The sequence below is a fragment of the Scleropages formosus genome, chromosome 15 (genome assembly GCF_900964775.1).
Source record: "Scleropages formosus chromosome 15, fSclFor1.1, whole genome shotgun sequence".
In the NCBI taxonomy this organism is placed as follows: domain Eukaryota; kingdom Metazoa; phylum Chordata; class Actinopteri; order Osteoglossiformes; family Osteoglossidae; genus Scleropages; species Scleropages formosus.
This window is the reverse complement of record NC_041820.1, coordinates 10,448,268-10,520,356: the sequence shown is the minus strand read 5'-3', so window position 1 is coordinate 10,520,356 and position 72,089 is coordinate 10,448,268. Positions and strand designations below refer to the sequence as shown.

Here is a 72,089-nt window from a genome sequence, read left to right as displayed (position 1 = left end):
CTCAGGTCTCGCAGAAGTGTTTTAAAAACAGGTATGAAAACAGATTTTGAGAGACTAACCATCAAATGTTTAATGCTGTGACGTATTTACATGTCGGATTTGTAGAACTTCAGTTTTCTGAAGGGCCTATAGCCAGCAGAGCTTAGCAGCAAAACTAGCACACTGGCTAGCGGTGGCATCCATCCCATGGATGTGACTGTGGGACTGTGTCGCCTGTGTCCTAACTGTTATGTCGCTCAGAATTAACATCTACATTTGATCAGATTTTATACTCTGCATTTTGACCTCCAGTGCAATAATATCAGAAAATGTATGCTGAGTGTATAAACTTTTTATCCCTTTTGTATTCGCTTCTGTTTCACACAAGCAGTATGACGTAAACAAAAATCCACCTATTCCCTTCCCCACCTTTTTGCTAACAGACCTGAAGGGAAGGGCAGTGGGGATGCTTGTAAAAGTAAACGCGAAACAAGGCAAGAAGACACGGTTTCCACTCTGCTTTGCTCGCCCCGCGAGGGTAGTGTATCCACATCCTCTCCCTGTGCCAGATAATTACACTGGCGTCATTTAGCAGCGGGTGTAGCGGCCGCTGTAGCAACGAATTAGCTCAGCTCCATTTGCAATCCATGCGGCGCCCTCTTATTTAATGCCATTTGTCTCACCACTTCTGAACGCTCCATCCGTTTCCCAGGCCGTGTGGGCATCCAGTTGAACTCTGCACGTTATATCATTATTGATTTCTTGCTAAGAAGCTGAGCTCCTAGTGATGCGAGTGCACATCCAGCATCTCCTCAAGGAGTAGTGCATAATAACATCTTCTGAAATAATTAAAATTGAATATTAAAAGTCTGAACTGCTTGAAATGACAACAAAATAACTTTTTTTGGACTCAGTCTGCCCCTGGGAACTAACGCGAGTCTGCCCTGAATTTTGGTCTTGAATATACCGGGAGGCTGTCTTGTGTACTTTTATTTATTTGCACTTAAAATCATTGCAATTAAGCATAATAAGTAGGCCATCATAATTAATTGGCCAGTAGAGAGTTGTCATGACAGCTCCCCCCATCCCCCCCAGCAGCAACCACAAAACAGCCACTTTATGTTCATAATTTTTCTCCAGCTTATCTACATATTTTTAGACTGGATGCCTTTGCACCGCTTCTGTATATTAACCAGCATCATAAAAGTTAGGAATGTGTTTGAAACATGTGCAGCTGTATAGCAAGGAGCAGGTGGTGTGGTTTACTGGAAGGGGCGCAGGTTTGAATCCCACCTCCTGCTGCAGCACCCCTGAGCAAGGTACACCGACGTGCTCCGGTAAAAACTACCTATCTGCATTAATGGGTGAATCATTGCTAGTAGCTTAACACTGCAAGCTGCTTTGGCGAGAGGTGTCAGCTAAATAAGTAGCTGTAAGAAAAGAGAAACACCTTATTTCATTTCCCACCAATACAGGTTAATAGATAAAGACAAGGGCTGACCACTAAAGTGTGCGGTGATGCATTAAGAGTCAAACAATTCAGACAGTACCATTGGTGAAGCTGAAATCCATGAGCACCAGGCCCATTTCCCATCTCTCATTTTGTCTTTGCGGTGTTTCTTATGATCTTGGCCATCCTTAACGTGAAGCGGACAAGAGGGACAAGGGAGAAGATGCAGTCTTAATGTACACGCCGGAGATGAGACAGTATTGCTCTTGTTCAACAGAATGGAGCATTCAGTACCTCGAAGAAATGGTTAACGGTCTGGTGAGGTACAGAACCTCTCCGGCCCTGATCTCGGCTGTTTTTTTCAACTCTCTTTAAATCAATAAAACTCTCAACATTGTAAGAAAGGCTTAATTTAGTTTAATTAGGGTAGTGAGTCTTTTCATTGTTATGTGTGTAAGCTGTACTGAAGCCTGTGTATAATGCTGCCCAGGGTCACGGCTGAGAAACAGAGGTGTAAAACAAAAGTAGTGAGTCTCCTCCAGAAGGGTGTCACATGCATTAAATTCAGGTGCTATGGCCACAAAAAGGTCTAACTGCCTATTTGTCATCACTTCTTGCATGAAGATTGCCATATTCAGACCACTATAAAACCCATTTAAAAAGCACAACAGTTTCAGTTTTTTTAAAAGAAATTTTGAATTAAGAATAGTTTAATAATACGGGTTCTAGCCCAGTTTTTGGAAATTTTCAAACTGTTTAAAATATTGATATTTTTTATTTAGTTTGTAATGAGACCTTCCATAGCATGGGCACAATATATATATACGTATATACAGTATAAAGTATATGTATATTCTCACTACTATGCATTATCACTACTGCCGCCATGCTGTTCCCAAGCATGGTCTCCAATAATTATATGTAGTAATATGCAGTTAATGAAAGTCACAACTTTTTCTGTATTATTAACTCATTGAATTAGAGCAAGGGGTTGTGTTGTAGGTGTTATTTCCACTGCTAAGGCAAAAAGGATAGAAGGAATGGCTGAAACACCATCAGAAAGGAAAACATATTGGGATGAGTCCTCCATGTAAATGACTTTGGAGCCACAGAGGGGGCAAAGAGATTTATTGGCTTAATTTGGTAACCTCTAGATCACGGAGCCCCAGAGCCGTGCAGAAGCATGGGGCGAGTGGAGCTTGGTGAGCTGGGCGGTTAGCCGGGTGGCAAGCTGGGGGGTGGGAGGGGGTCAAGGTCAACCCGTTTTAGCTGGGTCAAGTTCAGACTGTCTGCTCCCTGTCCCCCGCGCCTTCAATTACACAGTCACCTGATGCCGAATTAGCATGACAACCTAATTTACCTTTTCACCCCATTTGATTATGATCCCCCACCCTTTTCTCCCTAGGCTGCTAAAAAAACACGTGGTATCTCAGCCAGAATTTGGTCTACTGGCAAGAGACAAAAATGCAAGGGGGGGAGTGAGCATATTAATTAGAGGAATTTGAAAATTACTTCCATCCACTCGAGTCCACAGAGTATCCTATTCTACTCTATCACTACTGGGAGGTCAGAAGGGCCAGCATACTTCTCTCTTACATTAACGAGTAGAACCTTCACACCTTTGGGATTGTCTAATGAGCGATGGCTTACAAGTCCATATTAATGATGGCAAATGCAAGGAGTAAAAATAATACATAGAGGGGGAAAGTAATCTTAAGAATAAACTGTTTTCAGCATTTGACATAATACTGCCTTCAGGTGGCCAGTAACGTGTGGTTGGTGTTATTGTATTTTTTACAGCTCGCTGTCTCTCCTGAGGGATGCATTGATTTTTAACAAGAAAAAAGATTTTTCTTACAAGACCAAGAAGGAATGGCCATTTATTCTGTGCTGAGATCCTACGCTCAAAAAACTGCTACAAAAACCAGTACAGTATAGGCATATTAAAACTTACTGGAAAACGTCAGAAGTCCTCACATGACCTGCACATAGTGTGTGTCTCCCTGGAGATGCCAACTATAAGGGAACAAAATCTATAATCCTTCACCTTAGACAAGAACATATCCAGTCCATATAATTCACATGCAAAACAGAATATCATCACAGAATGAAATGACTTTTGTGGCAAAGGGATGAACACCACATCACAATGAATTGCTTAAAACCACTCACACTTGAGGAGGGGGGGGAGGAAAAAAACAGCTAAATCTAAATTAAGATGTTAGATGTGAAGTTTCCAATAGGACCTTGACATAGCTGTTGACCTACTCATGACACGATCACAGTGCCGGGGATTTGGAATTCTATTAGTATTACCAATGGAAAAAAGTCAAGGAGTCATCAGGAAAGCAAATCTATAGCTTCTACTCCATCAGCCAATTACTGTTGTTAAAGTAAAATTAGATGGGTATTGACAATGAAAGGGGGGACAGGGATTAGGGCAGATGACAGAGTGTGAAGCTGGCAAGGCCTCCACTGAAAGAGAGACAGCAGGAAGACTTATTTATATATTAATCTTGTGGGTGTGGACAAGACTGGGTGCAGCAGAGGAAGTTTTTTTGGTGATCTTCAAATGACATGTTGAAAGTTGCAATTTTGGATTTTTGGATTTTCTGTATAGCGAGGGACTAATATCAGTATCGAAGAACTCCACTGAGCATTTGCAGTATGTTTAATTTTCTCCCTTCCAGATGACCCCATGCTGAGAAAGTGCATGAAATGCTAACTTTTACAGATGACATTAACTTAAGTACCGAGAAGAAGGATCTTTGTAAACCCCGATTTTAAAACAGGGTCTAAATTGGGGAAGATGAGAATGCTTTACTTAACTTTATATATCAATCCATTATCATGAACCACTTGTCCAGAGCAGGATCACGGTGGTCCAGAGCCTATCCTGGATGCAGAGTGCATGAGGTGTGCTACACCCTGGATATAGATGCCAGTCCATCACAGGGCACATACACCGTAACTCATACACACGAAAAGCAATTTATAGTCACTAATTCATCTGAAACACATCTTTGGGCAGTGGAAGGAAACATGCACAAATAAGGGGAGCACATCCAAACTCCACACAAACTGAGCATGATCAGAACCCACTAAGTCATGAGCTGTGAGGCACTAGTGCACCATGCACCACCAAGACAAATATAGTACAACTTACTTAATATTATATACATAAACATGGTTTCCCTCCAGTACAGTGACAATATTTAAAATGAGTTTTTGTGCCTGAACAATGCCCTCCCCTCCCTTTTTTCCTCTTGGGTAATCACAACAGTCAGATGTGTGCACGTTTCTGTTAAGCTGAAACCATAAATAAATAAGTACTATTAAGATAAATGGTTTGAAAGCAGGGTGAAGTAACAGAGTAAATTCATAGCAAACTAATACATGCGTACCTGGCTGGCAGATCTTTACATTTTATTGGAAAAATTGCCGGAGTTAATATTGACATAGCAGTGTGTAAATCAATAGATTGAGAAAGAGCAATACATTTTAATTTAAAAATGCTCAAACTCCAGCAGTAAATCCATGCTGCTCAGACGCAGCATCAGGAAGGATGGCCAAGATATAAATTTGCAGCAGATCAGATTGTGACAACACCCTTCTTCTGCAAGTGCTGCACTGTCGAATGTGGCAGCTAAGCTGCAAATGGTGTTTGGAAACACCAGGCACTAGGTAAAAAAGCCAAAAGAGAACAATATGAGTGTTTTATTAGATTTTTAATGGAGATCCTTCTTTGTTTCTTTAGTCTATGGAGTGTAAAAGAAAACATCCATCAATTTATTTCCAGAAATGACATATACTGGACAAGGCCACTATGTAAAGGAAAACATTTTCCAAAACACAGTACCTTACATACTTTACAAATTTTTAGTCCATTGGCCACCTGTACTTTAATTCCCAAGGTTTCTACTTGAAACTTAATCACACCATACTCTATGTGCAATGGCTTTTATCAGGTTCACTATGGCTGTATAAGATGAGTTTCAGGCATTATACGATGAAATTCAGTGATGATACACAAGCTGCCCATTGGCACGATCTCATGTCTCTGGTTCAAACACTAAGAGCGAGAAATTTAAAAAGACACTAAAGAGGTTATGTTGTATGACATACGTGTTTTTGTCTTGAGTCTCGACCTAGTCATCACCAATGAATATGTTTAATAGATTGATAGAACCCTCCACCCATGTTTAAGCGTTTTTATTTATTCATAACACAAGGGAGAGAAATATGGTGCTTTAGCAGTTTTTGCTTTCATTGAGGAAGGCCTGATAACATCCCTGATTTACCAGTAATTTATTAAACTGAAGCCAATATATATAACACTGACCACATATACATGTTTTTCTGCCATATTTGATGCTGCAGTGAATGGCAATTTTGACCACCTGGGGTAGGGTATACTACACCATACTGGTGTTGTAAGATAGTCCTTCAAGCATCTCCCTCCGCTTGTGCACTGGCTGTCATGGAGAGTAAATGACATTGAAGCTGAGCAATGCAGGAGGCACATACATCTACCACAGTGCATGAGAACACACGCTAAAGCCGATCTTGGCTATAATCTATTTTTTATTCTCGCTATCAATAACACTTTAAGTACATCACGGGAGACAGCTTCTACTACTGTATGAGTAATTTTACTCCACATCTAGTTGGAAGAAGCATATGATTCTGTGGATGCAAAGCCCATCAATAAATCACAGGTACAGCAGATTTCAGTGAGATTACAGGATGTGTTAACATTTTAGATTCCAGGGTTACTGTAATGCATACTATCGTATGATTGCATGTATAGAATATATACTACGATATACTGTGCACTGAATACTTTTTAAATACTTTATCTCAAATTATTCCATTTGTCTGTTTTGGGTGCATAATGCATCTGTCATTTATGTTTGACTATGTTTGTTCTTCATTAAGAAAACAAACAGGTGTAACCGACACATTAAATGAGAGAATTTGAAATCATTTGTTTTTTTTTTTATTAGATTTTCTGTTGATCACTTAGTGCTGTCATCTAAGAAATGTTAAGCCCACCTAACATATAACACGTATACACAATAGTCTCCTTTTAAAAAGTCACTTGAAACCTTTGAAATCACTTACATTTTTTAAAATACAAACAAAATTTTGAAATGCTGGAAAAGTAAAGGCTTTGTATCATCACAGGTTAATACACTGGTATGATTACAGGATATGAAATATGCAGATCATACACAGGCCTTTCAGGCAGAGAATGGCCTGTTTTGTAGGATCTGATGTCTTTGCAGAACAGGAAGCAAGTTATCTGATCAACAGACTACTGCACTGAAGCAAGGATTCCATGCATGAGGTCATCACCCTACTGTAAATAATAATTCTTGTCAATAGTGAATAATCACTATATTTGATAACAACTCATGCAATCGGCCAAGGCAAGGCTAAATGTGGCCTAGAAGAGCAGAGTCTAGCAGATCTCCATACACCCCAAGAGCTCATAAGGGGAATTTAAAAGGTTCAGTTTAAACAGCAGGTCACAATAGACAGTTCTCAGCAGGGTTGAAAGAAATCAGGGATTTGGTCTTCTTGGAGTGTGGTTCAATAGCCCTGGTGATTGATAGTCAGTGATTTGGTATGACTAGATATCATGTTGCTTCCACGTAGGTATAGGTTTATATAGGTTTCCATAAATAAAGGGGTATTGTTAAAAACTGTGTTTATTTCCGATGAATTGCACTCACTTTTGTTCTTTTTCAGTAAAATAACTGTAAATTCACCTCAGCAGTACTAAACAAGGGTCAGTCTAACGGTCGGTAAATTAATCGGAAGGGCAGTCATCAGAAATTAATTGGCCACACTGATTCTTATAAACATTTACTAGGAAATTGAGTGGTTAAATTATGTGTTGCTACCTGGTTGTCACCTGGGGACTGTCATAGTTGTCTTTGGGTTAGTGTGCCACGAGGCAGGGATTAATTATACGCAGTGGACTGTATATTACTGCTGTCAGTCGGGGGAAAATTATCATATCAAAAGCTTGTCGGACCACAGAGAAAATGAGTGGCACCTCGCATTGACAGTGTACAATGAAACAATCGTTTCAAAGGAAACATACATTTTGTGATGAAAATTCAACATACATTAATAATAGGGCACGCTATACAAACAAATATAAGGGTGAATTAAGGACACTGGACTTTTTAATCGTGAGAAAACAGGCCTTTTTATGCAATAAAATGTATTTTACCTAAATAAATCATTTTTTTAAAGAATTTGAGGGAAACTAAAGATTTCACAAAAATGTACAAAACTGATGTAAAAGACAACTTTTGCCTTTGCAGCTGGATAGTTCCACTAAATAAGGGTCTGGCTAAATAGCGATAAAAATACTTCGAAAGAAAAGATGTCAAAGTCAAACACTGTAGTAATTCAACGACAAAGACATGCTGTCTGTTCAGGAAGTCGCAATAAGTTTAATACTCTGGTAATTCGGAACAAATCAATTCAATATTTGTACTTTCATCATATATCGCATAGTTTTTCATTGCACCTGTACTGAGTATGTTTGGTGCTGGCTACACCATTTTGACTGAGAGAATTATTGCGCTGAATATAATGTTAAAAACTGATATTTGCAGTCTAATCAGGAAGCCTTAATTCTACAAGTTTTCTGAACCTATGACAGATTACAAAAGTATCATTTAATTTCATATCAACATTATTTCATAATTAACAAATTTGTAATTATTTTTTCCAGTCTTTGGACATTTCAGTTTTTAGCTACTTCATCAAGTTTGCTTAACTTAGTGGTAAAACCTGAAGCTGAATTTTGCATCAAATCTTTTCTCTGAGTGAATGTACTTCACAATATAGTCTATCAAAATTAACACAATTTTTTCAGGGAAACTGAAATAATTGGTAAACAATTCCCAGACTTACAAGTGGAAAACATCTGTTTGATTTGTCCTTTGCAATCAACATAATTAATGAATGTTAATCAATTCAAATAAATTATTTTTTAACACATAAATAAATCAAGTACAGATCCCTTTTATGGCTAACCCAGTATGCTTCAAATGAGCAATTGATCAAAAGTAAATTAGACAATGAACAGCAATGAGCCTTATTGTATTTCGGTATTTGAAGCATAGCCAGCGTATTAGTCGAAAAAGGGATCTTCAGCACAATGAGTGTCACTGCAGAATGGTGACCTTTAGCATTTCCTAAACAGGAGAACTGTGGGTTCTGCTCTTACACTGGAGTCTGGGGAGTCAGCTAGATTTTAAAATCATACATTTTATCATTTATAAACAAAAGCAAGGATTATTCAGGAAATCAGTCCGTAACAATGCCACATACTTCTTGCAGAGGTTTAAAATCAGTGGTTTCCACTGCTCTTCCTCCAGGCTTGTATTGTGTGCAGGCTTGTGCTCAGACCGGGCTGTTAATTGCTTTATCGAAGCAATTATTTAAACAGTAGGTCACCTCACCAAGTGCTGCAGGTGTAAAACCAGGCACTAATTAAAATGTTCTCTAAAACCCATAGTACACTGACCATCGAGGGGCAGGCATTCCTATTTGGAAAGACTTGTGAATACCTGAAAGCCTTTCGTAACGGCAACTGCCCCAAATATTCTATTGGCAGTTCTCTCTGGGACTCAATATCGTTATACTCAGTTATTAAAGATATCCATGGGAATACTTGAATGTGCCTGTGCCTGTCTAATGTCATACCCTAAAAACCTAATATCGCAAGCTAAGTACTTCAAGTGCTTTAAGTACTCATTTCATATTCATTAAGTATTATCCAGCAAAATGTGAAAAAAAGCATCTCATCTGAATTTGAATTGATAATATAAGCTGCACCACACTTTGCTACTATTATTACCTATTTCATAGTTGAAGCAAATATAGGGTTTGGTACTATGGATATGTTCATTTACACAGCTGGACACAGCATAAAGAATTTCAAATCACTTCCAATGCACTATGTTTACTGCACTATTTTCTTTTTTAATAACACAAACACAGAATGAAACCGTAAATGTAAAAACTTCTGACAAAGTTAAAAACTGTTATGCTACATGTCATAACATTTGCATAATTCGGGAGAATAAGTTTAATTGTAGTTACTGCTGTTAAAACGACTGGTTTGTCATTCAGTGAAAACCACAATTAACTGATATTATTGTAAAATTACACACACACACACACACACACACACACACACACACATTTTCAGAACCGCTTGTCCCATATGGGGTCACGGGGAACCGGAGCCTACCCGGTAACACAGGGCGTATGGCCAGAAGGGGAGGGGACACACCCAGGACGGGACGCCAGTCCATCGCAAGGCACCCCAAGCGGGACTCGAACCTCAGACCCACCAGAGAGCAGGACCCGGTCCAACCCACTGCTCCACCGCGCCCCCCTATTGTAAAATTATTCATCAAAAATTTTAAAAAAGTATACTTTTTCACCATGTCATTTCTTTGATGGTATTTGATAATATAATACAACTGTACCAATACAGTATATTGGAATATGTATAACAGGCGTGACTTTTTTTAACATCTCGTGATGTTTTGCATATGTCATATGTTGACCACCTCTGGCAGCAGATGCATACACTATAACTGTTATATCTGCACATGTGGGCACATACACAAACAGTCCTCCTGATATGCCTAAAGTGATTTATAGAAAGACAAAAAAGGCCTTAGGGAATACCACCAATACCAGACATGGTATATTGCTGTCAAGTTCACTACCAGATGGGTTAATCAAAAACTCAAGGGGAAAGGCACTATCTGCACAGCACAGTGCAATTTTTATTGATTCCATTTACACTACTACTGTGGGATTCCACTTCTTTAACTATGAAATTGGCCCAAAATAGATTTTTCCATTTTACGCAACAGTGACAGGGAAAACATTAGACCATAACAAAAGTGATATAAATGTATCAAAAAACAGATGAACAAACATTGTGGAAGATTTATTACTGGGATTTTAATAAATCTGAAGAAGATGAATTGATTTTGGTTAGAGGTATAAGCAACAATTTATTGGGCGGGAAGATGCATTATTTTCCAATTGATATCAAACTGATTTGTGTCCTATTGCATTTTATGGAAAAAGAGAGAGGAACTTTCAATGATTTAGATTAAATGTATTAATCAAAATCACCTACTGTGAACTATATATCTACAACTCAAGAGGATTTTTGACAGTTAATTCTGTAGCAGTATTTTGGCTCTGCAGCTCCCCATCCAAATTCAATTGCTGCCACAGTTGGAAGAACTCACAGTTTTAATTTTATGAGGCTTAAAGTAGCTTTTAACCAACCATGCGGCAAATAACACAGGATTAGAAATATTTAGTGTTTTCCGACCCCTTAATAAGGATAATCCTTTAGAAACTAGTGTGACCTTTTGCTACATAATACAATAGCTGTTACGGAATCTTGAAATAACTGCATGGTTGTTCTGGAAAATATATAATGAATGTTCTACTGTAACTGATGGTTTTCAACATGGAATACAATGTCAGTACACAGTATGAACATATTACTAAATAAAGTTGTTTTCAAGCATCTTAGAAATGATAAAAATAGATGTAAAATATTCTTGTTAAATACTAGCACAGAAATATGATGTTATGGCACATCAGAGAAAAGTCCTTCTCAGCTGCTGCATTATATTTGTACTAGTAAGATAGTTATTGGTCTGGACCTCAGTTTTTTTTATAGAGTTCGCCTTATGAATGAATGAATGAATGAATGAATGAGAACTTTATTAATCCCGAAGGGAACTGCAGGAGATGGCAAAAGTACACATACAACAAAAAAACGTAGAAAGAAACTGGACAAAGACTGGAAAGACTGAACTCACACCAAAATTAAATACACATTTTTAGGCAACAGATGGCAGGGATTAGTTTCTGTGCACAAGTGAAGCCAAATCTGAAAAGTCTAAAGTTTAGCTAACACTTACAAAGAGAATTGCCTTAGAATTGTGATAAAAGAGTTGGTGTGAGTATTTTGAAGAAAATCTATTTACCTCCCATAAACACCTGTGACCAAGCATTGTGCTCCACTTGTTCTGTTTATTCGATAGTTAGATTGGAGAACTTTTCAGTGACAAATAGACTTTTTAAGCCTGTGACTAAGCTAAGTCACATGTCATCAGGTCCATGAAAACTAATCTCTCGGTTGTAATAGCTCCTATAAAACAGAAATAGAGTGATTGCAATAAGGCTAGAAAATGGGCAACAAATCCTGGCTATGCTCAGGCAAGCAGTGAAGCAAAATAAATAAAAAAAGAAGGTTGAAATGGGATCAAGGCCTAGCTAATGTGGGACTGAACCATAACCGTGAAAGGGTAGAAGCCAAAGGTCAAGGTCTTTACGAGAGGCCTGCACCCCCTTTAAGAATGGGATGGCAGCCTCACCCGGCAAGTGCAAAGATGCATTTCGACTTCTCATAGTTATGTTGCTTTCAAGTGAAATAAACTCCAAAATTTGCTACAGAATGTTTACCCCTTAATTTACCTCCCTGGAAAATGTATGTAGTTAATGTAATTAATGCTATATTGATATGTATGCAAACTTTAATATTATTTTAAAAAAAAATAAACATTTTATTAAAATTATTGTTTAAAAATGTGCTACAATTAGAAGTAAAACAGACTAAAATAGCATTCTTATATCATAGTGCAAGAGGAACGAGTATCATCAGGTCACCATTGCCAAGGACAACCTCATTTCAGCTCACCTCAGAGGACCTATAGAGAGCTGTTCCATCTCAAAAAAGCAGGCTTTCTTTCCTCTATCAGCATTACAGAACCAGTCTCCTTAATCACCATTTCCTGTTTATGTTTAAAATTAATTAAAATACTTCCTATGTCATTTAAAGATAAAAGATAAAATGTAACGCTCTTTGGTGGACATACGTATGAAAGATAGAAAAAATAATGCAGTGATATATTTAAAAATAGAAACACACACTGGACATTGTAATTTCAAAGCGGTGATATGTAAAATACCACTACCAATACTGTTAGCAAGAGTAAAATAACTTTAATTTTAGACCTGCTGATGTGTTTGCTTCTGGTTTTACCAAAGTGATATTATAATGCTGACATCGTACGTAATATTACGCACCGATGAATTTCTAACCACAGTTCAGGCAAAGCTGTGTCCATTCTCCTATTCATGCATGCATTTAGAATATTTGGGAGCAGCTGACGTTACGAAAGGCTTTCAGGTATTCACAAGTCTTTGCAAATAGGAATGCCTGCCCCCCTATTCATGCATGCATTTAGAAGGTGACAGCACCAGTGTGTGTCAGCTGACACCTAGTAATTGGCAAAAAGTATGCTTCATGTCAATATACAATTATCCCTGTATCAAAACAGCAAGCCACTGCAAATGTCAAATGCATTCAACATTATTAAAATTGCTCCGTGACTCAGGGGTATAGTTACAGAACACAAATACAGCATATATAATACTCGTTTGCGATTTGATTGATCAACCAAAACAAATGCATGAAATTCTTTTTTATTGTTTATGCTTTTAATTCATTTTTAAGTGCTTGATTGCTATTAGAAGTAAAATGGATTTTCCGCAAAATATTTCAGCATCAGTTTCACTAAGAATGGGCTAAGGTGTGTGTGTATAAACACTGATACACGGAGACAGACATGAAGCTTTGAGAAAACAATGGACTTTGGAGTTGCAAATTTGTAATGAATCGAACCCGAGTTTAGGTGGAAGTTAATCCAAGGAGAAAGCAGAGTGGAATAAGACAGTGGAAGACAATGATTCTTCTTTAAAATTGGTCTGCAAATATCCTTTTTCCATTAGCTACAGAGAATATTATTTTTGGCACATAAAAAGTGCGTGGATCTAATGGTAGTCTGACGGCAGGCCAGATGTGACGGCAGCGAGGAGCCGACACAAATGATGCATTTTATTATTTTCCTCCATCAAATGGTCGGGGCCCTCTCTCATGCTACCCGATTCGGCTTGATCCCTGGAACACCGCTGCTCGATAAAATAGCAAAAACCTCAATCAAAAGCGGCCTAAGCCTTTCTTCAGGACATGAAACGTAAGAGCCCCCAAGCTGTTATTACTTTCTAGAGAAAAAGAGAAAAGGAAAGGGGGAGGATTTGCAAGCGTACAGAGGCAGGCATTTCTATGGATTCCTGGAATAGAAATATATCCTGTGAAAAATGCAAATGAACTCCAAAACAGAAAAAAAAAAAAAAAAGATGAGGGTAGAAAAACCAACACTAACATGTTTGAAAGTAAATCACATCTTGATTGTATATTTTGACTGTGGCTCTGAGAAGAAATGCCCTTTGTACTCTGGCCTTGCAAACTCACACAAACCTATTGCTGCTGATGAATTACACCCTTAAGTCCTTAAGTTTATCTTTTTGATTAATTTAAAAATATTTTGAGTCTTTTATTTCCTGCTCCAATGTCCAGTATGTTGTGCTACCTAAGCAAGGAAAATGAATATGAAAAATAATCATGCTGCACAGGAGCATCTTTCATATCCTTTGTATAATTGCAGGAAATATTTCAAAGTATGGCCACAGTCTAAAAACACAACAGGGAACCAGACAGCAAAAGCAAATTTCCCTTTATCACTGTTGATAAATGGTAAAAAACTGAGTGAAAAATAATGAAACAATAAGCAGCCACGTATAGGTGATGAATCCCCTATTCTAAGAGTGAGGCCGGCAGCATCGAATGTCCTTCTGCATGGGCCACGGGAGCAGCGGGTTCATCAGGCCCTGCTTCAAATGACTTCTTCTAATGGATTGTCGCTGTCTCCTCAGAATGTACCACAAGTAATGATAAAACATCCTTAAATTATACTATTTTACACTATGCTCAATTCTCTGCTTCTTCCTTGAATATAGTTTTGCCTAATAGAGTTATGATTTTCTCCGGTATTGGTACTATCACAATCTTTATCCATCGGGAAAACTGGCAAATGAACTAATAAGGGGTGGGGGGTTAAAAGTAGTTTAAAAGCATTGGAAATAAGGTGAAAATGATCATTATGGATTTCATTAGTGTGGTCAAAAGTATAATGGTAATCCATTAATATGGATTAAGGTTTAAGCAGGAGATGCGTAATAGTGGCACACTAAAAACTAAACCCCACTACCCCTTTTTGGGAGGAAAAATGGATATAACACCACATTTCACATGTACAGGATGGTTTTACACCGGACAAAACATATCCACCTCTATGGAATATGAACACGTAGGTCATCTACTCTATGTATGAGCTAAATGTAGGTACTGGTGTAAACATAGTACTTCATCTTAATTTCCAGGTTGATAAATCAGTGAGTAGAAATAGATACATTTGGACAAGGTGTGACAGTTACTGCATGTAACATATTTGAGAAGTAACAATATAATAATAATAATAATAATAATAATAATAATAATAATAATACACACACTGTCTGAAATCGCCTGAGTGGGGTCGTGGTGAACCGGAACCTAGCCCAGCAACACAGGGCGCAAAGCTGGAGGGGGAGGGGACACACCCAGGATGGGATGCCAGTCCATCACAAGGCACTCCAAGCAGGACTCGAACCCCAGAATCGCCAGAGAGCAGGCACAGGCCAAACCCACTGCGCCACAGCACCCCCCATATAATAATAATAATAATAATAACAACAAATACAAATACAAGAAGTGAAAACTTTGCCTGCAGTGTTTCTCCACCAGCAAGTCCAGCTCTGCATGTTCTCAATCAGGGCAGAAGTGGGTCACCTGTCGGCATGTAAACAGGCTGCAGCCCTACAGCCTCTCCAAGCATCACGGGCCGCAGGAATGATGACTTACCCCCATCTGCCTTGTCAAAACACTGCTTCCCAAGCAATTACCATGGTCGCCAGCCCGCTTCCAGGCCCGGACGGATGGAGGCCACTACCAAAGGGTCACCCTCTCCCCCATATTTCTGCCAGCTAGCCCAGCCTCTGTGGGACAGCAAATTGGCTCAGACCTGTCAGCAGTTATCAGTATTGCTAAGAACCTGTGGCCATCGAACATGTATTGCCTAATGCTCAGGAAGATTATTTGATGTGTAAAAAAAATGAAAATAAAAATTAGCTGATAACTTTCTGATGAGGGGCGATAACGTCTTAAGGGTTTTTCGGTAGTGAGTTGGCAAGTAGCGACAAATCAATCTTCTTGGGGGCAATCTGCATTCTCCCATCTGACAGCCCTTAAAACTGCTAAACGTGACCAATGGAAACATCTCAAGGAAGTTGCTGGTGCTATAGTCTTATTAAGAACTCTGAAAACTTTGTGGAAAACTACAGGGAAAGACATTTCATTCCATTTTATTTGGAAATTGTTGACTTTGACTATTTTGGAAATAGTCCAAAATGTTATACGATTGTGGAAGTATTGTATTCCTAAACTACAGGAAATGTAAATTAAAACAAGAAATTACAGACATATTTATATCTGTACAATATGCCAATATTTGTCTGTCTTAGCTCTGAGGTATAGAAGCAACCTCTCAATATAAGATCACTGGATAACTGACAATTCTTTAAATTTAAAAGAAATCCAAACCAGCGGAAAACAACATTATTTTATATAAATAGGAAATTAAAAGGGCATATTATTATTATTATTATTATTATTATTATTATTATTATTATTGATGATACTACTACTACTACTACTACTACTACTAATAATAATAATAATAATAATAATAAATATCAGGTGGCACGGTGACACAGTAAGTAGTGCTGCTATTTCACAGTGCCTGGGTGGTGTGAGAGAGTGTGAGTTTGATCCCCACTCCGTCTGTGTGGAGTTTGCATGTTCTCCCTCTGTCTGTGTGGGTTTCCTCCAGGTGCTCTGGTTTCCTCCCACATGCTGTTCAGGTTCGCCCCTAGTGTGTGAGTGACAGAGGGAGTGTGTTTTACTGCTGTATGGATGAGTGACCTAGTGTAAGTAATGTATCTAGCAGTGTAAGTCACCTTGGTGAATAAGGTGTGTGGACTGATAACACTACATAGAGTTAATTGGAAGTCACTTTGGAGAAGAGCCTCTCTAGATAAGTCAATATAATAATAATATAGGGGACTTACCTGCTGGCCAGTGTGATATAAAATATTGCAACATATTGCTATAACTTCAGTAAAGCATGCATTTAAATAGAAGACTGCAGGGATACTTTGTTGCATGCGTTTATTACTCTCATTATTTAATTATTGTGTTATACCTTAATTAGTTATATTGTTTCCAGCTACTACTCTTGTTTTTCCAATATCAAACTTCAGGAAACTTGATCCATCGTTGTTCGCCACGATTATCTAATACTACACTGGGTAATGTTTTTAATGTCTGTGCTATTAATCCTTACTTATAGCACTTGTGTAAAGCTGTGCATGTATAATCTAGCAGCAAACTTCCGCCTGGCGGCCTGCCGTCACCATGGCAACGCGCGCACGCGGAGCGACATGGCCAGGCTCGAGTGGCTGCAACGTCAAATTGAAGGAATAAAAGAAGAGCATGTCATAGAAAACAGGTACGTTATAGCACTTGTGCTCTAGCCGAAATGCATTGGAGAGAATCGAGGTCCTTTTTAACGTGTACAACTGCTGTGCGCTTAATGAAAACTAAAGTTAAAATCGGGGGGTCGAAGCTGTGTGTCCGGAGCAGGACAGACGCACGCGGTGTTTTAATTAATATTCTGCTTCAGAATAACTATACAGACCAACAGAGTGACCAGCGACAGACACCGGCGTCATCATGTGGTAACAAAGCACAGTTCGTAAAGTTCCCTCGCTATGTGTGCGCAGCGGTAGGCTTGTTGTTGTAGAGCGCTCTGTTGTTCTGTGTGTGTGTGTGCGCGCGTGCGCGCGCGTAACGTGTTTCGTGTGCCCGTGCAGAGAGCACAGCGCCGCTGTCCGTCTGCAGAGCTGGTTCAGGGGGTGCCAGGTGCGAGCTCGTCTCAGGTAAGGCAGCACGTGCACTCTCCTTCCCCACCGTTTATTTATCTTTAGAGAACTTTGCTCGTGTGGCTGAAATCTTTGTCCAAGAGCTCGCAGTGTGGGGTCGCCAGCTATGGTAATAATGTACCCTTTTTTGTACATCACGCTGGCCTTCCTCAGCTGCATCCTTGTAGAGTCAGTACCTTGATCCAGGGTCCTACAGCACCTGTGGGACTTGAACCCAGGTCCTTCTGATTGGCAGGCATCTCGCTGACCTCCCTAATGTATCTATCTAATCACTGGAAACCATTGATATCTTTTTCTATAAACCTTTATTTCGCCGTGAGCAATTAATAACTTTAGATGCTATGAAATTGCACTGATAAACTTTTTCACTTTGTGCCCAAGAGATCATTTAGCCAACTTTTTTTTTGATTGTAGGCTCATTGAGGAATCTAAAATACAGTTTGACAACTGTGCCCCTAAGTAATTTAATTTATTGAGGACTGACTGAAAATGCTAGAAGCAATTTTAGTTTGCTTCTGTTTTCTCTGCTTTGTTTCCATGAAGTCAGCAACTCCAATCCTCTAATTTACAATAGTGCACTCATCCAAGGCAGAGTGTAAAGCATGTAATATATGGTACTGTGGTACTATACCATACTATAGACAGTACACAGACAGTAGAGGCATTTTTTTCAGGTGGCATGTTTGCCACAGTAAATTATCACATGTTGTAAATAATTAGCTAAAATTAGCTTCTAAGTGGCGAGTTTAAATTAGTACATAATTGCTATGTGCAGAAATTGTATCATTGAGGGTTAACAGTAGAGAATCTACAAGGGAGTTAAAACAAATTCTACTTGGAAAACTGCATGAAAACAAGATTTTAAAACTAACTCTTATGGACGTTATTGGATAATACAAATAAATGTTTATTCTAATGCACTCCGTGAATTAGCCGGCACAAAATCCAAATTGCTCGTGCAGAGAAAAAAATGTTTATTAATCTAAATGGATGAATAAGATACATTCTGATGTGCTTATTCTGTATGTTTTCAGACTTCTGCACAGAAAGGCAACAATTATACAGAAAGTATGGCGTGGTTTTAGAGCGAGAAACCAGTTCAGGCAAATGGTGAAGGTGAGCTTGCTTTTTAGACCCAATAAAATATTTTTACTAGTCTTGACATCCCAAAGGCAAGTATTGTCAAACCTCACAGGATGTAAAAGGCAATTGAAAACCACTTGTGTACTCTCACTTTTCGGTAAGAATTTATGAACATTAGAAACAGCAATCCATTCTCAGATCAAAGTTCTTGGAAATCTTAAAGATTTTAATTATTTATGCAACAGTGCTAAACACAGCATTACATTAAACCAAATCTTTTGATAAATGTATAGTACACTTTCAGTGCTCTACAAGCAACTTACTTTGAATGGAATTTGGCAAGTCAGATAACATTTAATATTTTTCATGAAGCAGATATTAAATAATAAAACAAAACTGTTGCACATCTGGAAAACAACAAATGTGTATTTCCATCTCTGGATTGGAGACAACGCACTTTTCTAATGCGATTTGAACTTTTAACCTCGTGTTTGATTTAGGCTGAATGCAAAGTCTGTTTGATATTTTTTTTCTCCCTCCTACTCCTTCTTTTTGTTATTATTAAAGCAGACATGTTGAAATATGAATTCCTTTTATGTTGCTCACAAGTTTTCTCCTGAAATGTGCTCCAGTGAATAAATCATACAATAGTGGGTGTCATCACCCAGTGTGAATATTCTTTCCTTTGTTAGTCCGTCCTCAGCGGAGCACCATTGATTATCAAACTCAGCGGAGAGCATTTTACCATCATATATCTCCATTAGTTTTCAGCTTGACTGCCATGGATTTTTTCTCTGCTGTTGTCTGCATTATGTATTAAGGAGAAGCCATGTCCCTTCAATACAAATCTGACTCCCGTCGTCGTTCCTTTTCTCTCCTTTACAGCGCTTCTGTGACAGTTATGTATTATGTATAAAGAGGTTTTATCTTCTTGCTTCAGTGCCGGAGAGATCAGAAGGCCAGGATATGGGAGCCTGTGTTGTAACGCCATCTTTTTCGTAATTTGCAGAAAGCGTATTTTGTTATGAAGATGAACTTCTACAATGAGATGGCCATCAGGGTAAATATAGCTCCACTTGTGACACATGTAAAAAGTCACACATACTTGTTACACATATAAAATGTAATTCCCATGTAATGAGCACACAGATATTTAATGTACCTAATACCAGCTGTAGTCAAATATAAAAATAACCATTACAGGCTTAAGTGGACAATGATTTTCATGTGGATGGTAGTATTTTTACCAGCATGTAGACGATGTGTACATTTTAACTGAACACATAACACGTTTATGTAGCTCATGCTAATGCAATCATGAAGAAATGCTTTTCTGTTAATTCAAAGAATATCTAGATCAGTTTTGCAAAACAGATTAAAGTCATTGCAAGAATCATGGCCATGATGTAAGTGAGAAGCCTAAATTTTTGTGGTTTGATAAGTATTCTGCCAATTTCCCTAGCTATAAATCAAAAAGACTTTGAGTGATATTTTGGCACTTTTGTGAGGGGTAACTTACATTAAAACCATATATTTTACATTTCCTTTACAGACGTCTTTCCTCCCAAGTGAAATTGTAAAAGCTGATATTGTAAGCTTATCCTTTTACAAGAGTCCACCACTTGGCCAGCATTGATCTGTTCGAAATTTCACTTGAAAATAAGAAAACTTCAGCATCAGTTCAGCAGTAGAAATGCTGTCATTAATGTTTTTTTTTTTAAATTTGTTTTATTTTTTACAATAAATACAACAGAAAGGATCTGTGTTACACTTTTCTTTTTATATGAGGTCATAGCTTGTTACTATTTTAACAGGCAGAGCTAATTTTATATTGATACGGGCTCCTTAGAATTAAAAAGGATATAATTTTTTTTTTTTTTTTTTTTTTTTTTTTTTTTTTTTTTTTTTTTTTTTTTTTTTTTACAATGAGAAAAAATACAATCACTTCTGATTATACATTTACATAATATTTTACCCCTTTCAGGAATGCCTTAATTATGATGCTCTTTACTGAAGGCCAGTTCATTAAAGGAGATAGATACCAGTGTTTACAAGTGTCCTTAGATTTTCTGCCACCTAAATGAATAATATGCATCATTGATTTCACTGGTATAAAAGGTCACCAAGAACCTGGCTTCTGAGCCAGCAATTACTTTATTTAGAATTATCTACTGAGTGCTGATCAATTGCAAATTCTTTTCTTTTTTTATACCAGCAATTTCTTTATTCCCCTAGTTAGTGTGAAGGACATATGTTCCCCTTGTTTGGACCTGACATCAGTCAATTAGGTCTAACTCTTTCCTCAGAGTCTTTCTGCCCCTATCCCACAGCAGTTTCACCTCCTCCACATGTGTCAACAAACTCTTCTCTATTGATTACATTCTTTGGAGTTAACTCAATATGAATTGACCTGTGGAGCCGAGGTTGTTTAATCGTAGTCCGTCGATATAATCAGCCTACCGTCACAGCTCAACTCCATATTTCATTACTTGCATAACAACTTGTTCAGTGTTTAGAGTTATGCAACAGAACAGTTGCCAATATAGTCAAAAGACCAAAGACCCAAGTATGTTTTTGTAAAGTAATACTCCGTCATTACTAGTAACTGCAATTTTTTTTTTTGTTTTAATTAAAAAGTATCTCCCGATGTATATATTTATTTTTTTCCTTTCCCCTGTTTTTGACATGATGCCATCAATCAGATACAAAGAAGGTGGAGAGGCTATTATGTACGGAAGTACATACATAATTACTACGCACTGAAGAGGTATCTGGAAGGATTAACAATAAAGAATGAACAAGTGAGGTAAGATGGGCACAAAGCAATATTTTCGGTTATTATTCTTTATTTAGCTGATGCCTTTGTCCAAGGTGGCTAACAAAGAAAAATGGAAATATGCGATATGAAAATATAAATTAAAAAGGATGACAGATATTGAAATGATTAACTGCCCCAACAACCCAGTTTAAGTGAAGCTGCAGAGTCATTTTTGGGTAATTTCTCCAGAGTTTAGTAGGAGCTAACTACATTTACATTCATAACAGCTATCCTAGAAATGAAAATTGTGTGGGTTTGGCTCACAGTTGAACAAGATTGCTCGGTCATGTTGCCGCTGTCACTCTCAAGCACCGGTTCACTTCAGTAATTGTTAGACCATCTGAAAACCACACGTCCACCGTGTAAGATGAGCAATTTAAAGAGTACAAAATGTTTATTTTTTTTTTTTTTTTTTTGCATTTTCCATTATAAATGTGAGAGTGGTATGCAGGCCAATATAACATATATTAGTAATTTAAAATACACAGTTCTGTCAACTTTTCTACAACTTCTTTATGTATACTGTATGTATACACACATACAGTATACATATATCTGTATGTATACATGTAATATTTATACTTTTTCAGCATTTATCTCTCCTTAAACTTACTTGCAAAGAGGTTTAAGTGAAACCCCAGCTGAAACGCAGCTTGCATGACCTCTAGTGGAAGTGAAGTGATTTCTGACATACCCTTCACGTGAAGACTGAGCTAAACTCAAGGTGGGGTTTAAAACCCATGCTCCTACTCAGCATTTTACAGCCAAAAGTCTTGTTCCTCAAAGTGGATCTTTTAACACCCACTACGTGGTTAAATCATTTGTTACGTACTAACGCGTGAAACCCCACTGTTAGCCTTGAAGACTGCCTTAAGACTACCTTGAAGACTACCTTGAAGGTGTAACTAAGGTCTAAGATGATGTAGCAGTCCCTCACCGCAGTGATACAACCTGTGCCATTGAGGAGTCGCTCATGCAGTGTGTGCAGGCAAGGAATACGTTCCCAGAGCTTTTAGAAAGATAAATTGATTTGATTAATTTAAAGGCTGAGTGTGCAATTGGTGGACAAGTAACACGGATAACCTCTCGCCTCCTATGTAGAAACTGCCTCAGGTTACAACCAAGTGAACGATGTTATGAAATTAAAAAATTTGCCACGGACGTCAGTTGGCTCTTGCATTAATAAAACATGCAGTGCTTGGGGGGGTAGAGGGAGACAGAAAAAGGTGCCATCTTTTATTTTTTGAGAAAAAAAACTTCAACTGAAGTCACATTTTTAATGTCACTAATATATTTTGTTATTCTTTGGACTTAGGCTAAAAATTAAGTGTACATTTTTTAAGTGTTCCCTGAATCAGTTCCCCACCACCACCAACACACACACACAGACGCCATACATATATAATGTTCTGCTTTGAATGGGTCTGAGAGTCTATTTTGAGAGTTTGTTGCTCTGATAAGGTTGGAATTTGTAACTTAGAAAGAGATGTACTTAATGTGTTCTGTATACAAAAAAGGTTTGTTTAAATTAATTAAAATTTGTAGAGTTGCGGTTTAAAAAAAGAGGAAAAAAAAAACAGGAAATCCAGTTGTTTTTTCTTGTCTTTGAATTTATTTCTTGTGTACCAAGCCTGAGCAATATCCCTTTCAAACTTTTCCAAAGCTTTTGTAAAGCTGTTAACTAAGAGTTAGCAGAGACTGGTCTTGAATGACTTGGATCTGGATGTTTAGTGAAGTACACGTCTGTGAAACCTCGTGATGAAATGCGCAAATAATTTTTTCATTGTTATGGAAAAGTTTTGCAATTTTATGCATTTATATAATGGAATTCTTTACCAAAACATATCAGATCGAGTGCCTTGCTTACCTGTGCATTGCACAAACACCCTTTCTGAGACCTGAACCCATCTTCATCAGCTTGCACATCTGTGGTAAAAACTACCATACTACGCTGAATTGGCATGCACTCAGGCAGTGCAGTGGCATAACACAGAAAATACCGTTTGCAATTAAACTGTAGGGAGAGCAGGTAGGAGCTGCGGACAGGTTATCGTTTCCTCATTGTTGTCCATCGCAATAGTAGCAACAGCGAGGAACTTGCTCTCTGCGACTCCAGCGGACCCAGCCTTGAAAAAAGACAAAGAACTGAAATTTGCTTTTGTGAGATGTTAACGAAATGGACACATGTAAATGTGAACTTGCATAATCCAAAGTTAGCTTGAAGTCTCCAGTCAACCATGAGCTGTGCACCATGACATTCAGCAAAGCCTCCTCTTCCTAAGCTGACGGGATGTTGCCTCCGTGCCAGTTCTTCAACCGTTGTTTTTGTGCTAGAGGGATCACTGTCAGTTAGTGAAAGATTGCATTTATGAAAAATAGCCTTTTTTTCTCTCTCGGACAAGGGATCACATCCCTGACTGATCAGTGACCCTGCAAAGGCCCCTGCGGCAGGCTTTTAATCCGTGTTCCTCTCTTGGCGAATAAATTATTTAAAAATGTTACTAATGGCTCCCACTTAGCTCGAGTGAGTCAGCCACGAATGCCAATGAAACACGGCGGCCCTCGAACCCTTCGGAGCAGGCCCCCGCACTCGTCAGAGCGGGCCCCTGTCCCGCATGCAGCGGGGTACCTCTCACTACAAAGCGATGCGTGTCATTTCATTTACCCGCTGTCCGTGCGCTTGCTCTCTGTTGGGTATGGGGATTGGGTGGGAGGGTGGGGGAGTGGGGTACACCATGTTACGAGTGTCCATCTTCATTCTGCGCCATCCCCTCCCGCATATCTTAATGAAGTCGGGACCCCAGCTTGACGTAGTAATTCTGTGGCAAGAGTTTGTGCAGCGCGACAATTTATCACTTGTCAAGAGGACACTTTAAGTTCCTTTACTTAATAAGGGCATCCTCTGGGCTGAGTAATTAGAAGTGAGCGGTTTGCATATTTACTAAATGCAGAGTGCCACTGCCACCATGGCCCGTTGCCTGCATGAATTATTTCTCTATCTGCAATAAACAGCTGGGTAATTATTACTGCCATAATCAGATAAATTCTCTCCGTAATGCTCTAACATGGCAAATCTTTTAACTCATCGAAAGCCGTGGAAAATTTATGGACTCCGAGCGGTTGGGCAACTTTTCTCCCTTTTTGCGTCCTTTTCCAAGGGCACCTCGTGAAATGGAATCCACGGGTTCTGGATTCCTTTGGTTCAAGTGTGCTTCTTTATGAGATAGTGGAATAGGAATTACATTTTTAATCTTTCTTTTCCTGCTTTAAAGCGGACCTGCTAATATATACAGACTAATGCTTTATACATATATGAAAAATGTATTTGAATAATTAGCATTTTTGTTGGCTGTTTGTTTTGGTCTTGCACCTTCTATTTTGCCCAGAACCGAAGGGTTCAGTAAAAAAAAAAAAAAAGAGAAGGAAAACGCTTCTATTCTTCTGTAAAACCACTTTATGCTTTAGAGTCTGAACTTTGAAAATTAATGTGCAGTATAATCCTTTTTTCCATGGTATTAATAGCAAAAGTGTGTTTGTAGTTTATAATCTTACTATATAATAGGGTAAGAGTGTAATATCTACAAAAAATTACTAATCCAAGTTATATTTTAATGTATCAACTCGACAATGATAAGTCCTTTTCATACTGTATATTGCACCCTAATGTACTTACACAGTATACTGCATTTATAAAACTTGGGACTGCTGTATGTCTAAAATGTTTTAAAACCTGAAGGAGACCTGCGAGCTTTGCAATGCTAAAACAGTTTGACTAACTAGCTTAGACAACTAATTTTTTGATGCTGTTGGAGTAATATATTTTGTAAACATGTATGTTCATTCTGATGTTTATTCTCATATCACACATGTCAAGTTAATATCAAAGCCCTTACTAAATGTAAGCACTAAATATGCTGTTTAAGGACACAGGGAGGTCATCTGTATAAAAGGGACCCGCGTGTCCGTCCAAGACCGATCCAGGCTAATGAGGTTTCTGTGTTAAGACACAAAGGCATGGACACAGACGGAGATGCCTTCAATGGAAACAAATTTGTTTGGCTTTCCTCTATTACAGTGCAATTAATAATAAGCACAAGATATGGGTTGGGAAAGGTCACGCTTCCAGCACGCCATGCAGCACGTTAAGTAGGCCGGCCTCTACAAGAGCTGGAATAAAGTAAAACGAACCATTTCCCCAACTTTATATTTCGCATTAGCAAGCAATTTCCACCAACCAGCTGGCAAAATAGGGGCCACGCTGCTCTGCATAATTCATTTATTTTGTAATTTAATCCTGTGTGGAGGGAGAAAACGTGCCGTTGCAAACAGCAAAATATGGTGATTTTTAAATGTCAACATGCCACATTCCATAACCCTACATAACAGGCAATATTAATATCCTCTTTTGCGCACCAGTAATTGAAAACAGCTTGCAAAAGCGGTTGATGAGCATGTTTTGTTTTTTGCTGTTCGGGTTTTATTGGTATTGCAATGTTTTTCTCTTTCGAAACATAATGCTTTCAACTTCCTTACAGTAATTTAAAAATGTAGTAAATAATTAAAAATAGTAATGGTAATAATAGTTAACCTAAGACTCTGCAACATAAAGGCTTTTAATATGGCCCAAGTAAAGTGCTAATAGTTTTCCTGTAATTTTTCTGTTTTTATTTTGTAGCATTATCAGCTCAGAATAAATTAATGGTTTAGTGCTGTTGTTTATTTTCTGTTAAAAAAAACTAGTTCAAGTTGGAAAACATATTTTTTCTGGTCTTGTTCTGATTTTGTTAATTTAAAAGTATTTTTGTTGTGCATCAGTAACAAATTACATACTGTATTGTTACATAACAGTAAACTACATACAAATAAACTGTATTACTGCACATACAAAAATAAACTGTGAATTCCTAGTTTCCCCAGTACATCCTATGTCTGTATGGCTCTGTAAGTGTATGCGTTTGATTAAATCGGTTGTTTCACGTTAAACTGGGTGGCCCTTTGCTTTGGGACTATATGTTCAGCTGTATGTGTGCACTCCTTACATTTCTCAGGAAGGACCTGGAGGAGTTTGCAGAGTTGCAGAGGAGGGAGATGGAGCGCTTGGCACGGGAGCGAGAAGGGCAGCGGAAATGTCTCCAAGCCCAGAGGCTACACTTCCTCCTGAGCACTGAGCAGGTTAGCCGCCCAGACTGCCTGTCCGAATCCATGGAGCGGGCACAAAGCAAACATCCAGGCATCTGTTTGTTATCTTTGATCATCTCACCAGCAAGGTTACTTGGACCTCTGTCAGCACCCTTCATAGCACTGATTGTCTGTGCATGGACTGGGAGACAGTATGGCATTTGAGAAAAGAGAATAAGTGGTTGGAATAGCTACAAGTATTTTATTGCTGTCTTGTGTGAGGGGGCAGTATGGTGGCCTGCAGGAAACAGATTCCATTCTGTCATATTCTAAAAACTTGCTGAATTAATAAACAATGGTACTATTTTACTTAACCAGAAACCAGGAGGACATGACCAACAATGCAGCTCTCATTGAAACTCCAAGTTTCAAGTCAAATAAGTTTCTCAGTCAAATAAAGTATAGCACAGAAATTATACAGCGCATGCCGTGCAAATGTTACCTTGCAGATATCTACTCGGCATTACCATAATCTAATAGTAAATAGCACTCCACTGCTCTAATCCTGGTAGGTTAAAGGTCAAAATAAATACTCCTTTCCGTCTAGGATGCTAGATGCATAAAACAAGTAAGGTAATCTGTCTATTAATTTATTGTATCCAGAAACTGCATGCCGAGGTCAGATAGGCTGAGAGATTCTAATAAATGCCATTTCTTTATGATGATTCATTCTTGTAATCACAAAGGTGATGCAGTTAGAAAAAATAAATAAGTAACAAATTGATTGTATGCATACGATAATCTATAAAATTTTAATCAAGGAATGCAACACTGACCTCATTTACGGTGATGCACATTGTTTTAGTCACTGCACTGAAAGAACATAAAGTCCTCGGGAGGATACAAATTTATCCTTGTTTTGAATATGTAAATACACAAAGTGAGTTACAGATTGTACTGTATAAATCGCTAGGCAGATTCACCAGTACGACGATATGAGTCTCATACTACCTTAGCTGAAGTCTTAATACAGTATTATACTGTGGTGTTCTCAAGTAAAGTTTGAATAGCAAATTTTCAAAGATATGGATATTTTCCAGTGTATTTATTTATAATTTTATTTCCTTCAGTTATCTACTTTATAAATTTCTGTCGGTTGCGGAGTGAACGCAATCTGCATTTTCATGCCAATCCACTAGTTGGCAGTAAAGAGCACCACTTCCACCAGGCTTGTGGCTTGTGCATAATGTTCATCCATGTGAGGGAACATATAGAACATCCATCGTCAACAACTGCTTGTCCCGAGCGGGGTCGCAGTGAGCCAGAGCCCATCCTGACAACACAGGGCGCAAGGCCAAAGGGAGAGGGGACACACCCAGGACAGGACTCCAGTCTAGCGCAAGGCACGTCAAGCAGGGCTCGAACCCCAGACCTGCCACATGGCAGATACCGACCGAACCAGCTGTGCCTCCACGCACTCCCTCCTACATGTAGAACAATGGTCAACAAACAGGATTGAAAAGCAGTTTGGAGAAGTACTGTATTTTTTTCAGTAGTGTAAAACTGATCATTTTTCAGTTGTTCAAGTTTTTATAAGGTTGCTAAAAGTCAATATATTAAAAGCTAAACTTAGAATTTCTACAAAACCTAACCAGTGAATGAATAAAGTACATCTGTATTATTAAGTTTTATTTGACTTGGTGGTAAAAGTGACACTGGCTTTACAAACAGACTATTTTTGATGTGGGACTTCTGATTCCAGTTGTGTTCGTAAGGCAAGGAGCCAGAGTACAGTTAAAAATTTTTCTAAACACGCTACGGCAAGAGTAAAACTTACTGATTGCAAACTTACAGTAACTTAAGTTAATATACAGGATTCTTCTGCGAATTGCGCTGTTGGCTGAACAAGACCGTGAGAAAAGTGAGTTTATCCAGCAGAGAACATAACAAGTTGTGAAAGGGGGTGCCCTGTAAGGAAAGCGCAGCCTCGCAAGCGTTTCGGCACTTAAAGGGCCGCCGGAAGCCGTTAGAAGAGAAGCGAGTGACAGTTAGATGTGAGCTTGGAGCCTGGCCGTGTGTTTCAGCTCTGGGTGGGTTAACAAGACCACTGAAAGTTCATTCAGAAAGCGGAACCGCAGCAGCTGACAAATGATCATGTTTCCTTTTTAGTTCCTGGCCAAGAGTAATTGAATGTGGAATATCTTACTAAACGCCGGACTGTGACAGCATGTTAACACTGCCTGTCTCCTAACAGCAGCAATGATTTGCTGAGTGAGATTTTTTTTTTTTATAAATCCCCTGGCAATAGCGTGTCCTGATAATTATGATGAAGTGTGCTGGTCAGTGTTGATTCAGCAGCCCTCGTCTTCAGCAGATATTTCACTCAGTGGGTCTCCTTCATGCCTTTACGGTCATTACGCCTTTTCCCTGCGTTTCCCGAATGCCATTACCCATGTGCTTGTCCTTTCTGTCCCGCTCAATCCCTGCTCTCCTGCCTGCTGAGCTGTTGCGCAAGTCAGATGAGTGTGAACCCTGGACAAGGAGTCAGAACCCACCTGTTCAGAGTTTAACCATCAACATTAAGGAACTGAGAAAAAGACACAATGAGGTGGTCAAATTAAATAAATCTGTGTTCAAAAGGAAATGTGCTTAGTATACTGTAAAGTACATACATGCTATATGAGGTGAACTAGACCAAAAAAGTTGTTTGAAGAGTCAGTGGTCAGAAAGAGGCTTTTTTACTGAGCAGCTAATGATCATGTCTAATCAGACACTTCCACTGTGGACAGTAATGGTGAGAAATGGATGTTCAGTGAAACAGTGACCAAGTGTAAAATTCATAATGAGTAGCATGTTAGTTTTCAGTGATCTATAGAGAGGAACATGGCGTTTCATGCTACTATGAAACAGAGCTGCCGCACAGTTTCGTTCAGTTCATACACGTAGCAACGTATGCACTCTCGCTTAATGGCGACAATAAGTTTAAAGAAGTCGGTTGTAGCCCAGTCTTTTGAGGGCATGCCATGCGTGTGCAGCGAGACAAACCTGACCCTCTCGCTGCTGCACTCCTTTAGACCATCTCCATAGTGGGGGTGCCTCCCTTCCATACGGTCTGACCTTGTCGCTGGGAAATGAATGGGTCTCGAGCAGTTCATCGTTAACGGGAGAAATTCTGCTGGACATAAGTGCCTGCCCTGACATAGATTTAGTTCTTCTGCTCAGGGGTCAACATCATTGCTCTTTTTGTTTTTATACCCCCAGCAGGTTTGGGAACCCATAGCATACCCTCCCGCCCTCATACTCCCATTTTTTGCGACAGTATAAGCAACTACACTTATATTGTTCGCTGACATTTCTTCCATATAAAGAACTTGAGCTTTGGCGCAGCTTCTGTTGTCTGCTTAAAATATTGTCTGTTCAGGATCACTTAGATTTGAATAAGCATTTCATCTGGTTATATGTGATAAGTCGTTACATTTCTAAAATGTGACTTTTTTGCTGTTCTGACCACCTGTCATGCCTTTTAACTGTAAAACATCATCTAATTCTACTATAAAATAAAAAGTAACTTTAAGTCTCTTTTTTGTTTTACTTTTAATAAGGATGTTTTTTTTTACAAAGAAACTTTAATACTGTCCACAGCCTCCTGCAAATGTTCTAATTTAGCATATTTATTTTTCTGATGCTCATTAACTTCTATGCTCTCCTTAGTGGATTTAATTATGGAAGAGGTTATGATTTTATGTATCAAGAAGAAGAATATTGAAGGCCTGAAGCAGGGATGGTGGGGAGGAGCTGAGTGATGGATGGGCATTATGCACAGGACAGTTGAAAATATAAATGTTATGCTAAGGATGGCTGGTGAACGGTGCGCACAGACTCCCGCGAGCTCGCCCTTGTTCCATTAATATTCCAGGCTTTGCACGGTCGCCCATGAGGAGGGAACAGCATTCGCGGTCAAACAACATATGTGAGAGATCACTGCATGGTTGGCCCTTAATTTGTAAAGTCCAACAGTTTTCTTTCATGTTTTCGGTATTATTGGAGAACTGAGAGAGGGCAAGGAAGTTGGATGCCATCTCTGCAGTGGTTTGCCCTCTTGGAAAAAGGAAATGAAGAAGCTATTACCACTAGCCAACCAACCATTTTTTTCTCTGCTAGCTGTGCTGTTAGTTCACATTTTTCATGAAGTCGACAGCCTTCTAGCAGAATAGTATTTCCCACAACTTTGTGAGTTACTTGGATGCAATAATTGCAGTATCAAGATATTAATGTTGCAGCCAAGGTTCAACTAACAGACCAGCTTAGGCGTAACTTCTGTAATATACCACTTTTTTCTTTTTTTTTTTGCTTCAAAAATACATTTCACTCCAATGTATTTATTTATAAATGTATAAAATAATCATTATATACACTAAGCAATGCAGGGACACAGTGGTTCAGCAGATAAAGCTGGCGCAATGCGTATTCCCAGCTGCTAAGCAGGTCTGTGGTTCAAGTCCAGCTCTGGGTCTGTGGAGTTGGCATGTTTCTCCCTGTGTTTGTGCCCCCCAGCCATGGATAGAAGAAGGCACTGGCAAACTACTTCTATTTTTCCCTTGCTTTGGAAGTGGATGCTGTGAGTTGGCCTAGACTTGATGGTCCTTCCATCCATGCAGAACAATAGATTAAGTACAGAAAGACCTGAGGTGCATTGTTGCCATATTCATTTATGTTCTCTGCAGGGAAATTGATGAATTATTCACACTATTTCTTTGTTTTTATGTGTATTTCGTCTCTGTTTGAACTTTGCAGTGTCCAGGTGTGTTCAACTCTCCATACAGAGATTTTCCTCACGAAATGGAGCTGAGACTGAGGAGCATTAAACCACTGCTTGCCAAAAATGCTCCCCTTAGGAGGGACTCGGGTGGGTCACCTGCATGTTCACTGCCGCCAGTTCCCAGCAAGAAACCTCAGGTGAGAACAGAGGAGGATATTGGCAAATGATGTAGTAGAATTTGGCTTATTGGAAGGTCCCTAAAAGCTGAGTAGATTCTGGTGTTGGTCAAGGTTTCAACCTTATTTCATCACCAATCTGTTGATTATTTATGTTACTGTAGAGCCTGGTGTATATACTTTTACCAGGCTAGACTTACAGAAGACCTGTATAGTGCTTTAGTGCCTTATGGGGTTTGTGTACTGTCATAAGTGGTGAGTGGGTTTTTTTTCATTGTGCAAGTAAAAAGATATAAAAACATGTTTCAAGATGCTGCAAAGTAGTGTTTTTCATTTTGAGATCCAGTTGCTTTGTTTAAATGTTGACTGTTGACTGAAGATGCTTAGTATTAAGTCTCAATAAAAAAGTACAGGATATGCATTGACAGCAGGTTTTATAGTATTGTGGGTTAGGGTAGTAGAATGGGAATGGATGTAGACCGTAACTCCCAGGTGGGAAACTGCTGTTGTACCCTTGTACTCTTGAATAAGGTATTTATTCCAAATTGCTTCAGTAACGTCTAGCTGTAGTAATGGGTAAAATCTGAGTGATGACTCATTGAATAAAAAAGGTGATTTTAAAATGTTTTGTGTATGAAAACTCCAGACATTAAGGCATACTCTCAAGTGCCCCAATGTTGCAGTTGCTGTAAGTATTGGACAACAGGCACAATGCAGGTAGAAGACTCCTACTGTATGAAAAAAAAAAAGTCCACTTTATGTATGAGAACATTTCTCTGGTAATGCCAGAGTATTGTCTAAAATAAAAAATAACCTGTTGATGTTCTGAAAGCTTTTAATACCAGATAATGATGGAGGACTGGAAGAACAAAACTAGCTAAAAAAAAGTCATATCTTTTCTTCATACACTTTTGTTTACCATCTGATGTACATCACTTTGGAGAAAAGAATCTTCAAAAGTCATGAGCATAACTGTAAAGGTATTTAGACCTTTAAAAGAGATGACAGACTTCATGGTGTACAAAGACTGCTCCTTTTACAAGAATTAGGACAAATGTGATTGTGCGTTAAAATCTGCACATCAAGCCAGCTCATGGGAAATGCCTTTTCAGAACAGAAATTTTATTTCAAAACATGAGCTTTAGTAATGTTGAGCAGTGCAAATGATGAGCAGCCCCCCCACACTTAATTTTATAGTTGAAATTGAAAAGGGTAAACAGATTTTTCTTTAATATAATAGTTTCCATTTATCAGGGTTATGCTGTAGTCTTGAGGATGGATTATAGGTGAAACATAGTTTTGTATATGTCAATATATGTCTGGATACGAAAAAAGACAAGGCAGAGAAATTGATTGACCTCAGCATTTACTGTACAGATCTTTTGGTTTTCCTGAGAAACTTATTTGTTCTAAAAATATGTATTACATAATGTAACATTATTTTATCATAAAAAACAAAATCAAATTTTTGCAGATGTACGATTCATATAACTGTGACCCGTAATATTTTTGCCCCAAAAAGAAAGCCATGTGAATAAAGTGGCTTCCATATTGGATATTGTTTGATTGTTTTGATGCTCAGGTGACTCGGATAAGTACTCATTGGCATGTCTATCAACTAATAAACTTCAATAAAATTACTGTCATTAGGCAACTCTCAGCATGTGATTTCTATTGCTTTTAAAAAATTCTTTAAGCACCTCCAAAACGAGCAGGTCATCTTGTCCAACTGTGAAAAGTGTTTGATGATATGTATTTGCCATTTGTGTTATTTACGGTCCGTGACTTTTATGGTAACTGGTTCCTATTATTGGTTTCTATTAATGTAAAACATAAGTGAGCAGAAATGAGGCGTGAATCATTCATTTTTATTAGGGGTAGTGCCTTCACCTGGGGCTGGCCCAAGCTCCAGCTGGGCTTGGTTAGAGGGAACTCATTAAAACGGAAGATCTGACTGACCGTATGCTGTGGATAAGGATGCATTATTTATTTACGTGGTCAGCCTCTCTAAAGCCAGGGGTTCACATTGTATCCAGCTTCCTCAATTTGATCACAGGCCCAGGAACACCTATCTTTGGGCCTCTCCCTCCATTCTGAAGAAAAGCTAGAAACCTTAGCACACAGCTTCTCAAAAATCATTGATGTATGAACATTTGAAAAGCCAATGTCTAAAATCAACACATAGAAACATTTTAAGAATCTGTATATACATTACCTCTGTATCTGGCCTATTTTTCAGGGTCTGCAGCATCATCCTCGTGCTTTGTTAAGGATGCTCAAGTAGTGTTATGTTTTCATACTGTCTTCAGGCAATTTCCATGGAACCATGACCAGTTTTTAAAGGGAACAACGTGACCATTTTTACTAGGATATCCAGTCAAAACACACCCTAAAGATCCTGTAAAACTGGCAAAATGTAATGCCACATCAAATACAAGCTAATATCATATACACCTTCCTCATTAGTTCAGACTCCTTAGATCACAGATTGATGGTGCAGTCAAGAATTCACGTGATTAACAAGTAAAAAAAAGATGAAAATACAGTGAGGAAAAGGCTTTTTAACTTATGTAAATAATCTTGTGTCTTGCATTAATTTAAATTCAGTTTATATTCACACTTTTTATTTTGTTTTCAGTTCATATCTTTCATTTATACAGCTAACTGCTGCTATTGCTATTAGGGTTTAATTGACATATTTGTAACGAAAGGAACATTAGCAGTTCAACAAATTTCACCATCATTAGGTCCCAATTTAAAAAGCACTAATGATATCATTTGCATGTCATTCATGATTCTTTCTTTGATTTTTAGCTAAAATTTTACTTATTAGTTGTGGAAGGGGGATAGTGTTTTGTGTGAGCGTGCCATTTCAATGAAACGTCTCCTTTGAATGGTAGAAGGTAGCAAAACCCCTCAAAACTTTAACATTCAAACACTGAAACTTACTTAAAAGCCAACAAGACCCTATTTTCCTAAATCAAAATTTGATACCTGACTTACACAACAAATGTGAAGCATCAACTTTTAAATCATATTTCAAATCAAATAATAACTCAGGGCAGTGATTTATTTTTAGAAACACTTGATTTTGTAATTAAAGTTTCTCAATTTTATCTAAGCAAGTCTGATTATTTTTTGGTTATACAGTATGACGTTTCTGCATAAGAGCCTCTCATCAGCACAGACAGATAAATAATTACACCTAGTTTCCAAGATACCAGTGCAAATTTATAAACGTTTTTGTGATACACAGGTGAGAAACTCAAGCTCATCAATCAAGTCAGTGTTTTCAACCTACTCTGCTATTTGGAAAAGTTTATCAGGAGAAATAGCTTTTATTAATAATTCAAATTAAAGTAGAATTTGGCCACCCAGTAGGCTTGGGGCATCACTGATAATGAGCCAGACCAATCCAAAATAACACAGTCCCCATCCCATTCTCAACAGGGACCCTTCAGAGACCCTGCCGAGGTGCTACAGCAGCGCTACCGGCCTCTTGAGCCGACGTTACGCGTGGCGACATCCATCACTGCCCTGGAGGAGGCCAGAGAGGAGCTGCGTCGCGAGGAGTGGAGGAGCCGTGTCATCGACGACATGTGAGTGCTTCTGCTGTGTCATTCGTCTCCAGACCTCAAGTCTACCTGCTCTAGGTTACATCTGGATTAAGGAAAGAGGATCACTTTCACCGTAAGTTAAAAAATGTATACATACAGTACACTGGTCACATCACTGTTTCTTTAAAACACACACACACACAGTCTAAAACTACTCAGCCCAAGAAGGGTTGCGGTGGACCGGAGCCTAACCCGGCAACACAGGACACAAGGCTGGAGGGGGAGGGGACACACTCAGGACAGGATGCCATTCCGTCACAAGGCACCCCAAGCAGGGTTTGAACCCCAGACCCACCAGACAGCAGTCACAGGCCAAACCTGCTGCACCACCATGCCACCGTGCCCCCCTCTTTCTGTAAATCAAGAATTCAAATTAAATGAAAATATTTATGAGCTTTCTGTACCCGACCATATGATTTTGTTACTTAAGAACTAATTTTCGTACCATTGTTTGTCAAATTTGAGCAGTCCCTGATTTTTTTTCTCATTTTTATAGTTCATTTTGCACATTTTAAGAAATTTATTAATTGGGGAAATATCTTTGCATGAAGCCTGTAATTAAGTTTCTTGCAGATTGTAGGATATGGTGTACAGTACGAAATTCTGAAAAATTGCATGAAAAATTATTCAGCCTTGGAATGACAACTAACCTTATATGGATATCGACTTTAAATGGCATGTCACAAGGATATACGAGAATATTTTAGTTCCAACAAAGCACTGACTGTGAACTAGAATATAATTATAATGGGGGATTATCGTAATAGTATTTGAACAATATTTCTTTAACAGTTCAATCTCTGTTTTAACTCTCTCCATTTATTTTAATTACTAGCACAGTGTGCAACATTTATTAATCAGAGCAGTCTTTTTTCCAACTTAAAACACTGAATTAGCTAACCCCATTAACACAGAATACTCCAAAACAAGTGCTAATAGGAGAGGTAGTTACTGTGCAAATCATATTATACATGTGGGTGCTCCGGGGCACAGCAAAGCGTGATTAGTCCCTTTTGATCCCGCATCCAGCTCCTTCTTCTAGCTAATTTCCACTGGAAATTTTCAAAGAGCCACGTAAATTCGCCACTCTGTTTCCACTCTATTTTTTTACATTGGCTTAATACTTCCCTAATGAAGTCTCAGCACTCCATAACACTTCTGATGCAGATAATATTTTGTTGGATAATTATGATTTAAAATGGAAATGACTGGCTGAAAAAGACTGCTGGCCCAAACTTCAGAATGTATGAGCAGCTTTGAAACCATTCGCTCATTAAACTGTTTAACTATCTAGTTTTATAGACCAATATATACTAGGATTTGCTTAGTCTTTCAGCAGAAATGTAAAAGACCCATGGTACAGGGCAGCCTTGGGATAATTTATTTTCTTTGTTTTGCTTTAGTTGCAGTGATTACACACGGCATGGTTTTTAGCATAGTTCTGAGAATCTTGTTTTACTAATAACTAAATAGTGGCATTTTTTTTTGGCATCTTCGAAGTGACTGGTCATACTCCATATTGGTCATCAAATGCTAACATTGATGGCACCAGTCACTTTGCTAGCATTGGCATTGCATAAAATAGAACACACGTAAATGTTTATGCATTCAATGAACTTTTTATAGATCAGCAGTAAATGTGTAAAGTGTCAGAGAAGTTCCTATTAAGTACCAAGAACTACAAAAATGTATTTAAGAATAGGCCATGCAAGTTATTCTGACTGCTCTACAGTGAGTTTTAGTAGAACAAAAACAAATGGCATTTTAGAGAAGGGTTAGGAAATGTTATGGTAGGTACTATTATGCATTAAACATTGGTATTTTCATTAATTATACACTATGTACATGAATTCTGAAATGAGTCATTAGCTAGTAGATAAAATCTTATTGCAGCAAACTATGTTCTAGCTCTATTGCATGTCAGCATATACAACAAAAACCAGAAAAAGCTGAAAGCACAATGAATTAAATATATGCATACATACATACAAATGCATTTTTCACTTCCCTGCATTTTTCTGGGTCTGTCCCACAGATATGCTGGCAATGTGTCAAAACTCTAGACTTCACAACACAAACGGTGTATTTTAGAAAAGGCTTCTGAAGCACAGCTCTCCTTCCTCGGTGGCTGCCTTTTGCGCCGTCGCTGGGCACGGGCCACACTAGCCCCCCAAGATCCCCAGTGAGAAGTCAAACTTTCCTTAATAGCTCTGAATGAATAAAAACTACCCTATTAAAATGCAATTCCGAGGCAATGAAAGCAGTAAGTGAAACAGCCGGCTAACACCACAACCATTGTGTATTCTGGGACATTGGGGCCACATTAATTTTTTTTTCCTGTGATGACCATCCCATGTGCACATTAGCATGGAATGCACTGTAATCTGTCTTGTAGGAGAGGCACATGTCTCTGGTGAATAGGAATGTCTGTCTAAAACTGTAGAGCACTTAAAGAGATAGTACCTTTTTGAACAGTTGTATTTTTGAAGGGGTTTGCTGGGTGTTCATGTAAAGTCTGTTGAAATACTAAGGATTAAAAGCATATCTTAGCATTTACAAAACATTTGCTTTTTATAATTATGTTTTTCTTTTGATTTACTCTGTTCAGTATCAAGGACTGATTTTTCACTCGCATTCGCAGTTCTAAGCTATCTGTATTTTACCCTTGTTGTTCATATGAATGTGCAGTGAAAAATTCAAATGAAGAATAAAGAAAATTTGCTTATTAAAGTTATATAAAGTAGACAAGCACCGGACTCAGGTTTTCACAGGCTTGGACTATACGTTAGGCGGGGAACGGTGGGAATAATAGCAGAGAAACGACATACCTGCACTTTGGAAACGGGCTCAGCAACTGAAGACACTCCATATAAGTGCCAAGCCTGTTTGTTGTTTGTTTGTTTTCAGATGAGCCAAGCCAAAGCCCAGCGGACATTTAGCTAGCCCACACAGACACCTCTTGTGTCGCGCAGGATAAATCTTCCTCCTGGCAATGTGTCTTGGGTGCAATTTACAAAATCAACCTCGCTGTAATTAACATCTGGCATTTTTCCTAAGTAACAGCTATTTACACTGATCATATGCTCAGCAAATATACTATACATGGGTACAACACAGGGAATGACATCCTGCCTAAAAGTCCATGGAAGCTTAGCTTTATAGAGAAGCAGGTAATGCAGCAATTACGGGCATGGACTTGTAAGATGGATGTTACTGTTATGAGTCTAAAGAAGGCCTCTGCTGTACTAACTTTGAATGAGGTGCTAATTCTGATCTGCTCCAACATAATATCTGTTGGTGTAGAGTAAATGTATGTGAAGTGTAAGAAGTCTTCTAATCAACTTGTTAGCTAAGCAACAAAATAATAGCAATCGGAACCTATGCAGAGGGCAAGCTTGCCTTGACAGATGTCTTTAGATTTAGGCATGTTTAACTGTGCTGTGTTAAAAGGAAGTAAAACATTACCTTTACCTGGACAAATTAGCTAGAACCAAAGGGCACTAATGTAGTTTAATACAGGGACAAAGATTAAGGGATGTTCTGTTTCTGTGGTGTGGCTTAATGGAACAAGCTGACATTGTTAATGTTTTTTTTTTTTTTCCTAAAATGTTGTGGAAGTGAATTCTGAAGCTTCGCTGATAAATGCAGAATTTTAATGATGTCATTCTTTACTCTTTTGGTTTTCTGTGTAATAGATACTATAGATGCAATGTAAATGTGGAGTGCTCAAAGCGCAGAATGTTGCAGCTGCATCCTGATTTTTCTTTTTTCACTTTTCGTAAACTTATTAGTTTTTTTCAACATTTCTAAATAGCTTGTTTTATAGGGTAAAAAACTGGTTACTGAGTATGATTCCTTTTGTAATTGTTGTTCATAAGGAATAGGGGCGTGGTGGTGCAGCGGGTTCGAGTCCCACATGAGGTGCCTTGCAACGGACTGGCATCCTGTCCTGGGTGTGTCCCCTCCCCCTCCAATCTTATGCCCTGTGTTTGCTGGGTTAGGCTCTGGCTTTCTGCAAGCCAGATCAGGACAAGCAGCTTCAGCCATTGTGTGTGTTTTTAAGGAGTGGCATGAGATCATAGTATAGCTTACCTCTCCATATAGATACCAAATATTATTCATAGTTGATTGTACATTATTAAAAGACTCCTAAAAATAAAGAAATTAATAGCAAGTTAATGTTGCATTAATTCCCAGCTTATTCATTTCATGTAAACTATTAATATTGTAGGCGAGGTAAGATACCAAACATGTGCTTATTTAAAATAGCATTATTAATCAAAATACAAATAATGTGGTAAATATTTTTGCTTTAAGTGCAGCACGTCTTTTTAATGGCAATGATAAATATTAATAGCAATATAGTATGATAAATATTAATAGTAATTTAGTATAATTCTTTTTTAGATTTCAGCCTTTCTCCAATGCACACAAGAATAGGAAGTATGAGCGAACACTTCACGGTACTTCTTCATATGAACAGGTGGATTATGGCACTAAGTACTTCAGAGAAGAAAACAAGGAAAAACGACAAGGAGAAAAGGTGCGTTACCCCCGTGCCTGCAATTTCCTTTTTTGTCTGAAACTTTAAAAACAGCTCTATAAATTTCTCAAATCTGTTGAATGGGAATTACAGACAGGAATTTATTGATCAAAATATTAATTTTGCAATGGTTATTCTTTGAATTTAGAACTTTATGGCAGAAATAAGAACAAGAATGTTGCAAGAATAACCTCAAAATGCACAGTCTGAACCAAAGTTAAAAAGAAATTTTGCGCTGCTGAAAAGAGTCATATGGAAACTCTGGTACTGGAGGAAACATTGGAAACACCTCATAAACAATTCTCGCGAAGTATGCAACGTTTTACAGGGTATTTCACAGACTGGAAATTTAAAGTTCATATTACATTTGCTCATTTAGCTGAAACTTTTCTCCAACGTGTCTTACAGTAGTAGGCTACTTACAATGATTTACCCATTTATACAGCTGGATGACTTTTATTTTATTAGATCAGTCGAAGCCCTTTGACCAAAGGTACTACAGGTGGTCCCCGATTTTCAATGGTTCGACTTAGGATTTTTTCGACTTTACGACGGTGAGCTGGCGATAGACATTCAGTAAAAACCGTACTTCGAATTTTGAATTTAGATTTTATCCTGGGCAAGCGACATGCAGTGCAATACTCTCTGACGATGCTGAGCAGTGCCAGCAATCCACATCTCCCAGTCTGTCACGCAGAGGTGTGTATTAGGTGTATTACATGCATTTTTGACTTACGATATTTTCCATTTACAATGAGTTTCACGGAACGTAACCCCATCGTAAGTCGGGGACAACCTGTACAGTGGGAGGAGTGCAAGATGACAGGTCTCACCACTGTGAGATCTGCTGCTGCGTCTCTTTCTGAATCTCTTTTTCATTCAGTCTTTGAGTCTTCAGTTGAATCTCTTTTTAAACTAAGACTAAATAATGTTCCTTCATCTTGAGCTTTTTTGCCAATCACCAAGTGAGTCCAGTTACTGTTCTTGAACTGAGGGACCTCTTTGCTTTGACAAGGTCAACAAGGCTTTGTTGCTTCTAGGTGTCTTCTACCATGCAGTGTACCAGTTGATTGCTTCCTCTTAACAGTCTTGCGCCCGTGTGTAGTCAGTGCAGTGTTCCGCACACAGGAAGCTGGCCCCTCCTTTCTGTTTACCTTGATAATGGGGTGGGATGATGAGAGCATGGATTTAATGTTCCTCAACCACAAATGCAGAAACTTGGGTGGGATTGCACTAGCGGTGCCGCCTTCCCAAAGTCAATGATTGAAGCCTTTGTTGCCTGTGCACTGACAGTAATGAGCATGCAGCTTAATGACCGTGGTTATGATTAGCATAATTGATGTGGGGGAAAGGGTCTCACCAAGGATCATTACTGACCTAAATTTACATGGGGCTTGGCTTTTCGACTTTTGCTGGTTATTGTGATGCCAGCAAGATAGATAAACATCAGAAACAAAATCAGCAAGAAAGGCACATTAATAAGCACTTAATAAGTTCAGGCCTAATATGAATATACTAGTTTCATAAAATCAAGAAAATGGTATATATATATTCAATTATGTTTTATAAAGGTACATTCCATAATAAATTGTTAGTAGTTCAGTTTGGGTACAACAGATGTACTCAGTTCCTCAGGCTGCAATATGTGCAGAATTTTTGTTCCAGGCATCATCAAGCAATCTATTACATTAATAAAGCAGATAATTTCTTATGAAAAATAAAATGGCAACCTGTTTAGATCTTTCTTTCCAAAACAAAAGCAATATTATTACTTGTAAAGGATGGCTTTGCTTGATCTGTGCAATTTGAAACTTATTTTTGTAGTGAAATTGGCAAGATTGGTATTCATTAAGGAGACCGCCTTCAAAATGAGCCTGCATGCATTGTGGTCCACAGGAACAGGAGCTGAGTAACCCTAATGCTCACTGTACGCAACAGAATGACCATCTGCTCTTCTGTAAACAATTTAATTTTGTATTTTCAATTTTTAGAGGTCATACAATACAGTTTGCTGAAGTTATTTTTTTTTTCTTACTTCATAGTTTTTCCATTCTTGCTCTACCCTGCTCCTTTCGGCAATCATAGCATCATTAACCTGCTGCAAAGCAAACTCCCTGGGAGTAATTAAGGCAGCCGAATGCACAGCGTGGAGAAGCCACTCCTCTTTGAGTGGATTACCCTCCCCGCTTTGCAACGCTCCACTGATAACATTTACAAAGTGCAGCTCCTTCTCTATGCCTGCAACCCCCTCCTCAAGTCAAGCAGTGGGTGGGTGGTAAGGCATTGATGCAAAATGACAAAATAAGTTTTGAATAAACTCAGAGCCTTTTCACAGCTCTTACAAAGCTCCCTTAACAGATGTTGACTGGTGTTTTAATTTGTCCTTTATGCTACAGGATTCTGTGTAATGTTTTCCATAGTTTCGTACATTATGCTACCCTAGAAACCAGTGGTTCCAAATTAAAGCTTTCAACTTTGAAATGTTGCCTAAGGGTTTCCTTGGTGAAATAGTACTCCTCTGAAGTAAGAATAAGGTGCTGCTCTCAGAGCAGGAAGTAGTCGGGAAGCATGAGAGCATGAAGGTTGCTGGGTCAGCACCCAGAAGGGGTCTTACAGTTTGGTTCTTAAATACCATTAATTGCATCCTACGCCCATAAATTTACAACTTTATGAATTTGTGAAGTGATAACTTGGGAGAAAAATTTCCATTGAAAAATATGATAGTATTTTCCTTCGCGTGTTGCCTGGGACACTTTTAATGCAACAGATATAGTCAAGAGTACTACAAAACTTCAAAACCTTTACAGAACACTTAATTTTTGATAGGTGTAGGCAGCCAAGACAGTCCACCTGCAATGAAATGACGTCTCTCTCCGGGGGTTCCTGGAGAAAAGAACTGTAATGTTATGTATAAGTGAGCTGGGATTACCAGGCAGGATTAGTTTCACAGGACACCTCTAAGAGCATCCCGGGATCAGCATCCAGCAGAGCTGCTCTGGTTGCTCAGCTCAAGGTGGGTAAAGCCCAGTAGTTTTCTCTCTGATAGCTCGTCTGATACAACTTAGAACTGAATGGACTCAAGACCTTCAGAAGCACTTCTCCGCCCTGGGTCCGTATGTTTTCCGCTGAACATGGCCACCTGCGGAGGAAGAAGGCCGTGCAGCCAGGCTAAGCACTGTCAGTGGTCCGCAGGATTCAGTGTGTGCATGTCCGCCTGCCACAGCAGGACTTCCCATGGCGCGACTGGCTCGCGCATGGGGGCTGTCACATGATTGTTCGTCAAGCTGCTCATTCTGCCACAGAATAATTTGTACTTCCCCAGTAAAACTAACACTTTTTAAGTAATGTTTAAGAGCTAAACAAAAAGGACATATTTCACCTTATTCCTGATTTTGAGTACAGTGTATGTTGTATTTCGTACTACACTTCCAGTGTCTTCTTGCAGTTCTAACTGTTACATACTGGACATTAATTTGTTTTGCTACTGCTGGTATATTGTGTTGATTTCTATTGGCTTGAGAAAGATGTTAGGAATAGGTGTGTGAATAGAAAATGTGTATAAAAGGATATAAAGACATAAGGATTGTTTGGCTGAATATATTCGCTAAATATATATTGCCACACCCACGTCATCGGCATGAGAGGGCACACCTGGGGCTCGATGGAGACGGAGGCATAAAAGGCAGAGGCAGAACGAAGTCGGATGCGGAACCTTGTTCGCCAAACCACTCACTCACCTAGAGTCAGCCTTCACTTCGCCTTGCCTCGCCTTCGCCTTTATCTTCGTCCTTGTCCTTGCCCCGTATCCCTTCCCCTTCCTGAACCCAGATCAGTCTTCTTCTGCTTTGACCTTCTGCCTGTTTCCTCAACCACGTTTCTGGATCGTCCTTGTGTACAACATTTGCCGATCAAAGACCTTCGCCTGTCCCTGACCACGCTTCCTGTTCCTTCTTGAAATAAACTCCTGTTCGCTCTGCAATTGAGTCCGACAGATCCTTCCGGAACGAACCATGACATATATTATATATTTACGTTGAATGCAAAATTATTGTAACGTCTGCCAAATCCCAATTTTGGGATGGGACAGCTGGTAGCGTAGTAGTTAGAGCTACCCAGAGGTCACAGGTTTGAATCTCACCTCAAGCTGTAGTACCCTTGAGCAAGGTACTTACCCTGAATTGCTGAAGTAAAAATTACCCAGCTGTACAAATGGGTAAATAATTGTAGGTAGATTAACATTGTAAGTTGCTTTGGAGAAAAGCATCAGCTAAATGAATATAATGTAAAACTTCTGTTGCAAAATGCTGATGGCAAGGTCAGAAGCTGTTGTGAAAAGAATGAATCTATTCATCCATCAGGCCTCGTGTCAGTAGTACACACAAGTGACTATAATGGTGTGGGGAATGTTTTCTTAGAACAAAATATTTTTGGTATAAATTGAACAGTGTTTGAATGCCACAAAATACTGTTGATGACCAGGTACATCCCTTCATGGCCAGACAAGCCTTTCTCAAAGCACACATCATCTCATGATGATTCAATAAATGTTACAGTGCCTTTGCTTTACTCCAGTGGCCAGCACAAGTCCCAATTTCTCAAGCCAATACAGAAACATTGGAATCAGATAGAACACAATGCTGACAGAATGAACGTGCTGTCAGAAAAGTCTGCAGAAATGGTATAAAGCTGTCTGTCCAGTATGGAATAAGAATATAGAATGTGTCAAGCACCTTGGTGCAGAATTTGTTTTGTTCTGAAAGCAAAGGTATACCTAATAAATTGGCCGGTGAGTGTAATTAACTTCATATATGCAATTAAGTTCAGTATCTCATCCTGGATTACTTAGTTTCTCAGTTTGCTTGTAGCAGTGTTATGTATAGGTGGATAGTATTGGATCACACGTCCCCATCCCATTTCTGTATCATGAGCGATTAATTGAACCTGCATAGACTTATATACATGCAAGATGAGAATAGTCATATTTCATAGATTATGGTCCCTGTTTTCATATAATCACAAGATGAAGAGTAATTGTGCACCACACATTTGTCTCCCACCAGTTTTATGTTTTATGAAAAAATTATTTTTTGACTCTTTAATTCCTCTCAGGAAATGCAGTGTCCCCTGATGACGGTCCCAAGCTTTGAAACATAAATTGATTCTAAAGAGGAAATTAGATGGTACTTATTACACTGTCTAACTAGTAATCTTGTGTCATTTGTCTGTCGGGTGATGAATGTGCTTGCTTCGCACCCACCTTCGGCATTTCACAATGAAAGTTTTACATACGTGGTGTCGCAGGCAAACCAAAGCCTCTTTAATGAATCTCTGTTGCCCTCTCGGTTTTCACATTGACTCTCAGGAAGATAATGATTGATATGGTGATTTTCAGTGGAATTTATGATTAAATTGGGGCTATTTTCTCCCCTATCGTTTTATTTTCCACATATTATGGTGTCAACCTAACTGCTGTGCCTGTAGATTTTTCTATTAGCTCAAACTCTTAAGATAAAAATGTCTGTTGCAAGCCATGCATTAGAAGTAGCTCGCAGATAGTAGAGAAACATTTAATGAAACTTTTTCGTGATATTGTTATTTAATGATATTTAACTCTATTTTTTAGCTTGATATAGTTAATAATGACTGTGTGTGCCTAATCTGCAGTGGACTGGCATCCCATCCAAGGTGTACCCCCCCATTGCCTTGGGACTACTGATTCCACAGTAGGCTCCAGACCACTGCAATCCTGATTATGTGGCAATGGATGGATGGATAGATGGATGGATGGATTAGTGCCATTCAAATTTTTGAACTATTCAATGTTTGAGTTCTTCAAATAGTCTAAAATTGGGAATAAATAGTGCAGTTTTTGTAGAGTATCTGTCTTTCCACATTCATTACACATTTTGTAACTATTTTCAGTATTTGTATCCATGTCTTACAGTTTAGTTCAGAATGAGGATCAAGTTCGTCTTAACTGTTTATGATATTTAACTGGAGCTAATATTTCTTTCTCAGATAACAAGCAGTTAAATAAAATGTGGTCCACATTCTGTCTATTGTATTTTATTTTATCTACAGGCCTGCCATGTCACAGCCTTGATGCTGAAAGGTAATGCACTCCGACAGAGTGACAATCAGGCTACAGTAGCCCCATCTCCCGTAATTAGTGTGTCCGTTAATGGCAGCTTGACGAGGAGGAGCCCTTATCGAGCTTGCGGTGCCGCCGAGCGGATAGCCCCGCGTTTTGATGTTTGCATTATCACCACCAGAGCTAACAAATTGAACCACCGGGCTAATTACGGCAGCTAATGAAGTGCATGTGGTGGCCGCGGCTTGCCGAGAAAGCGTCTCCTTCGGCTCGCATTAGGGTTTCATCAATCACGCTTTTAAACTGATATATCTCAGTGGCAGAGCCCACCATCGCCTGGGCCCTTGCACTTTTTTTAATGTTGCTTCGGTAATTGCTTTTTCAACCCCCCCCATCTCCGTCCCCCTCCCCGCCACCACTTTCTCCAAACATAGGTATAGCTTTTTTCGCTCTTTAATTATTGTGGTACAAAGCTAGGCAGCAAATGGAAATGTTTGCATTAAACAATGTTTCATTTCTACAACTTTATTAATTATCGTCCAGGTAATGCATCTTACGGCTGTGCTGTGCTGTCTGGGTGTGGGTGGTATGTATTTTAAGGTGATGTGGTATTCAGGAACCGTAAATAAATAAGTGAAATACCCTAGGACACTCAATATGATACAGCGTTAATGCTAGGGGTTGCTAGCCCCCCTCCCCAAGCCCTCTACACTTGACTACATTAGTGACCAAAGGCTGAAGGTAATTCACTGTAACCATTTTATAGGGGTATAAAATTCTCCAGGTCCTTCTCTTACTCTCTAATAAACAATTCTCATGACAAGCATCTTACTTTTTTATGTTATATGTGGATCAATTAACTCTGGACTTCTTTCCATTATGTCTGAATTTCCTTATGTCCCACATACTGATAGTCTCAAATAAATATCAATACAAATAAATCATTTAATAACACTACTTAGTTGAAGACGCAATATTTAACACAGGATATTGTCCTTCACAACTTGTACTTGAGAAAAACTAAACATATTTATTTGTATTTGTTAATGAACTTCATGTGAAACATAACATGGGTGATGTAAAACACACTATATACTTATAAAAGCAGCTGTTTCTGGTTCAGTGTGTGTATTCACACACAACCACACACACAATTGGAAACAGCTGCAAATGCACATTATGCATTATGCTAAAATACTTCCTTTGATAAATGAAAATGCTAAACTGTTGCTACAGTGAAGAGTGGAATTAAATCGATGGCTCTGATATCTATCTGGTTCTAATCTTTGCTTTGGAGTTATGCATAGTTAATCTGCATGCTATTACTATTGCTATCACGCAGATAAATCAGTTTTGTTTGTCTTTTTTATATCACCATGGCATCTAATTATGGTAGTGTTGAGCAGAGTGCAACACTTTGCAAATAGGTGTGTTATTGACACTGATGTAAACTAAGGTATCTTTTATCGGATAATTCAGCTTCTGGGCTTTTGTGTCTTGTTGTTCCTGTTGATCTGAAAACCTGAGATTACTTTGCAATTTAAAACAAGTGAGAAGTCTGATCTAGCAGTGATTCATTGTTATTGTCTTTCTAAATAATTCCACAAAATTGTACATTGATCTTAAACTTTGTTAATGACTACGAGTTCACCTTAATTATGTTGCAGGTATACCAGATTGTTTAATTTGTAAAATATGCTTTATCACAGGGCACTTTATGTGATATAATTCTTTTCTCCAAAGCAGCTTACAATGATAAGCTTCTTACAATTATTTTTGCAGTTTATACAGCTGGGTAATTTTACTGTAGCGGTTAAGAGTAAGTGCCTTGTTCCAGGGTGCTACAGCTGGAAGTGGGATTCAGACATTTACATTTACATTTATTCATTTAGCAGGTGCTTTTCTCCAAAGCAACGTACATCTCATGGAAAATACAATTTGTATTTGAGTGGTGGTGTAGTGGTTAGAGCTGCTACCTTTGGGTCCACTACACCACCAGCTGTCCCTGTTGTACCCATACAGTTGTTCATGTTTAACATAACCAGGCAGCATACAATACAATTAGTAAGTTAGTATTTTTCCCAGTCTGCTCTTCCTTTCCAGTCATAATATTGCATCTTTTCAAATGAACTTTTTTTTTTTTTAATTGAATTTACAATAAAATAGTTTTGCCTTGTACTTTGGAAGATTTCATATTTTAAAACATGCTTTAGCTTGCTTCTTGCTGTGAGGAACATTTTTGATGTTTGTTTGGTTCCTAGTCTCATGCATTCCCTTTAGCTCATAAAAAAGCAACTTCCTCATGTGAAAAAACAAATGGATGATAAAAAGGGATCTCATATTTCAGAAATGCATATTTCATCAGCTATCCGAATAACACCAAATCATTATGCATTGCCATCTCAAGGTTTGTCTGATTACCATATACCATAGAGCATACTAACTATCTTATCATGATGTGTTTCTGCCTCACAGTAGCCTCAACTATACAGTTCCATTTGCCTTTGAGTTTCCAGTGTGAAAGTTTGAAACTACAACTTTGTAGTTTCTTGAAAACTCAGTATGCATGTTAGAATGTCACTAAATGTGTTTTAATAGTTGGGGCTTCAATAGATCCAGAATTTGAAACAAAAAAAAAGAAAGAAATACTGGATTCAGTAATATCACAGAATTATTTCACATAGCAAAATTGTCAGTAGATTTATACATGGATCATGGATTTATTTCTCTTCCTTTGCCCATATCATATCTGTGTTATTGTGTATAGTAATTAAGGCTTTTTTAAAACCTAGATATTTGAATCGCATGCTGTTTTGAATTGTCTGCGGGGTTTAAAAGATGTATCTAAGTACAGGAAAAGTCATTTAAATTAAGCTTAATTTATTTACCATTATCTAGGAGCAGGAAAAAATACTTGTTTGGTTGCATATCTGAGGTTGCAATAAATGCTATTTCCTTTTCTCCGTTATGTGGTATACAATATGTCGTTTTCTGCACTGACCTTTATTAATTTAGCTCTCGACAACAGAGCCCTGCGGCTTCAGGTACATACATATATTAAAAAGCTGCTTACTGCTCGAATTAGCCACCTATAAAAAGGTCTCCCCTCTCTCCCCAGGAATGGTCTCTCGAGCCGTATGAGCGATGCACCGGGAATTAGAAAACACATCGCCAGGCCTTCTCAAAGACTAAAATAATGTAAACGCATTTGGGCACAGGCCGGGGTTGGTGTCAGGGTGTCCGAGTGCGAAAGGTGCATTGGAGGCATTAGGACTCGACAGGAGCCCCTCTTGAAATAAGTGAAATTAATGGAACACTCTTCATGTACGACAAGGCCGCGGCACCCCTTTCATGCTGCTTACAGTGAGGAGAAAGTCGATACTTTTTTATTACTTGACGCTGACCTACATTCAGCACTACAAGTGCTGGTTGCACTAATTGGTTTCAGTTTTGAAAAAAATTGCCAAGAACGCAGCAGCAAATAAATCAATTTTATATATATATATATATATATATATATCTTATTTTACCTTGACTTTTTTCACTGAATAACTTTGCAGAGAGGAAATAAGTGGTAGCTGATTTCATCACAATCTGAAACATCTTTAAAATATATATTTCTATTGAAATTTTTTGCGTTATTTGTATAAAAAATAATATTGCTAATAATGGAAATCACTGAAAGTCACTTTCTAAAACGTTCCGTTTTCGTTAACTGCATTTACTATTTGTTAAATATTCTAACAAACATTGTTTTGTAAGGTATATTTGGATGTATACTTACTTCACGTATTCCATAGTATTCCCTATAACGGATGACCAATCAATGCAGATCCTGTATTGGACGGGATATTTAAGTCATAGCTTGAATTATAAAAACCTATAAAAAATGAAAGTCAGCAATGATGCATTTGGCCGACAAACATAATGTATCTTTTAAAATGTCAATTAGGTTGCATATGGATTTCTTCTGGATAATGATTTATTGGGAGCGGAAGCCATAATGATAAGATGGAATCATAATATGGTCGCATAACGTTGATTCAAAGACCGTGCTTATTGATTTTCTTACTTTAGAAGTTGCCATAATGGTATGATTGTGCACTAATGATTTAGAAGAGTGACTAATGATTTAACCTTTCCATCTTAGGAAGGTCATGGTTGTTCTTAATATATCTGCTGTTTTGTTCTTACACCGGCTTAACTACACATTTTATTTTCAGAGTTGTGACATAAAAATGTGCTCTCTAAAGTGTATTCGCATTTCTTTTTTCTTAACCTCTTTGTGGCATAACAAAAAATGGTATGATTTCTGCTATAGTGTAAATGCTAAAACGTGACCAAAAGATCTTGATGGAAATGATAATACTGTATTAATATTACATGAATGTTATTTAATTAGAGATGACATACACAAATATCCAAAGTACAAGATGTGTTATCAGGGTTGTATCACAACATGTGCCACAACTGACTGTGGTACTTTACACAGTATATTTTTCCTCATACTCTCTGTTCATGGTCTTGCTGGAACATGACCCCATCTTAAATATTTTTTGCTTTGAATGAGGTATCCACTTGACAAAGCTTCCTTGACTGTCTATTAAGACGGCATGAGGCAAATGCCCTCTAAGCCCCATGACTGAACCTTCACAGCTTTCCTGTTAATGCTCACCGAGGCCTTAGAGACCAGTCTTCAGAGCCCATGGTGGATGCCATCACAGCTCCCACAGCATCTGACATCTACATGGCACTGTTCGTAAGAGTCAACTCTCTGTGTTGAGAAGTTTGTCGTTCTTTGAATTTGATTTCTTGCAAATTGCAGAATTGTGAAAAATCCAGATAAATTTGTCTTTGTCACTGGTTGAATTCACACCATTGTTTCCCACAATAGCTCTAATGACAGGTCATTTTGACCAGGGTTTGACCGACCCCGTAGTTGCTTGTAATGCAAGACGAATATCACCACAACCTTAGTTTCTCAACTCTAATTAGTGCAGCCAGGTCTGCAAGGGAAGAATGGCAGGAGCTGTCAGAGAGCCACCACTGCCAGCACCTGCACCATCCAGCCTTTTTACCTTGCTTTCACAAGCTCCTGCTTTACCGCAGGCATCTGTTAGGTGAAATCACTGCACGCCGCATGAGCGATGACGAGTGGCACAACAAGCATCATGCGCCAAGCGTCACACAGTGAGCCTTGCGAGAGTCACTGTGTATGCAGGAGTGTTTCTCCTTTGAAAGTCTCGCAGAATGCGGTGCACAGCCACCGAGTTGTTATCGGATACGTCTCCGCTCTTACTTCACAAACGGCAGCATCCTTTTCATGAGTAAGTTATTGGTCGGGCATTTGATCATATTGCACGTACTGTACATACAGTACACCTTTTTTCTGTGCTGTATGAATAACAAGAATCATGCTTTCCATTTGGGTGATTTTTGTCGGTCAGTGTTTTCGCATTCATTTTTTTGTGCTGCTCGGTAGGTGACTATTTCTGGATTTTACACAGAGGATTGTGTTATTGTGGGGCAGTGTTTACAAGGACGGCAGAGCTCTGTCCTGAGGCGTTGGCAGAAAGATGATTGTCATCGCAGCGGACACTGACTGACAGAGAGATCGCAAGCAGGCCTTAGAGGATGAGATTGTCAATGCCCCAGTCGATGACATTACTTTGTCCTTCCTGAACCACATTTTTTTTTTAGTTGTGGGCCAAAATATATTAATAAATAACCCCCCCAACCTACCCTTAACATGCTTACTTAATTTCTCGCGTCCACTTTGCTCTTTCTGTCGTCATAGGCATGTTGCATGGGCATATTATACGATAACCTATTCTGAGGGGGGTTTCAGCACCGGAGCCTACACCTAGGGAGAACCAAAGAGGCCTTCAGCTTCAACAGCAACTAGGCCAGTTATAAAACCTGAAACCAGACCAACTAAAAATATCTGTACTTTTTTTTTTGCAGCAGCAGTGCTGAAAAAGAGGTCACGATTACTGTTGTGGCTCAGGCATTCATCATTAGCAGGATGACTGGTCCCTGAAAAAATACATTACAGCCGTGATTAAGAGGCATAGCTGGATTCCGTAGCTACATATCCATGGGTGCCTCCAAAGGTTGGGGAGGTGGACGTACAGCGAAGTTGGCACAAAGGCACCAGTGGACAAAGCGGAACGGTACAATGCAACAGTGGCTGGGATCCAGGAGTTTGTTCTGCTGGGTGGTCTCCTTTCAGAGTGCGACAAGTGATCTTAAAGTGTGGCAGCCCCGTTATTGTCTTATTGCATATCGTGCGTTTTTTGTTGCTTGAAAGCCTGAAGTTGGTATGTTTGGTAACTGCTTATGTAGCTTTCAGAACGTGTCCAATTTTATTTACAGTGGGACCTTGCAGCCCTTATAATCTTTCATTTCCTAGACTGCATCTCCTATTAGTGGTCAAATATCAGTAAATTACAAGATATATGTATCTTACAGGGGTTTTTATCAGCTTATCCAAAATATTGTGTTGTGCAGTTAACTGGATTGTGTTTTAAGTTAGTTTTTTAAAAGAATATTAATTTTATTGAAAATATATATAGGTACATACACAGATACATGTGTAAATAAACAGATTATACGAAGTGGCTGCAGAGTTCATTTCTAGTAGTTTCAGTCTGAGTTTGAAAAAATGCAGAACTTCAAGGTCTTCACATGTAGCATATGCAAAAAGACAGTGAAAAATATTTATCATGAATTGAGTGTGTGATTTAAAATGTAATTGACAACGGCTATTTAAATTATTTCCTATTTCTCTACAACGGGAACTTCAAGTCAATGAAATTCTACTCCAAATTTGTGACATTTATTAAAAGTTTAACTACATTTTGAATTACATTACATTTATACATTTATGCTATGGGTTGTTGGATTTATTTTAGTAATATTGCCGAAAAGGAAAATCTGTGAAGCAGCGTCTTTGACATTTCAGTGGAAATACTTATCCTGAAACACATCCACAAATCTTTAGTTAAAAGGTTCAGAGGGGGGGAAAAAAAAATTTTAAAAAATGATCTAAAAACCAAAAAACAGTACTGTTCCATTTAATTACCCTGCTGTCAATTCTATTTCATTACCCTGCTTACATATTATTTGCCATTTTTCATTTAGATTAATTGAATACTGATGTTTAAATTATGTATTTTCTTTCTTTTCAGCCATTCAAAACTGTCTTCACAACAGATCATGTGTTTGACAAATTTGGGCAGTTCTATTCCAGTGCTGGTAAAATAGTGTGAGAAATGTTTCTGGTAAGTGTATGTAGTATATTAAACATTTACAAATGTGACTGATATGAAATTATTTTTAATAGAAAAAACATGTATTTTATTATATTTTTATATGGGACACATTAAGATAAATAATTGTAACACTGTAATCCATCAGTAATACAGCACCTTAGTTTTTCCAAATGTTGAATGTTATCTGTTTACATGTTTTAAGTGGCTGAAATAGAAACTATTTGCATCTTCAGTGACAGAGTTGTATAAACTGTTTAAATATACAAAGAATTAATTAAGCCTTTACAATGTTATACTGATAAACATGATTTTTTTAAGAGATATTGTGATGAGTAATTGGAAAACAACTTTAAAAATGTAAATACTTTATTAATTTTTTAGAAGATCAGTTTGTAACAAAAACATTTAACATTTGGAAAAAAAAGATTCTCCAAACCTAGCACAAAGCTAAGTTTGAATTTATTGCTTTACACAATACGCACAAACCAAATGATCAGTTCAACCTACAGATCTCCTACAAAATTGTCTAGACTGCAATGAATATTGCAATATCTGTCAATGGTATTAAACAGAGAATTGAACCTACTGTAATGGTAGACTGTGTAGTATATATTGTATTAGTGTCTTAATTATTAACATTCTTATTGAGACAATGTTATAGGAAAAATATGGCCATCTACAATAACAGTACAAGACCGCAGTAAAAATACCAGTACCAGTATGGTCTGTTTAAAAAGTGTCATAACTAAAATGGCATTAGTAGTGAAGAGAAACTGGATTGTTGTGGCTGAGCCTGAGTTTAGGGTCACATGGGCCTCCATAATGGAATAGCTCTACGGGAATGAAAAATAATGGATGCAAATGTAATACATAATGCAATTTAAGTTTTACACTGTAAACTTTTGTACTTTGACGTTATGAATTGTCTGCTACATAAAATGCGTAGTCTGCAGCAAGTTTCTCTTTGTATTGTCATCATAAAGACTTTTACAACTATATGAATATGTGTGTTCTATAACTTAGTATTTCCTTGATGTAAGTCATAAAGGCTTTGTAGATGAATACTGTATCAACAAATAAATTGTAAGGATTCATGTTTTTTCACTTTTTTGTCTTTCATGAAATCCGGCTAAATTTGGAAAGGTTTCTGTGCAGTGTTGCCGCAGAAAATGAATGTCCTCTAATTTCACTGAGTGGAAGACGGGCGAACTCAGATGATCCCGCTTCTCTTACTGGGATTTAATTTTCACAAATAATTCTGAGTGCTCCGTTCTGCGCGGCGGAGTCTTCGGCGGCAGGCCGCAGACCCCTCCCCTGCCCCCGTTGATGAATCAAAAAAGCACCAGTAATTTGGAGATGCAAGAGCTATCTCTGTGATTGCTCCTGTTCAGGGGTAGTCCATCACTGCACAATAATTCACCCGGTGCTGACTCTTGCCTCAAAAACTGCGCTTTCCCATCAGTCCGATTAGAAAAGCTCTGCGACTTTATCAGATTAATCCTGTTTTTTTTTTTTTATTATTGTTTTTTTTTTTCTTTTCAGAAAGTTTGACCCCCAGAGAAAAAGCACACTTATTGCTGGGTACATTGCACTTGACCGACTTCTCTCTGCCTATAGAAGTTTGAGAATGCACCTTTTAAGTACTTCTTGTTAAGGATGATGGAAGCTGAAGGACCATGACATGCCCTATCAAATGGGGCTTTAGGAGAAGATTGACTCTTCAGCTTCAGGTTCTCCTGTTCCTGACAGTACAGACCCTCAAACTTTGCTTTTTGGATGCCAGAGTCAGGATTATGCAGTACATTTCTATGAGATGTGCGTCACTTTGGAGAAAAGTGTCTGCTAAATGAAAAAATGTTAATGTAAATGTAATAGGACCACTCTAGTAAATGACTGGTAAAATAAATAAGGTAAAACAAATTTCTAATGGAATAAATTTTGCATTACTTCTTGTTAAATCCTAAAACAATCATATGTGCTTTTATGAATCATAAAATCAATCATATGTGCTTTTATGTGCTTTTTACCTTCTTCACACAAACTGAGCCAGTTTCCAGCCCACAGCCCAGGGGTTGTGAGGCACCAGTGCTATGTGCTGGGCCACCGTGCCACCCTCCAATTGTTTGTTTCTTTCTTTCTTTGTTTACTTGTTTGTTTGGTTGCCAGAACTCAAAGCTATTCTTAGCTATTAAGGTGTGTACCTTAAGATTCTTGTAATCATCTTTTATTCCAGAATACCAAGCAGCTTATACACGATTTAACTGTCTAGTTTTAAGGGATTTGAAGGGCCTTGTTCTCAGATCCTTTTAAGCCTTAGCATTTTGTCCAAAATTACCAATAAACTCCTTTTCTGTTTCGTCAAGTCAAGCGTCTTGAGAGGTTTATAGTGTACCGCTCCCTTGGCTGAAGTAATTGACAGACTATAAAAACAGCTGCGTGTGGCATCCGCTTAAGGAAAAAGACTCATCCAAGACAGAGGAAAGAGGTGTTCTGCCACAGGTAAGTCCTCTAATAGCCGTCACTCTCGTGTCACTTCCAATAAAGGGCTGCATCCTGCTTGCTTTTTCACTGCTGGAGGCTCGGCTCAGTCAAGCAGCTGTGCTGCCCAGGTGCTTGTCTCTGTTTTGTGGGCCAGGGGGATATTCCAGTTGTAAAAGTGGATTTGACTAAAGTGCAGTGATTTGTGAAAAGGTGTAACAAAGAAAACTTCACTGAACACAGCTTAGCTGCAGGCAACCTCTGTGTCCTCATAGTAAATTAGCAAGCTTGTGTCAAACTTAAACATGCGTTGCTGTTCTTTGACTTTTTTAATTTCTAAAAATTTCAGGCGGCTTCATGTTAGAAAAACTCAGATTTTTATCAGAACATTGTCAGGCATTGTGTAATATTTGTGTTTTTACAATAGATTAAATCTTTTAAAACCACTTTTAATTCTTTATCATTGCCTTTAGTGTTAAAAGAACTGATTACTGACACTAATAATTTTTTTGTTACAATATTTAAATATTTTCCATTATAACAGACTTTTTAATGAAAACATCAAAGTCAGTTACATGTCCACGACTTATATTAACTTATCAATTAGCAAGAAGCACTTGAAGCTCTAAAGGGGGTGCAGTGGTGCAGCAGGTTTGGCCAGGTCCCGCTCTCTGGCGGGTCTGGGGTTCGAGTCCCGCTTGGGGTTCCTTGTGATGGACTGGCATCCCGTCCTGGGTGTGTGTGTCCCCCGCCCTGCGTTGCGGGGTTAGGCTCCAGCTTGCCACAGTTCCACCTGGGACAAGCAGTTGTAGTCAATGTGTGTGTGCACTTGAAGATCTTCTTTTCATTTACAGATATTCCACTTGACTTGTTCTGAAAAGCATTATGCTGCTTATCTCCTTTCCACAATATATTAAACCAGTTTTAAAACATATTGCATGACTATGTTTTTGTTTTTACCTTTAGTATAAATCCTTTGAGTTGTTATGCACATTTTATGTTGTTCAGTTTAGTTCCTAATTTCAAGTTTAAGGGATTTTATTGGTTAGATTCTGTTGGTTGAACTTAAAGCTCATCAAACTTTCATAGCCATTTGAGCACTATCAGTACAGACGTTCCTCGACTTACGATGGGGTTGCATTCCAATAAACCCATCATAAGTTGAGAATATCGTAAATTGAAAATGCATTTAATACACTTACCGAACATCATCGCTTCTTATCCTTTAAGATGGTCGAGATCATCGATTCCGAAAGTCCAAGTTGGGAGTATCCAAAAAAACGCTGGCAACACAACACTGTAGAGTATCGGTTGTATACACTAGCAACCGCGTGGCAGACTGGGAGATGCAGATCACTGCTGCTGCCCAGCTGCCCAGCATCATGAGAGAGAATCATATACCACATATCATTTGCCCAGGAAAAAATCAAAATTCAACATTCGAAGTATGGTTTATACTAAATACGTATCAACTATCGCATCATCGTAAAGTTGAAGAATCGTAAATTGGACCATTGTAACTCGGGGACCGTCTGTATATGAAAATTTGTGTGTTGCATTTTGCAGTTAGTCATTAGACAGCACAGTTTGGAAAGTTCAGATAAGATACTTCATCAAGGGGATACCTGATGGAGTGAACAAAGAGGAGGCAGACTATTTGTGGGACATGTATTATAATCCCATCCCTCCCATTGCCCACATCTGGCCTCCCAGGTGTCATCTAGGGGGGATGAGGTAGTGATGAGCTGTCCAGAGAGCATTCACCTTGGCGCTGCTTCCTCAATGGAGCCCTGCCAAGCGGGCATGGGCACAGGGGCCAAACCAGCGGGCCTCCTGCAGATTGACAGCCATATGCAGGAGAAAGAGAGAAGCTCTCAGTCTGAGATGAGCCCCTTATGTCCCCATATAGCCAGAGAGCAAAGCTTCAAGTAAAGCACTACTAGTAAATCTGGTTTCTCACTTGCTTTAACAAGGACATTAGTTAAAAAACAGTTAAAGTGACTCAAACGAAAATGTGGACTGTTTCAAATAACAGGGTTGGGTTAGCGTGGCTGAGTCAGTCGTCTACCAGTTGCATGTTTTCCAAGGTAAGGGAGGATACAGAGGTAGTTTACTAGTGCCTTCTCCCATACACGTCTTTGGGCTGCGGCAGAAGATCCACATAAAGGCACTGAGAACATGCAAACTCCACACAAACTGGCTGAGAATCAAACCCTGTATCCGAAACCACAGCACAGGTGAAAAAGAACACACCTTATGAAATCACTGACGTTATTATTCTAAATATTATATTTCATTGAACAGGCATAATTTTAAATACTGACAGCAATCATTTTTCACAGAAAGAAAGGCCAGTAATATTATTTAGCATCACATTCTATGTCAGGCCGCTCTCATATGAGTTAATTTTTGAGATGGGCAACAGCAAAAAGTAAGAGAGTGATGCTGAGGAATAATCATGTGCTTCATCAGCATGACCCACTGGATTATTGCACAGCCTAGCTCAGAAACAGGAGCCAGCCCATGACTCCAGGCCGACCCGTTCAGCAGCGAGGGGGCCAGACGCTCAAGGCGGGGGTCCTCTACCACTTAACTTATGTTCCTGATAAGGGGGAAAGGGGGGTCAAGGGTTGACAGTCGAGTGACAGGTTGTCTCCCCCACTGCTGTGTCACAGCAGGACATGTCAAAGAAATAGGTTTTGCCCCCCCAGCCAGTGGGCAATCTACCTGTCTGCTCCATATCCACCTCCCCTCCCCACCCCATAAGATTGGCAGCTCCACAAAGAGATGCCTGCATCCCAGGTGCTCTTTCACCTTCTTGCTTCATGTACAATTATATAGGGAGAGACAAGTCAGCCCAAGTTTAATAAAAACATCCAGTGAAATGTATAATGTAAAACAACAAATGGAAAACATGGTATTAGAACTGAGCAACTGAAGGGATAAAATACTGCACACATGCGGGACATAAAAGGTACAGGTTTTGTAGAGACGTGCTGAGTTCCTCTTGGATGCCAGTGTAGCTGTCAGAGCCGTGCCTTCACACAGAACGGTTTATCTGCAGCAAGTGACATCGCCTCTGCCGCCTCCGAAAACAAACATTTATTTTATTATCAGTGTATATTAGCGCTGGGCTTCAAGAAGTGAGGCATCGTCTGTCAGGTGCAGGCCAGGGGTTCAGGTGAAATCTCGAGCGACTCTGAGGTAATTGTCAGTGCATCCTAATTTGCGTGGCATCCCCAAGTCTTCAGCATGCTGTCAGTAAAAGCTTCCAGGGCTGGTGGAGGAAGTCACACGCTTGCATTTACTCAGCTATTCAAAGGCACAACAGTCACAGGCTTTCACACCGAATGATCTCTCACATCAGAATGGCAGTACCCACGCATTTTAGTTTTTTTATCGTGCTACTTTGTGTTTCTAATGTTTGTTGTGTCATAGTTTTCAAATAATGTGCATTCAGTTGGACCTCTCTCTTATAATATCAATCACTGGTATATCACACAAATGTCGGAATGTTTTCGTCTTCTACGTACAGCCTTTACGTGGACTTCACAATGATTCGTACCGCTTAGTGCTGTGCCTGTAATTAACGGATGTTGCATTGTCAGTTAAAAGAGATAATATGCTTTTCCTTGTCTGCCACTGTCTCCTGAGCCCCAAGCGAACTTAAAACAGAGATTTTACGCTTTGTAATCTCCTAATGTGCTTGTAGGCGTCACACGAAGATTGTTCCTACCAGGAAGAGCATTGAGATGAGGAATCCACCAGATGCTCCACCAGATGTGTTGAGGAACACACTCGGGTGGATCTGTAATTACGTTTCAGATACAGATATAGCGTGGCACGGCCAGGGAAAGTGTAGCCCCCACCGTCCTCGCCTGCTGACAGATGGAAAATATTTTGACATTTTGGGGAAAAGAGTATGATTTACTGGTTAGGTTATTTATGATGGATCTTAAATGCAGCCTGCAAGGCAACAGCTGTTTCCATCCCGAGGTTCATGTACTCCTCGGCTCGTGTTTAATTAAACGTGTTCATCTAATCGACACCATGAGTTTTATTCTTTCCTCAAGAACATTGTTTGGGATGATGGTATTGATCTTCCGGTGCACTGTACTGAGGCTTCAAAATTATGTTTCCCAGCTGTCTTCACCACTTGTGTATGGATGGCTGCTAACCAGTCATGCTTTCTGACTGACGGACACTTTACAGCTGTCGCACTGTTAAATGACATGACTTCATCTTGCTAACAATGAGCAACATAGAGTCAAATTCAGCCATTAGATTTATTCCATGTTCTATGATTGTCTTTTCTTCAAAAATCTAAATTGATAATGCTCCTTTAAATGTAACTACAGCAAGCTCAGTATAAAACTTTGAAGAAGTCATTGTGCACTGTAGGAGACATTGAAAAAGGTCTTTGTCTCTATTCAGATGAGTAATCTATAATGCTTCTCTACATCCCAAATATTTTCGGCTGGGGAGTACAACGGTGTCTACAGTGATGAATACCAGTCAAAGAGACTATCGACAGATGTTTGTTCTGCTAGGCACGTTGTGAGGGGACAGGTGTCTGTCTTAAGCAGGTATATTGGCAGGTGTGTGCCTTTGGCAGTTGCTGAATGTGTGAGTGACAAGGCATTATTGATAGACAGGAATAGCTAGTAGGTCTTGAAAAGTACACGTTTAACTTTAGGGTACTGAGACCCCTCCAGAAGCTGGAGATGCCAAAAGAAGAGCTCCTTGAAAGGAGATGTTGTCCTCTATCCTTTTTAGACTGTAACAACAGATGAGAACAACATGATCCCACATAAGGTTTTCTTGACACAGTAAGGAAACCAATATGATTATATCTGTCTTGTATGTTCTCTGTTGTCAGAAGCTGACAACATGATTTGACTAAAGATAGAACGAAGAGCTCCTTGAAAGAAGATATTGTCCTCCGTCCTTTTTAGACTCTACAGCAACCTTGAGAATAACACAGTGCTCTATTGTATCTGCTTGACAGAAGGGGGGGGGACTTGTTTGAGTGTCTCTGTCTTGTATGTTCTCTTATGTCAGAAGCTCACCATGTGAGCACAGCTTGGGAAAGCAAAGTTTTTTTAGTTTCACTGTAACATTGTTATTTATTGTTTATTCCTTTATCCGACTTTTTTACCCAAGGCAGCTGACATTGTGAGGGGTGCTCACTGAGGTACTTACAGCGGCTTACCGCTTTATACAGCTGGATAATTTTTACTGTGTCAGTTCAGGGGAAGTACCTTGCTCATGGGCACTACAGCAAGAGGAGGGATTTGAAACTGCCTCTCTGGAAGGGTTGCTCAGTTGCAAGGCTACTCTACTCTATATACTGCCCCAAGTGACTAACTGCTAAGAAGTTGCATTTGATGTATTGCATTTAAATGTTTATGACAGCTAAGCAGATTGATCACAATAAGGGCAATTCTGTCCACAATGTCTGGCAGTGTTACCCATGGACGTACACTTCTCCGCAGGAATCCTCGGCTTGGTAACCTAGCTCTTCGAATCTGTTCTCAGGCTCAGACAGAACAAAGTCAGTGCGAACACCTCCCTTATAGGGAGGCCATATGATGCTCAGCCTCTGTCATCTCCTCATCCTGTCTTTAACTCCGTGTTTCTTTGATGGATTCTCACAAGAATCTGAGTTGGTTTCCTTACAGGCCTATGGACTGTGTGGCGAAGTGCTTAAGTACAGTAGCTCTTAGCAAAAGACTGAGCTTTGCAATTTGACATAGAAGAATAAAGGGTCTCAGCTGAAGAAATGTAATTTGAATCTTTGAACTCAGGGGCACCGATTAACGCTACCCATTTTCTGCGTTTGCCGTCTTATGACTTCCGTACGAGCAGCGTTTTTTGGGAGCAGTCCACCGTGACCTTCTCTGCTCCCTGCCCCTCGTCACACACTGACACATCCTGCCTAAGTCTGTGTCTTGCATCACCTCAGGAAACTTGTGGCTAATTTCATTATTTGGGATGGGGGGGTTGGGGGGGAAGCGGTGGGGATAGAGAGAATGCAAATGAGTGCCGACAGCTGGTGCCTTCCTGGTGGCGAGGAGTGATGGAGGGCCCGGAGGCCTCGCTCATCAGCGCTCCTAATGCCCCTCCTTTCAGACAGGACCCGCCGGGGAGATGGTAGGGGGGTGAGAGGTGGGGGGGCCGCTCCGACAGCGGGACCAGATGGAGGCGAAGTGCAGCTCATTCAGTTAGCACGGCAGCGTCAGTCACCTGGGCGACGGGTTACTCCATGCAGCCCGAGGGCTTCTGCAAGCACCCCCCCATCCCCTTCTCTACTACCAATCTATATGGCCTCACCACTCACCACATGGGAAAGAAGTGCCACCCAGTCCATCATCCACGCCAGCGATGGCTGCTGCCTTCTGCTCCGTAGCTCTGCTTCATCTGTCGCCATTGCCGTGGCACTGGGCCGGCTGTGTGATTGGTTGAGGGCAGTTGCCGTGTGTGTGCGCTGGTACAAAGGTATGACTTTTCCCCCAGGTGATTTACAAAGCGAGTGATGGTAGAGCCCCTCACTCAAGCCACTATGCATTACAGGCCCCATTATATGAAAGTACTTTAGCCATGCTAAGAAACAGAAAGAAAGCAGAAAAAGGCCTTTTGCCAAATCATTTGGTTAAAAACAATAGAGATCTTCTAATACTAATATAGATTAGTAACATTGCGGTCAATTTCTTACATGCCACCGAATTTTCTATATTGTAAAATATCACTAGGGCCTTCCAGAAGTACCTGCATTTTGCAAGAATTTTTTTGCAACATGTACAGTATTTCAAAATGTTTTGAAAAGTCTTGTTGAACACTTCATAAATGTTGTTTCAAAACAGCAGCTTGTGCCAAATCTTGAATAAATAGTTCCAATAATTCATCGGCACTAAATCCATACTGGATCAAAACCATCATATGTAACAAAATTCAGCTGCATGAAGTACATATATTTGAAACTTATCAATCCCCCATGCAATGTCTAATTAATTACTGACTGTACTGAAAAATCACGTTTTTGCATTCAAATGTCTCTTTCTGTTGGTGTTATGCACTTTTATTGTTCTCAGGTATGTGTCGCTTTGGAGAAAAGTGGCTACTAAATGAATAAATGTAAATATAAATGTAGTTATCTCACAATGGCTCAGAGAGGACAGATGTTTAAAACTGAAAGAAAGCACACAAATAAGACCTTTGTGAGTTCTCTAGTGATGAACAGTATCTTGTGCAGGAGAGAGCAGTCGGAAGGGATAAAAACAACACCTGGCAATGGCAACTGGAGCGTATTGCCAAGCAATATCAAGGAATGATATGGTCTAGAAAGTTGCCCTTCGCCATATTCCTGATGCCTTCAATTACAGTAAAGCCCGCAGAACAGCCCAAGTCCCAATTGCCTAGTTCCATCTCGTATTCGGAACACTTGCACTCTGTCTTGCCCACGTGTTCTTGTATGGTTATGACTAGCAGTGCCGCCAAGCATCATCTGCTTTTCACAATGCAGCTCATGCAAGTAATATGTAAAGCATAAATGAGAAGCAGTTCAGAGCAGCATGACCATGTCTGAGCAGCTGTTTGCGGTCTAACATTTCAAATTTACACAAAATATCCCGGGTGCACTTTCCCTTGTGCCCCGTGCTTCCCGGAATTCGCTGCAGGTTGCTGTGACCCTGTTCAGAAAATCCATTTGTGAAAATGGATGCATGCTGTAAATGTGTCATTTTTTAACTATAAGCACTGTATTTTAATCATATTACTTTCATTTAAGCTTCATATCCACATAATAAACACCTCAGTGGAAGAGATCAAATATATTGTTGCCGCCTGCCGTTTACGGTGCAGCCAGGCCTGTTTAAGTCCCTGTGGTGGAATATAAGAGCCCCGTTTGATATCCCATTCAAACAATCCGATGGCTTGCATGAAGGATTGAAAAGGATTGTTCCTGGTTCGTACGGATGTTCTGTCTCCGATCCTCACAGCCGTGTTGACAGCTCTCTGCTCAAATCTCATTATCTTTTTCCTCCATTCTCTGCACAATATATAGTAATACCGCTTACTCCATCCAGGTCATGCATACACCCTTACCAGAAGTGCTGCACCTTCAGTTGGATGTTAAATTACACTAAATGAGATCTGGAAAGAAAAATGGAAAATTTGCACAGGTGATAATATGAGGAGGCAAGTTTTTTCATTGTTGAGCTTTAAAAGTCATATCCATTCAGGAAGCTCCTGGAGCCAATGTGTCACTTGTCTGCTATGGCTCCAGGTCCTGAGAAGACCACATGACTGCAGTCATGACAGCCTGGTTGTGATTTCTGTGATGTTATGAATGATGAGAACTTATTTCATCAAACTGCAATGATACTGAATCATTGGTACATGAAGCCAGTCCTGACTCTATCATTATATACTTTTCTACCAATGTCTTTGTTATTTCCAGTAGCAGTGTTACGTGATCTTTGGGTGCACAGTCTCACTATTCAGAATAAAAGATATTTATCAAGTTTTTTTTTCTACCTATTTAGCTGGAACCCAGCAAAGCCCATGAAAAATATAGGTAGATAATACAAAACACACACACACATTTTCAGAACCGCTTGTCCCATACGGGGTCGCGGGGAACCGGAGCCTAGCCCGGCAACTCAGGGCATAAGGCTGGAGGGGGAGGGGACACACCCAGGACGGGACGCCAGTCCATCGCAAGGCACCCCAAGCAGGACTCGAACCCCAGACCCACCGGAGAGCAGGACCCGGTCCAACCCATTGTGCCACCACGCCCCCTCTAATACAACGCCCGGCTTAAAAATATAGAATAAATGTAATGCTTGCAGAACTATATTAAATTCTTTTAACAGTCTGTAAGTCATTTTTCCTTTATAGCATTTGTCAAGATTTTGAAAAAAAAAAAATTTTTTTCTTGATGCTGGGAGAAAGACATCACATTTTTTGACAACGCTGTGTTAAACTATACATGACAGCTGATTTCACCGAGATCTCAACTTAGCAGGGGTCTACACCTTCAGTGTCCACTGAACCCTCTGCAGTGAGGAAATCATTTACATGTAATTTTCCACGACATTATTTTGATCACAAACATGGGGCTTGACCGTGACCTGGGCATGATAAGTTGAGAGTGGGAATGGTCCTGTCAAGAGTCATGCTGTGGGATAGTGGGGGGGTTATGTTATCCTCTGCCATAAGGGTCCAGTGAGGTATGGTGGGGGGGTTGCCAGCCTGTCCATCAACACACAGCACTATTTGACATCTGCCACGTCTGCCTTGACCTCCAACCCCCACCAACTCTGTAGAACTGATGCTCCAGTTTCGGACAGACGCCTGTCCACGTCTCACTGCCGTCGGGATTTAAATTCAGCCATCATTTACTCAACCATGCTGTCAGCGAACATATGGACGTCACACACGGAAGTCACAAGAGGAATGCAAGGTGGGATGTGGGGGGGGGGGGGGGGGGGTCAAATACACTAGATGAGGTGGAAAGAGGAGGGGAAAGAAATAGCAATTTCATCTAACGGAAGGTGGAAGAGTGAGAAAAAAAGGCAGGAAAGCTGACCGCCATATGGGGAAGCGGGCCCCATCAGGGTGCGCAGGGTCAGGGAGGGACGGTGGAGTGGATTAGTCCCACGATTCACCGGAGCGCCAACAGAGCTCCCCGGGAGCTTCTGGATATATCAAAAACTGATGGAAAGACACAGTTCAATTTGTCCCACTTTCATAAAAGATAATTAACCTGTCAGTCCCAGCACTTTAACAACTTCATTAAATTGGAAGTGGAACGGGGACCGTTGCTGGGGGAGTCGGCGGAGATATTTCCCAACCGAAGAGCACAGCCAGCGACCTCTCCCCCATGCGCTCTCACCCACTAAACATAATTTGCCCGACATCTATATTCAGCATACACATACATGAAACATGTGCCTGTGAGATCTAGATGCTTACACAAGCTGTGTATTTACAGTGTACCTCCTGCACGAAAAATAATGCAAATAATATCCGAATGGTACCCTGACTTGATTCAGCCTTGAGGAAATAGCCAGACTTTGAAATAAAGGTCAATGCAATTTAGATAAACCGATAGGGCCTTCAAATAGAAGTATAAAAAGACCTTGGTTACAATAATGCGTCCACAAGTTGGAATAAGGTTCAGAGGTTAACACATTGTGACTGGTTTATAATAACCTGGTGGATGACTCTTTTTGAAACATGGCACAGAGTAGATTCTCTGATGGTTTCTTTACCAAATGGGTGCTGTGCCCCTGGATCCCACAGAAAGCTGATGGGCCAAAGCCCATTGATCCAAAGCTGTTCTGCTGCCCACTACATTTTAAATTCATTGACTGCGATCACATGACCACCTGGACAATTATGTAATATCTTTAGGATCAGAGACAGTTTGCTCCAGTGTTATCCTTAAAATCCTTTTTATAAGCTTCGTTTTCTGTTTCGCTTATTTCTGAAATTCAAATTACAGTACATTTTTATTGTGGCATAGTGTTTCAGTGCTGCACTGTTTATGTTTATGAAGAATACAGTCCTCAGAACTTGAAAATATATTTGAAGAGAGGTTTTTCTTGACAGTTGTCACTTCATCTATCACACCTATACTCACACACATCACACTGACTGAAGCTGCTTGTCCCGAGCAAGGTTGCGGCAAGCCAAGCCCATACCAGCAACACAAGGCGTAAGACTGGAGGGGAAGGGGACACACCCAGGATGGGACACCAGTCTGTCGCAAGGCACCCCAAGCAGGACTTGAACCCCAGACCCACCAGACAGCAGGCACAGGCCAAACCTGCTGCACCACTATGCCACCCCACCCCTGTGTCCCCCTTCATATATACTTGAGAAAACAAATTCTTTCTCTGGGCCTAGTCTGCATATTTGTATTTTACATGGAAAATCAAAAATAAAATCTCACTCTCAGTGGCATATTAAACAAACTGTTACGTTTTTTATTATTATTATTATTATTATTATTATTATTATATATTTTTACTTTAATTTGTAAAAGTGTAGTGTAGTTTCTCCAGAAGTATAAACATTTTATTCACCTTCATCCATTTATCCGTATCATTTGTAGTTTTGTTTCATGCATCTTTAGTCTCAAAATGTTAACTGCGAGTTGAATTTTAATCACCATGTCTTTTTCTGCTCCCAGTTGCTCTTTTTCTCTCTAGGTCTCTCGCAGAACCATCCAGGTGCCAGGGTTCACAGCCCCATACACGTGGTGCAGCTCCTAGGTCAAAGGGAACAATCCACAGTGCTCACCTGTGTTACAAGGTCTAGGGGCAGCTGACCATGAGACCAGCCATGGGACCGACCCCAGTTCACCCCGAAGGCAGGCAGCAGCGACGGGATGAACATCCGAGTGCTTCCCCAACCTTTCGCTGAAGGTGAAGGGGGCTTGTTGAAGACATCTCCGCAAACAGATGGACCACTAGAAACCATCTGCTAGCGAAGCAAATAAATGCTCAATGATGCATTGCGAAATGATTTAGCTTTCAAGGATCCTCGGAAAGTAGTTAGTAATGATGGCATCTGCGCGGAGAGCAAACACTCTCTTTTAGATATGATCTATGGCTGCTATAAACTCGGGCCTTTCTTAAAGAGGCAGCAGTCCCGTTTGTGAGCCCTAATTGTCCCGCTGGCTGAGAAGAAATTGGTATTTAAATGCTCAGGGAATGCTCCCCTCTTTGTTCCCACCTTCAAAGTTATCTGCACTTCCCACACAACAGTGTCTTCATTACACAGTGTGAAGAGGGACAATGCATCTCACATTTGCCGTATGGCTTTTGCTCATCTGTCTCTGTTGATCACTATCGGTTGAGGACTCAAAGAAGATAATAATTGTATCTGAATATTTTATTTTGTTTCTCATTTCATTGCATTATTTATTGGAATTACATTCCATCATGAAGATGTTTTTCATAATATATTCATATTGGCTCCCGTCCAGATGCCTGATTATCGTGATCATTTGCTTATTAAGTGCACTCTTGTTTTCTTCAAATAAAGTCATTATTAGACATTTAGCTTTAGCACCTTGAAATATTATCTCATAAAATGCTATTATTGAAAAAATTGTGCCTCAATCCTTTTTAAATAGGAATTGGGGCTAAAAATGGCAGAAAAAAGACAAAAGAGATATTGCCTGTTCATTTATCCATTGCTGTAAACTTTTGAATCATAATTGTGCTTCACTAATATTCTATGAAGGATTTTTTAAAGAAAATTAGACCTCTTCATGTGTGGCATAATTAACCTCTTTTCAGTGCAGTCCAGAGGAGGTTGGAATCCAATACACAAGAATTCCTTTTATGGCTGGCAGTGTTTTGTGGTCAGAAGAGCTGTTTTTAAATTGAAGTTTGAAATGAACAGGATTGATGTGGACCAGTTATTTTTTTTCTTTTTTCTTCTTTACATGTTTATTTGTGGTTATCCACTCCAACAAAGCAACTCGAGAGCTGTGTCCTCCATGGCAATGCGTACTTTCCATTTGAAATGACTCGGGGAAAAAAATAATAACTATAACAAGAAAGAAAACAGAAAAAAAACGGCTGTCCCTGTGTTTCGTTGAGAGGAATCCTTGGTCTTAGTGAATTCTCAGGCTTGACAGGAATTTCAAAGCTATCAAAGCCACGCAGTGGCAGCCATTCTGTGATTTTTACGCTGAAGGCATTGTTTCAACTTGTTTCCAACCTCTGCTGGCTCTGGACAATGGCTACCTGACTATCTGCATGGCAATTGGGTTTTTGTTGCAAGATTACTTAAATCTATTGCAAGTAAATCCATGCTTTAGGGCAAAGTGGTTTTTTTTTCCCCTTCTCTACTACAAAAGAAACATAATCATGTTTCACACATCTAGCATCAGCAGTGCCTTCATAGCAAGGACACCTATCAGTGGAAAATAGCATCCAGTTTCACATACTGTATTTTTTAAATACCAAACTATGTTTGAATGAGAAAAGATTCTAGAATGTACTAAACTGACCTCATTAAACGTCTACGGTTATTCATTTGCTTGTTATTTTGATTGTATGGTTCGTAATGATAACTAAAAAAGGCCTTTAGCCTGAGCAGATGACAAACAAGGTTGTAACTAATCTCAAGAGTCCTGTGAAATACATATTACAGCTGTCACTTTTTCTTGTTAACATAGCTAGAAAAATGTGCCTAGCTTATCGTAATCAAACCAACCAGGAGTGTCTACACAATCTATGCTATAACTTTAAATTCCACATTTATACCATAGTTTGTCTCCCTATGCTTGCAATGTATGAAGCAGTTACTGCTCAAGAAATTTTTGGAACGATTCGTTACACTGGTCTGCAAAGAATAACGAAAATCACCTGGCAGCCCATGAATCTGACGATTCTGAAATATTTTAGTTATATTCCTAATGTACATATTTCCTGACATTTCTCAACTGCAGATCTCCATTCGGCATATCTGAGGATTCCTGAAGATGCATATTGTAGTGGACTGTCTGTTACATGTGCAATAATCAAACCAGTCTTTTGCCCTTGTCCATTTTGTCCTGTGTCAACCCCTGAAAACGGAAACAATGCAACCGTGGGTCAGCAATGGGCAGGAGGCTGATCATTTGCTCCCAAAGAAAAGTGTTTGCAAACAGGAGAGGCTTGGGGCAGTATGCTCAAGGGCACATCTGTGTAAAGCTAATGATAGGATGTAAATGGACTGTTTTTTTTTCTTTTTTTTTGGTTGTTGTTTTTTTCCTATTCAAAGAAAGTGGCATACACCCCAGCGCATAGTCGTGTTGATGGAGTGCAGAATCTCATTATAGATCTAATACAATAACTGGCGTGTCTCTCCAGAGGAGGACGCAGAAACAAGATTAGCCTTATTACTTTATTATGCGGCTCGCGGCACGACTTGCGGTGGACAATTGCATTAGGGTAAAGATGAGATCAAGTAAGGAAATGTACCCCCCCCCACCCGCTCACCCAAAATTATTTAATTGATTCTAAAAAAAATTAGCTGGGACAGATTGCAGGTACCTACTGCTACCGTTTAGTAAACGTGGGATGGTTTCGCCACTAACCTTCTGTGGATGGGGGGTCACTTGAGGCAGTTCCTCGAGTACAGAGAAGGGTTTGTCATTGCCTCCTGGACCTCGGGGTGATGTTGGATTAATTACGCCTGTGTGCGGCCTTCTGTCTCCTGTTATGGAGTTTCTTTGCTGTTTTCATTGTAGTTAATGGCTGTCCACTCACACCAGCTCTCTAGCTCTTTCTCTAAGAAAAGAGAAAAATCTCACGTAGTCAAGTCCAGCAGGTTTTGCAGCTTTCTTATTCTCCTAGGAGTTCATTTAAATGGTTTTGTTCTAATAGTTACATTTGGTGACTCGCTCTGTATGTGGAGAGATTTTGTAGAATTTATCAGCACATTTTTTATTTTTAACCTCACCCCAACCCTAAATTAAAGTCTATGTACTCAGTGCATTGTGCCACGAAGGGCTCCCTCAGGACATATCTGTGTCCTCTGGTTGCACAGAAGTAACTGGCACATTTTAGTATTTACACTTAATTAATATGAATTCACACACTTTTACTTGTACGTATTAAAACTGTAGCCACGCCTGGGCAATCTGTTGAGAGGGTATTTTCATTTGAGCTTGATTTCTTAAACATTTTCTTGAATAGATGTTCTTGCTCTTTTTGATACTTTAATTTTTGTATTTAGCAATGTAGAGGAAACACGTCCATAAAGGGGATGCGCAGCGATTCGGCTCCGATGTCATCTCCAAAGCTTCTGTGTGCTCTATGACAGTTAGGTCAGCAGGATGAGGCAGAGCGCCCTCACGGATGATCGAAGAAAGGCTGCGTTTTGGCGGCCAGCGTGTCTGCGGGCTGTCCGTCAGTTGTCACTGCCGCTGATGGTATCGTGTGTGACGGCTCACCTTGAGTGGCGCTACCTCAGTGTGTTTCTCCAGCCCAACATCAGCCCCTGAGGCCGATGGGGGAGAACGTGGGATGATGGGAAATAATGGTGACCTTCCTGTATTTTCTGTAGCTAGGCCACTCATGTGGTCATGCTGTATGAGACAGAGAGAAAACAGGAAGGGAGAGTTTTATTCTGTTGTATCTCCTGATCTCTCAGCGGGAATACCATCCCAGTCTGACTGCCAACCAGCTGTTGGAGCAAATCCCCTCTTTTTGCCAGCTGCTGGATACTAGCAGGATTTTGGTGACATTTTACCACGTCTGCAGATCATACTACTGCTGATCGTACTACTGGAGTGTTTCAGAGGCAATGAAAAATGCACAGTCAAAGAACAGCTAGCGCATTTAGGATTTTTAATTTTAAAAAAATCAGATTTCTAATAAATGCCCTACAAATACACTATGCAAAACTGCAAGTAAAAATAATACAAGTTCAAATAAACCATTGCTGGTAATTTACCATTTTACCAGAATTCATAGAAAAAGAATACATAAAATAAATATTTTCCGAGGAGTTTTTTTTTCTCTAGTGTCCGTAGACATTGCAGTTTGTTGTCAAAATCGCATGTTCCTTCTTTCAAAAAAAATAACAATACGCATCAAATGGTACACACACAGTATGAGTGGGTTACCGGTTGTTCCTTAAAAGCTGAACTAGAAATTCATACATTATTTTAACAACTTTTGCGTGTGACCTGCATGTATTTCGGATGAATGGTTGAATACGGTCTTATTTCTCAGTGCAACAATTTTGCAGGCCTGGCTGATATGAAATGGATGTCGTCCCAAATGCCGAAGTTCGTAACATCTGTGGCTGGAAAATTCAAGCCCTCCAGCGGCAGAAGTTCAGAGGTCAATGAACTAACGCTGTTACTTTTTCCTTCCATCACAGAATGAAGGCTTATGGGTTATTTGCTCTTTTCAGCACCTTGGACCTGTCACTTCACAGCAGGCCATCTCAGGTACGTCCAGTGTAATTGGCCAGTACTTCCTGTCAGGGTGTCTTCCTCACTGAAGAGATTACCCTTAGGCTCTGCATCCTCCACACCGCAATGCCTCCACAACCGCAAGAATTTATCTAATAATATTTATGCTGACTTCTGTTTTTCCCTCATATGAGGATTTATTGGGCTGAACAGAAGTCAAGATGTCAAGATTCACAGGTTTGGGTCAGCCGTTTTATTTGTTGCCCCCAGTGGACAACCATTATATGGCCTGTCAATATAGCAAAAAAATGTAAATCTGTTTATATATCTTATTTTTTCGGTGTGCTCAAAAAGCCCCCAGTTTCATTGCCATAACATCGGTGGGGAATTTACATGTATCTGGGTGTATATTTTACTTTAAGAGTGAACGCAACTTCCAACAAATTACAACACTGGCTAATGAAACCATGAAGGGATCTTAACCTGAGGTCCATGGACTCAATGCGATCTGTAGATGGACTTCTGAGGGGGCCTGTAAAGTGCATGCTTGCTTTGAAAACAACACTGTCTGAAAAAAAAGTCAAATATTAAGTAAAAATATTACTATTATTATTGTTGTTTATGGCATAATTCCATGTGAAGCTAATTTTTAATCCAATTTTTTTCGGTGAAATTATTTATGGACATTTTCTAGTTGTGACCCTTAGTGTTTTTTCATATCTTAAAGGGATCCATAGCCTAGAAAAGGTTAAAAAACCACT

General features: G+C 39.4%; 1 protein-coding gene across 2 annotated transcripts; it reads left to right on the top strand.

Moving 5' to 3' along the window:
* The first annotated feature begins 16,935 nt into the window (after positions 1-16,935).
* Positions 16,936-67,382, top strand: spata17 (spermatogenesis associated 17). Of its 2 annotated transcripts, none has more exons than XM_029258769.1 (10): positions 16,936-17,010; positions 17,375-17,440; positions 18,478-18,559; positions 19,536-19,586; positions 21,229-21,332; positions 26,393-26,516; positions 31,257-31,418; positions 34,848-34,996; positions 39,422-39,557; positions 66,598-67,382. In XM_029258769.1, the coding sequence occupies exons 1-10, from the start codon at positions 16,943-16,945 to the stop codon at positions 66,733-66,735; spliced, it is 1,080 nt and encodes a 359-aa protein (XP_029114602.1). In that variant the 5' UTR covers positions 16,936-16,942; the 3' UTR covers positions 66,736-67,382. The 2 variants fall into 2 exon arrangements, with proteins under 2 accessions (XP_029114602.1, XP_018614705.1); XM_018759189.1 differs by lacking the exon at positions 66,598-67,382 and adding an exon at positions 52,839-52,989.
* Positions 67,383-72,089: the final 4,707 nt, after the last annotated feature.

Coding starts and splice junctions, on each gene's coding strand:
- spata17 (XM_029258769.1), top strand. CDS start 16,943: ATGGCCAGGCTCGAGTGGCTGCAACGTCAAATTGAAGGAATAAAAGAA. Junction 19,587..21,228: donor ACAATGAGATGGCCATCAGG/GTAAATATAGCT, acceptor GCCATCAATCAG/ATACAAAGAAGGTGGAGAGG. Junction 34,997..39,421: donor AGCCGTGTCATCGACGACAT/GTGAGTGCTTCT, acceptor ATTCTTTTTTAG/ATTTCAGCCTTTCTCCAATG.